The following is a 72,089-nucleotide window of genomic DNA, read 5'->3' on the forward strand; positions in this document are numbered from 1 at the left end:
GATTCATCAAAAATAAACCATTGACCAGCGGGGCATGACCATAAAACATATCTCTCAAATAAATAGAACAACCATTATTCTCGGATTTAAATGAGTAGCCATCTCGAATTAAACGAGATCCAGATACAATGTTCATGCTCAAAGCTGGCACTAAATAACAATTATTGAGGTTTAAAACTAATCCCGTGGGTAGATGCAGAGGTAGCGTGCCGATGGCGATCACATCGACCTTGGAACCATTCCCGACGCGCATCGTCACCTCGTCCTTCGCCAGTCTCCGTTTATTCCGTAGTTCCTGTTTTGAGTTACAAATATGAGCAACCGCACCGGTATCAAATACCCAGGAGCTACTACGAGTACTGGTAAGGTACACATCAATTACATGTATATCACATATACCTTTGGTGTTGCCGGCCTTCTTCTTGTCCGCTAAGTATTTGGGGCAGTTCCGCTTCCAGTGACCACTTCCCTTGCAATAAAAGCACTCAGTCTCGGGCTTGGGTCCATTCTTTGACTTCTTCCCGGTAACTGGTTTACCGGGCGCGGCAACTCCCTTGCCGTCCTTCTTGAAGTTCTTCTTACCCTTGCCCTTCTTGAACTTAGTGGTTTTATTCACCATCAACACTTGATGTTCTTTTCTGATCTCTACCTCAGCTGATTTCAGCATTGAATATACCTCAGGAATGGTCTTTTCCATCCCCTGCATATTGAAGTTCATCACAAAGCTCTTGTAGCTTGGTGGAAGCGACTGGAGGATTCTGTCAATGACCGCGTCATCCGGGAGATTAACTCCCAGCTGAGACAAGCGGTTGTGCAACCCAGACATTCTGAGTATGTGCTCACTAACAGAACTGTTCTCCTCCATTTTACAGCTGAAGAACTTGTCGGAGACATCATATCTCTCGACCCGGGCATGAGCTTGAAAAACTAATTTCAGCTCCTCGAACATCTCATATGCTCCATGTTTCTCAAAACGCTTTTGGAGACCCGGTTCTAGACTGTAAAGCATGCTGCACTGAACGAGGGAGTAATCATCAGCACGTGATTGCCAAGCGTTCATAACGTCTTGGTTCTCTGGGATTGGTGCTTCACCTAGCGGTGCTTCTAAGACATAATCTTTCTTGGCTACTATGAGGATGATCCTCAGGTTCCGGACCCAGTCCGTATAGTTGCTGCCATCATCTTTCAGCTTGGTTTTCTCTAGGAACGCGTTGAAATTGAGGACAACATTGGCCATTTGATCTACAAGACATAGTGTAAAGATTTTAGACTAACTTCATGATAATTAAGTTCATCTAATCAAATTTTTAATGAACTCCCACTCAGATAGACATCCCTCTAGTCATCTAAGTGAAACATGATCCGAATTCAACTAGGCCGTGTCCGATCATCACGTGAGACGGACTAGTCAAGATCGGTGAACATCTCCATGTTGATCGTATCTTCTATACGACTCATGCTCGACCTTTCGGTCCTCCGTGTTCCGAGGCCATGTCTGTACATGCTAGGCTCGTCAAGTCAACCTAAGTGTATTGCGTGTGTTTCGAGGCCATGTCTGTACATGCTAGGCTCGTCAACACCCGTTGTATTCGAACGTTAGAATCTATCACACCCGATCATCACGTGGTGCTTCGAAACAACGAACCCCGTTATCAATGACATCCAATGTCCATAGTCAGGAAACCATGACTATCTGTTGATCAACGAGCTAGTCAACTAGAGGCTTACTAGGAACACGTTGTGGTCTATGTATTCACACATGTATTACGATTTCCGGACAATACAATTATAGCATGAATAATAGACTATTATCATGAACAAAGAAATATAATAATAACCATTTATTATTGCCTCTAGGGCATATTTCCAACATTATAACAGTGGCATGGCTTCATTTTTACCAGGGACATTAGATTAAGAACAGCTAAGGTTGCGTTCGGTTCACAGGTTTGGTGCAGGATTTTTTGTAGGAACACAATTCCTACGGTATTCTTTCCCTTCCAACCGTTCGGAACACGGGAAAGGTGAATAGTGTTTCATAGGAAAGCTGGTCTGGTAGTACTGATTCCATAGGATTAGAAACATCCACGCGCTGCTCATTTTTTGGGCGGAAGCCCGAGGCAGGCGCTCGCTGCCATGCGTTAGACAGGTTGTTGTGTTGTGTTGCCGGAATAAAAAATCAACCTATGTGTGGTACGTGAGGTGAGGACAAGAGTAGTCACTGTGCAGCTGAATAAACAAATAGCATCTCATACTGCCAAGCATGCTACTCTAAAAAAACAAATTTGTACATTTCGTAGTCCATCCGAACACATTCTCTTGAGAGTTTCCTCCGGTTCGCTGTTCCATAGTTTTATACTACATTCCTTTCATATTCCTCTATTTTCATCAAGACCTATGTTTTCTGCCCCTTTATTCCGAACGGAGCCTAAATATTTGGTATAAGGGCATGGCACAGTGGGTGCACCAGCAGTCCAGTACCATGTACGTAAACAAGGGCATAAAGTGGTGATTCATAGTTTGTTGCCCCGAGAAACAAACATCCAAGAAACATATCTGGGTTGGTCCCATTTTTGTTCACTCTAGCCACCTACTCCTATGTGTGGATAGCAAATCTAGTCCTGGTCATACCACTGTGTACAGCGTTACCCCTATATTTCCCTTTTCGACCAAGAGACCGGTTGGATGACCAGTCTGTACTACTTTCACCCCCTTTCCTTCATGTTTGTACCAAGTCCGATGTACATACTAAATTCCCCCACCCCCACTTTATTTCTTGTTTGAACCAAGTACTCCCTCCGTCCGGAATTACTTGTCATCAAAATGGATGTGTCTAGAACTAAAATACATCTAGATACATCCATTTCAATGACAAGTATTTTCGGACGGAGGGAGTACAAGATTCGACTCCATGAAGTAGCTTTACCTCTAACAATAGAAGAAAAAATATGTGATGTTGGACCATCCGATCGAGAGGGGCTGAGAGGTAGAAAATGATGCACATGCAGCGACGTAGCGAGCTAGGGAAGTAGAGCTAAGGCGGTTTCGAACGAAGATATACCTGAAGGTCGTCGGGATGTGGATAGGTGGGCGGCGGGAGGCCGGATCCGCCCACAGGCAACGACGAAGGGATCGGAGGACCTCCCGCGCCGGCGCTCGGCCAGAGATAACGGTGCGGCCGGCAGTGGGTCTCCTCCCTCGCTGTCGACGACAGCCTAAACGCTGCCCCTCCTCCCCTTCTCCGGTGGAGGGGGATACATCCAGATCTGTAACCAGCGGTGAGGATAGAAAGCCAGTGTTTTTTGAAGGGAGAAAGACAGTGTTACTACCCCTATCTTGTTTAGATCTAGAGAGGATGAGAGTGTGTGAATAGAGCAACCCTAGCAAGCAAGCGCGGAGGCTCCGGCCTATATATACGTAGTGGGGTAGTTTTCCTTTTTCACTCCATCAAAACAATCGTTTAAAATTGTGTACTACTACATGCCAGGTCGCGGTTTTTTTTAGTTGTTGATTGTTTTTTGAGTACCCGCTTGTTCCAAGTGGTGTTACGGTGCGCCAAGTCGCACTTTGTATCGTTCAAGTCTGGTACTACAAGTCCCTCCATTAAATGAACAACCACCCCCTCGTAAAAATTGTGAACAAGCCCACGGCTAAAATTAGCGGAAACGTGGGTTGCCCCAACATGCATTATTATTTATATTTTCTACTCCCTCCGTTCCTAAATATAAGTCTTTTTTATTAGCCACACCTAAGACAAGAAATTTTTTATTAGCAGTGAACCCCACATGTCATAGACACAAAAATTGTGGCAAGATTCCCTTAGGCAAGCCAAAGTGTGTCTAACAATTTGAGCAACTCAGGTCAGGCAAGTGTGGCAAGTGTGGGAAAAATAATGTGGCAACATAAGACAAACATAGTCACAATCCAAACAGCCCCATAATTTTTTGTGACATGCATGAAAATTTGGTTAGTTAAATTTATAGTCAAAATTTGGCAAGGTGCATCAAATCAACACATGCAAGTATCAAAAGGAAAGTCACGGCATGCATGCATGCGTTGTACTCCCTCCGTTTCCAAATATAAGTCTTTTTAGAGAGTGCAACAAGTGACTACATACGAAGCAGAATATGTCTACTCCTACATACGAAGTAGCCCATTTGAAATGTGTAAAAAGACTTATACGAGTGCAGTGCTTTGATGTGTCGCGTCAACTCGTACAAGACCGAGAAATTTGATTTCTACGGTGCTGTTTGGTTTCTAGCCACACCTTGCCACACCTAACCTTAGGCAACTTTGACCAAGTTAGATAGGTGTTTGGTTCTAGCCACACCTAAGGCAAGAATTGTTTTATGAGCAATGAACCCCACATGTCATAGACACAAAAAGTGTGGCAAGATTCCCTTAGGCAAGCCAAAGTGTGGCTAACAATTTGAGCAACTCAACTAAGGCAAGTGTGGCAAGTGTGGATAAAATCATGTGGCAACATATGGCAAAGATAGTCACAATCCAAACAGCCCCTACAACGCCCTCTCCCTCGCGGACTGAGCTCCGGTGCCTTAACTGCACCTGCCTTTGGCTGCATGACAGGAGGGCCAACCACCTGTTGGGACCACCTATCATAGACGCAAAGGCAGGAGCAGTAAGTAGAAGCTTTCGCTACACGCTATCCCTCCCGCACGAGGTGGACGGACATGCAGCAGTGGATTCAATACTGTAGAAGTAGGAGTAACATCATTGTTCGTCTTCTCGAAGAGGCGAAGAGCCAAGCGCAACCCGAACGTGGCAGTTGCGAATGCTCGCGTGGTGCGGTTCCTTGGAGTACTAGCCAGGCTCTTGGATGAGACAAAATTGCTATTGTTTAACAATTAAACTCCATTATCCATTGGTTGATACTCATTCTGCATAGGTCCACGCGCTTAGCACCGTTTCCTCCTGGGGTCACCAATGTTTATTTGCTAATTAATAGCATTGCATGCAATGAACTAGCCATTGCAAGTCATTAAAAGCATGCACACCTCTCATCTCTTATTGGTTGATATGTCAAGAAACAAGAAACAAGGTAGAAGTTAATGCACTGCGCCTAAGTGTTTTGGGACTATTTGGTTTTCGTAAGATGACTTAGACACCTAGACGGAGGGAGTAGTACAGCCCTGTAAACCGGAAAGGAGTATTTGCCTTTCTAGAGATTTCAACAAGTGACTAGACTACACCGTGTGCAGTACTCCCTCCCTTCCGGTTTATAGGGCTCAAATCTCAAATCTCATGAACCAAGGCATTTTGCGATTGGAGGAATGTATCTCATACTTTACAAAACTACCCTAATTAAACTCATGCATTAATTACGTAGTTCTCTCATTTTCCTCTCCGCCTTGGTCGCGGTGCACAATATTGAGCACTCCTATATGACTAGCCGCTCTATCTACATGCGGGACATTTCAAAGCATCCGGGCCCGCGTGCCATCCACCAAATCACAGCGAGGTGCTACAGTCGAGACTCACCTGTCACCCCGGTGTGGCCGTCATGACCCGTCATATCACAAAACCCACACCTTTACCAGCAGTGGTAAGGTGGCCTCCAAGTTGGACTGGACGAAGCAACCATCATTTCACTGGAACGCTCGTTCAAGCCCTTTCTTCCCTTTCTTGAAGAAAACCTCACTCCAGGCTACTCACTTCTGCCATTTTTCTTCTGTACCGACGAAGGAAAGGTGGGCGAATCAGTTATGCTGCTATATTTCATTCCAAGAATCTTCTTTTTGCGAAGCACCGACCGATTCTCACATCCTATTCTTTTCCCGTTTTCATTGCGATTGTGGTTTCCTTTCGATTGCTTTTTGTTTGTCAGTTCATTGATGGATCCTGGAGCACTAGGCAAAGAGTTGCCGGCGGACAACCCACTGGAGACAGTGATCTCCAGGAAGCGAGCACCGACCAACGAGTTGACCATGTTGGCGGGCCAACCCATGGAGACGAAGAACTCCAAGAAACAAGCACTGGCCAAAGAGTTGAGGACGTTGGCGGACGAACTCCTCAAAGAAAGTTGGAAGAACAGCAAGGGCCCCACCGTGCCTACCCCAGGAACTCTGATTGCCACCTATGTGAGGCTCAAGACCGAGTTTGAGGAGATAGTCGCTGTTGAGAAGCAGTATTCCCCTGGCAAGGTGATGGCCCCCATCGAGGACGAGGAGATGGCCCCGGAGGGATGAGATCCCCCGGTGAGCTGCACAAGGTAAAAAATAATGGCTTATTACCATAGTTGTGGTTTTTGATTATTTGCAATGTGCTTGCTAATATGTTAGGGTTGTGCAGGTGCCGGTGGACGTCCTTGATGATTCCGATGTCGTGGCCCGTCCTGTTGGCATCGCCCCGGAGATCGATTCCGATGCCGTTGTCCATCCTGTGGACATCGCCCCAGAGATCGATTCCGATGTCGCGGTCAGTCCTGTGGACATCGCCCCAGAAATCGATTCCCATGCCGCTGTCCGTGCTGTGGTCATTGCCCGAGAGATCGATGACAAGAAATAGTTGGTCGCGCTAATCCTTCAGGGTAGTTTGCATTGCCCTGTGTTTAATTACCAGAACGATGCGTGTTATCAAACCATCTTAGGGCTAGTGCACTGTCTTGTGTGGGCGGATCTTGCTACTTTTGTTTGATAGTGAATCATGCGATGAATCATGCGAACCCTCTCCGAGTTATGGAAACAGATGTATCCTCACCAGCTTTTGATGTAATATATGGCATGCTTAGATGTAAGTTTGAACTGTTTATCATATCAGCAGGGCTTGTTTGATGATTCTTGGTGTTAGTAGGCTAGCTACTGTGCGAGCTATAGTACTTGCAAAACACTCACCGAAGAGAAACGTTGGGGCTGATGAGCTCGTGGTACGCTTATACTTATCCCTCGTCGATCGACCAATAGCCCTAGCTCCTAAAATTGTAGGCTTAGCGATCGATCAGACAATAGTCGACATACATTCAGGCCTCATTTGGTTCATAGGGTAGGAAAATCGTAGCAAAAGTACAGAGAACGTGCAACACAAAATCATAGCAGTGCAGAGACGTACTCCCTCCGTTCCAAAATAGTAGATGACCTAGGCGGGCTAGTTTGGCCTAGTGGGTTTCAGTGATATGACGTGGTACAGTGCCGTCCAGTCTTCGCGTGTGGTAGCAGTATTGCGGGTACAGTAAGTTTTCTTGAAGAAGCGGAATTCAACGAAGTCATGATGGTTCCTTCGTCCGAACAACTTACAGTGGGAAAGGTTGGGCCTGCGATACGACCGGGGTAGACCAGGATAATTTTGTGCATGGCAGGTGGACCAGGATGGTCGACGTCCCACATGTCGGCGAATGAAAGTATTCTTTCCGATATAGAGGACGAGCAACGAGTATTCATTGTTTATTTTTGATGAAAGCTATTGTCTCCACTGTTACGACGGAGGAGTGTGAAACACGGCAGCCCAGTGAACTTGGCATGTGCACCACTCCCTCCTTCCTCATGTAATGCCCAGGTTACAGCTTTTTCTCACTTTCTCTCTATCTATTTCCTCTCAAATGTTTTTTACCTTTCTTTTTTTAAGACACAATTGTTTTTATGCCTTTTTTAGAATTATTTTTTTATACCTAGGAGCACGTGTAGAGACGGGCTCTTGCAGAGCCCACTCCTTGACTTTGTCAATGCCTCTCTCTCCTCCACATAAGGAGTACTACTTGCTATGCATGCATGCGGCGGGCAGCTGGCGTCTTGAGGGGCCAGGGCGGTGAGAGCGGGCTCCGGAAGCGGTCCGGACTCCAGCATGGCCCACCTCACATTATCACCATATATTTCTTGGAGTCCGTGCGCGGCGGGCGGGCGATCTCTTCTCCCTCCCCCGTTTCTCTCTTCTCAGCCGACGCCCGCCGAGCGATTAGATTTCGGCTATCGACGGTTTATTCAATTACGGTCCCACATGTCAGTGAAATTGCAAGACAACGCGTGTCCCCTCTGGTGAGCGGCGTGCGAGCCGGACTGTCGGGGTTGCGACGCGTACGAGTCGTAAGTGTGCCGCCTTTTCCTTTAGAACTTGCGAAGCGTAACATTTTCGCGCGATCGATCGATAGAAATCCAGAACAAAATGACGAGGGCGGTGCTTTCCCGCTCGTTAGGCGGGCTAGTTCGAGTGATATGACGTGCTACAGTGCCGTCCACTTGCTCCATTTTTATGTAAGCAAGAGTTTACACTCTTACGCGGGAGGAGTGCGAAACACCGCGGATCTGATTTTGATCGAGGGATAACTGTTCCCTGCCAAATAATGGAGGATTGTTAGCGATTATAGCATGATAGTTAGGGCATCTCCAGCGCTGGCCCACAAATTTACAACAACATCTGTCCGAGGACACTGATGGATGCCATCCGATGCTGCCCGCATACCTTTCGACAACTATATGAACTAACCGGACGAAATTCGTGCAACAAAGCAAATTTCAAATTAACCGGATGAAATTCATTACATTTCGAAAACTTTTCCTACAAACTGGACGAAATTCATTACATATTTCGCACAAACAGTGCTAAAACCTACTGTAAACCTAATCTAAACGATTGCCGGCGCCCGACCACCATGTCCGGCCATGAACCCGAGAAAGTCGGCCATTGCCTTTGCCTCCTCCTCATCCGCCTCGATAACCTCCTCCTCCAGAGCGGCGGCGACCTACCGTGTACTACTCTTCCTCGTTGCCGGCTTCATGGTCGTGGCGGCGGAGGGCGGCCGGGGGGGTGCCGGCGATCTCCTTCGTTTGCTCCTGCGACAGTACGTCGAAGAGAGCTTTGGAGTGCACCCAGAGCGGAGCCTCCGATGTCCCTCGTCTGCTCCTGTGATAGTGCGTCCAAGAGAGCTTCGGAGCGCCAGGAGGCCATGGTTGAAGTGGTGCCAACAGAAGGAAGGGACCGGAGGAGAATAAGTGTGGGTCTTTGGCTATGGCTGGGAGCTGGGGCTCAAGTTAATATAGTGGGCGAATGGCAATGAGCCACGGCAGACGGATGGAAAACTGGCGCCGGAGAAGGTTCGTCGGGCGTGAATGCGGACGCTGCTTCAGTGACTTAACTGCAGATGTGTTTGGGTTAATGACATGTGGGCCCAACGGGCATCTAGCCCGCATGTCAGTGACACGCCAATTGCACCTGCAGTTAAGTCCGGTGAATGCGGCATTGACATTCTGGAGAGGCGGTGACCGTTTCAGGCAGGAAGTGCGCGCTAGCGATGGAAGGGGTTTCGGTGTGCAGTGGCACTAAGATCGGTCGCTCACGATAGTACATACTCCGTACCATACTACCATAGTACCCTCTCTAGCTTAGGCTGTTTTATAGATTGTCGTTGTGATGGATGATATACATGAGCAAGGCGGTCCGAGTATGACCGTTGGTGTTGAGCCAGGTGAATACATGCTCGGCGTTCGCGTAGGCCTCCATCAAACGTCTAAACAGTAATGTCAGGCACCGCCGGGGCGCGCAGGTGATGGGCTCGCCGTTTGCGTTGCGCCATGAGCAGGACTTTGATTTAGAGGGCGACGTGAATGCATTAGCATGCTTTGACAGCGTGAGCGTGAGTGTCTGACGCGAAGTATTTCATTTTCATTTGGCTGACGAGGGTGCGTTGCAGCGACGAGTCCGTGGTTTGATTCCCCACATACGCATAATTTTGGTTTTTACAGTATTTCTTTCTCCATTGACAGGTAGGCCCGCGTAGATAGATAAAGAACACGAGCTGATGAGGCGCATGCGGACTGTTTGACTGGTCAACCAGACAAATACGGAGCTATACGCTGAGCCAGTGACCGTATAATCACCATATCTCGTATACAATGATCAAAGTGAGCTATCAAGACAAGTTCGATGACCGCCAATGCATTTTACTCGGTAATAAATGACCAGGATTGAAGGGGAATCCAAATTTGCTTCGTCTTCTGTCCTTGAGCTCTTGACAAACCAATGCACTATACGGTTGTCCGGCCACTCCACCCCAGAGCTCTCACCAAGCGTCGTTCATGCCACCGCGCCGCACACTAACCGGTAAGGCAGCGATGGCATCCCGCCGCGCCGAGTTCCTCGCCGCCCACGACCGCACACAAAATGGTAGGGAAGCGATGGCATCCCGCCGTGCCGAGTTCATCGCCGCTCGCGACCTCACAACTATGTGGGAGGAATTTGAAGATGCCAAGGCCGAATGGGCGGTAGAGCAAGAGGCGGCCAAAGCCGCACAGAGGGAGCGGAAAAGTCAGAAAGCACTCAAGAAAAGAGAGGCCCGCCGCCGCAAGAAAGAAAAGGACGCACGCGCTGCTGCGGAGAGGTCGGCGGAGATCCAAGCACGGTGGGGTGTCGCCGACAAAGCCGGGAAGGAGAACGACGGCGTCTGGCCAGCATGTGAGAAGTAGTAGTACTAGTAGTTAGTGTGTGTGTGTCTGTGTCTGAGTACGAGCATGTACCAATACTACTAGTTACTACTGTAGTTTTTAGAGCAAATTACCAGTACATTAGCCTAGACTAAATGGAAAAATTCCTATCCTAAGCATCAAATGGCATCTCTTTCTCTATAGGAATTGAGATGCATGTCATCTCACTTCCTATGATTTTCATATTCCTATCCTATGAACGAAAGGAGGCCTCTGTTGGAGTAACTACTGTAGCTAGCAGTACTGCTGGTACAGTAGTTTTCTTCAAGAAGCGGAATTCAACGAAGTCATGATGGTTCCTTCGTCCGAGCAACTTCAAAGTGGGAAGTGGGCCTGTGATTTGACGGCTCATTAGTCATTGTTACTGCGGCGCGACGACCTGGGTGACTCTCCCTTGGAGTTCTGCGTGCATGGCAAGTGGACCAGGATGGTCGACGTCCCACATGTTGGCGAACGGAAGTATTCTTTCCGATATCGAGGAGCAAGGAAACCGCGTGGTATAGTATCACTGCTGATTGGTTCGCAAAAAAAATAGTATCACTGCCGATTTATAATTATTTTTTATTTCTGATGAATGCTAGCGTTTCAACTCTTACGACGAAGGGTGCCAAACACGGCACGTGCTGGATGTCCCACACGTCAGCGAAAGGAGTGGGACATGAACAGCGTGGTAGAGCCCAGCGTAAAAAAACAGCGTGGTAGAGCGTCTCCACTTCTTCCACTTCTGGGTCGGAGACCACACGTAGTAGTACTTAGTGGTATGAACGATACAAAGTGCGACCTGGAGAGAAAGACACGTCTAGTTGGAAGGTCTCGGGGCATACACGTAAACAAATATAAAAGTTAATATGTGCCTCCAACTAATATAGTAGTAGTAGAGTACTTAGGCACGTACTCCATAACATCACCGTGCATTGCACGTACAACATTTAGTGGTAGTACGTAGTAAGAGACAAATGCCGCCCAAGAGTTCCCTTCTCGACCTACTTTTGGGTGTTTGGTAGAGTGTATGGAGGGTGCATGAGTCCACACTAGTTTAGCACAAATACACTAGAAGCATGCATGAAGAGAGCATGCATGAAGAGGGGTGTTGAGTTGAGCATGCATGAAGAGGGAACAACTATGCTGAGACGAGAACGCAACCAAACACACCCTATATGCCACGCATGTTCATACCATTTGTGCCTTTCTACTTCACTTACTGCGCTACATTACTCAGGTTCGTACGTCCACTCCTGGGTACATGTCCGTCTCGTAGTTCCAGTCCCACGTGTTCTTCATATAGATGGAACGATCCTTGCATAACACGTGCACCTTGATGCTAGATGTCTCGCGTGTTGGCAAAAGGATGAACAAAGCTCACGTAAAAAAATAGAGTGGAAGAACATAGATTCCGGACGACCGAGAAGGAGCAAGGAACCTCGTGGTGGAGCGTCTGCACTCATAATATTTAATATTATTCAGCGATATAAAATTAACCAATCATCTCCACAGTGGACTGGAAGAGTACGAAACACGGCAGCCCAGTGTAGTTACATCATACTAGTACATGGCTAACCCACGCTATCACCATATTTCTTGGCTTCCGTGCGACACCTATCTCTAGTAATCCAGCAGCCTGTATCGCTTCTCCCTCCTCGTCTCTATCAAAGTGCGGCGGGCTGGCGTTTCTGCCGTCTATTGAGGTCGGTTAACTATCACATGTTAGCGACATGCCAAGAGCATTCTAAAAAAATTCCTTTCACGTTCCGTTTTCAAAAAGAAAAAAATCCTTTCACGTACGAATTTGCCTGTATGCTTTGAGCAACTTGCATGTCCTATACTGCTCCTGTTTGATACTCTAACTTAGCTAGAGGTTAGACTAACTCATGACTAACCCTGAACTAACTGTAGCCAAAGAGGTGTTTGGGTGACAGGGTTAGATTGACAATAAATGCACTTCATGGAGAGAGAAAAGTGATTTTTCAGTGGTCCCAATGAGAACTATCTCCAGTTAGCACCTCTTGGGTGGGATAGTTTTTTTTGGTGGGTTCGGTGCAACTTGCTCCAATTTAAACCCTCATGCTTGGATACTTTAGGGCTATTTGAGCCCCAACTAGCTCAAACTAACTCTAACCCATGGATCCAAACAGGGCCTATGGCCAGTCTCGACGCGGAGCAGTCGCGTGCACCGGGAAGCGGCGCTCTCTCGGCCGTCGCGCCACTTCAAAGCCGGCGCCAGTGAGAGGTCGCCTCCGCTCTGGCCGGGCATTAATGCGGCACTGACGCTCCAGGGCGACGCTGACCGTTTCACGCGGGAAGCGCGCGCTGGCAAGGGAGTATAGGTTTTGAACCGTTTCAGGTGTAGTACTGGTAGTTTGCAAAACTACTCAATTATTGCACTCAGTTTCCTAAGAAATTGTGGTAAAAACGTTACTCCACAGCCCGCTTCCCTTCTCCTTCCTCTTCCACCGCCCGCGCACGTCCGCGGGAAGCGACCGGTCAACCCTTATATAGGAGTGCTAGCACAAAAAGATGCATGCATGACCACTAAAATTTCCATATTAAAGCGCCACTCCGGCGGGAGTATGGCGTATGTTGTTACCTTCGGCCGGCCCATGGCTACCGGGCGACGGCGACCAGAGAAGAGGCGGCGGGAGGGGAATGAATGCAGCTACTGTTTGGGTTCGCCTTCCGGCTTAAATAAATGCGCAGCATCACGTGTACCCGCGGGTGCACAAATTGTAACATACGTGTCTGCTTAAGTGGGCGTCACGTAACTGGTGTGTGTGTGAGAGAGATTCTGAGAGACAGAGTGCGTGTGTGCGACTCTACTCTTCGGACATGTACTCAACCTTTTGCATCGGGATATAAGTATAATGGTATTTACTTTAGCTAGTGATTTACGTGGCCATGTTAACGTGGTTGTGTCAAAAAAATGTCACTTCCTGCTCGTGATTTGCGTTATATAATTACAAGCAAGATTCTCGTGCATTGCACGGAACATCAATATGCATTTTTTTACAGAACACCTGTTGTGATTGACCCATGCAGGAGTAATCCCATGTGTAAAAACTAATGATATCTCGAGAATTTTATCGGAAAACTGGTATCTCGAGAATGTCATCGAAAAAATGAAAGATGAGAGATAAGGCGAGGAGGAGTGGAGCGTGGTGGTGACTGGTGGTCGGAATGGGCGGAGGCATGGGGATGGACGGCGCCGGCAGGCGGCAGCGGCCACCATGCATGCTAGATTGTTCCAGATACTTGTTCCTTTTTTAATTGCTGAGCAACGAGGTTGCGGGAGATAATGATGTGGAGAGAGGTGCGGGTATCTTTTGTAAAATTATCATAGTTTGCTTTCTATCCTCAGATATAGATCATATGGTTTGTATTACAAGATGGCAGGCACACCATCACCGCCAACTCGTTTTTTTATAAGGGTATAGATGATAAGTTTGCTGACTACTAAAGTAAAGTGGAATTTTTCCATGTTATGCAAGTAAATAAAGGTGATTGTTTATCATACGGGTAAGGTTGGACGAAGGGTGGTAGGAACAAATGCTCCGCCTAGAGCATGTGTGTGTGAGATGGAGTCTTAGTGTGTGTGTGTGTGTGTGAGAGAGAGAGAGAGGAGAGAGAGATGGAGTCTTAGTGTGTGTGTGTGTGTGAGAGAGAGAGAGAGATGGAGTCTTAGTGTGTGTGGGGGGGTGTGCGTGCGTGTGTGTGTGTGTGTGTGTTTGTGTGTGTGTGAGAGAGAGAGAGATGGAGTCTTAGTGTGTGTGTGGGGGGGTGTGCGTGTGTGTGTGTGTGTGCGTGTGTGTGTCGCGGGGTCCTCTGTGGCGGATGTAATTTAAGTGTGCATGGCTTCATCATAGAGAGGTGATGTGTATGGCAGAGGCCACCAACGATGGGGTGCGAGAGAGAAAATGCCCGTACAGAGGGAAGAGAAGGTGTGTGCGCGTGAGAGGAGTCGACATCGAGAGAACGTGTTTGTTCGAGAGACACCGAGGAAGACTACTATATATCGATGGTGAATGTAGGGGGGAATTAAACAAAGGGATGGTCTTATTGGTTTCGGGGATATAGGGGAAGAGTGAGGGGCGGGGGGGGTAGCTAGAAGGAGATTGTTAAGTGTGAGTGTGTGTTTTACCCATCCAGGCGGAAGTTATGTGCACAAAAGAGGAGAACGATTCGATGTGGCGTTAGGATTGAGGGTAATTAACTACGTATGGAGACATAGAGACCTTGAACGTGCATGTGTGAGAGGTATACATGTATACGTGGGATGTGTGTGTGTGCGCGCGCGCATGATCGAGATAAAAGAAAGAAGACATAAGTCATAAGATCAACGACATGGGAGAGACGGATCGGTATGACAATATGCATGCATGTGAGAATGCAGGGAAGAAGGCCCGACAATTGAGCATGTGTTTTTGTCTTTAAGAGATAGTGGCGTGGGCTGGAGCATGCATCTATGGCGAGCAGAGGGAGTGAGGCGCAACGATTGTGCAAAAGAGACCAACCTATAAATGCATATGTATGGAGAGACATATATAGTGTGGGTGATAGGAAGCAAGACTCCGTGCGAGAAAGAAATGTTGACGGAGAAACTACAGATAGATACAGAGATGGAGATGCTAGCTAGAGGGACATCCGCTAGTTTGGGTGTTGGAGATGACCGTCGGGTGGTTCAAAGGGTGAAGTTATATATGTGTGTGAGAGGGCACTTGACTGCATGTAGAGAGAAACATATGTAGTGTGCGTGATAGGAATCAAGAGTGAGGGCGAGAAAGAAGGTTGATGGAGAAACAGATAAATAGAAAGATAAAGATGCTAGCTAGTGTGCGTTAGAGATAGGAGTCGAGTGGATCAGAAGGCTGGGTTATGTGTGTGGGTGTGAGAGAGATAGAGAGAGGGTGCATGTGAGTCACATACAAACAGATATCAGAGAGAAATGAGATCCAGAGAGACGGAGTTTTGTGTCTGCGAGAGAGAAAGATATTTCACAACGAGAGTGATAGCTAGAGAGACATACGAGGGAACGCAAGATATCTCTAGGGAGAGAGGGTGTGTGTGAGCGACATACAAGAGAACAATGGAGAAATATGAGACCCTGGGAGACAGAGTTTGTGTTTGTGTGTGAGAAAGAGATATTGAAGAGGAAGAGTCGTAGGTTCTCATATCTAAGGAGCGAAAGACATCTCTGTATGAGGGGTGTGCGAGTGGCACACATGGGAATAGTAGAGAGAAATGAGACCCCGGGAGACAAAGTTTTGTGTTTGTGTGAGAGAAAGAGATTCCACATGGAGAATCATAGTTAGAGACACATAGCAGGGAGCGAGATATACTTAGAGAGAGATAGAGTGATGAAGGTCGAGGGAGAGAGTACCGTCAGTGTGTTACGAAGATAAAAGATCATTGTCGACATACAGGTAGCACGAGAGATACCTGAGAGACGATGAACGCGTATAGGTCCAGAGAGATAGTCCTATATAAGCATGAGTGATAGCTATATGAGACGAATATCTGGATTAAAGGGGATTCAAATATTTAAACTGGAGATCACGACATCGATAATATCATAACGCAAATTGGTGTATCAAACATGCATATTCATTTGAATTTGGGCACACGTGTAATGTTATATAGTTTATCAATATTGGTGATCCATAGATTCTTCAATTACAAACAATGCATGGTTTATATGCAATTAATGTCTAAACGGGATTACACTATATGTTGCGTGTGTGAAACACATTATACATGTTTGAGAAGTAAAAAAACCCGCATGAAACACACATTAATTGGAGACAGTTAGCGAGGAATGCATACATTGGATTTCAACATAAAGTGGTTTCAAATATTTGAAAATCCAAATTGATGGATACAACCTTATGAATCTGAGATCATGCCATTTGTAAACCATATTTATGTATAAATGGTGTTGTGCTTTTGAAAGTATATATAAAAAATGATGTATATAGAATGTAATTCCAATTGAAAATGGATCCCGCCCGAAAAAAATAGAATACAAACGGGGTTCGAATTGAGTTGGCACGGTAAACATGCACTCTGCAAAATTTGAACAAAGCGGGGAAAGTCGCAGTAACTGCCCGAAACCAAAATCTGCGAGATGGAAATCACTACTGCCTATCCCTGCCACACAAAGCCTATCTGCTGGATTTCTATAGGTTTCGATAGGGGTAGGTTTGTAATTTCACCCAAACGTGACGTAACCGCCTCTCACCCGGATTCATACACGGTGGGCGCCAAAACACGGTGTGTCCTCGGCCGAAATCGACTCCCTCCCCGATTCATATTCATACACGGTGGGCGCCAAAAACAAACTCTCGTCGGCAAATATTCGGTGTATGCGAGATTACCGTCCTATCCCCAACCGACTAATGTTGCTGTGATGTAGTAGAAATTTGAAACGGGGGCTAAGTTTGTAAATTTCCTCGCATTTGAGACAAGCGCGCCCTGAATACATGGTTCCCCCCTTCCTCTCTACCTCCCTTTCCCCATTCGTACTCCGTGGGCGCCAAAACACCCTCTCCACCCCACCCTCCTCCGTCCGCCGCCGTCCTCCTCCACCATGCCGGAGCTGATACCCCGACGCCGCCGTCCATTACAAGAGATCGACCTCTCTCATCCACGGCTTCGGACCGGGATCCTTGCATCCCGTCCTCTCGCTTCATCCCCGCCATCGTCCACCTTGCCGGCGTCGCTCCTACGACCGTCTCGTCCATCGCGCCCCGCCGCCACCGTCTACCCTCCTAGATCTGCTCCACGCCGCCGACAGAGCACCGTCAAATTCTCAGCAGATGCGTACACGGCGCCGCACCAGAGGCGGTACTCTTTCGTATCTGCTCAACTTATTTATCGCAGCAAGAAAATAGATCGCCACTGCTTTACTCTGATTTCTTGTCTTGGTTGCGAAGTTGCCTTTGTCCGGTTTGCACCTTCAGATCCGCCATGGCACGCTCAACACTATACTCCCAATGCTTATGGTTTTCCCCTTTTATATTCCACACTAGTTAAATCACAGTAGACTAAATTTCAAAATTGGGTCAGTCGATTTTTCAGAGCTCGCCGGAGTTCGCCGGTGCGATCGAAGGGGCTCGGGTGGTTGTGGGGCCTCGCCGAACGAAGAAAACTCGACGCGGGTGGGGGTTGGGGCAGGGGTGGGGGTGGCGGAGGAACACAGGCGGTGGGGGCCGGTGGTCCGGCCGGCGGCCCGTGCGGTGTTCTGTATGGGAAGAATCAGAGACAAGGAAGAAGAAGGGTTAGGAGACGTAGGATCTTCATCCAACCGCCTGAAATGGTCGAGAGACAGCTGGGAGTTGCATTCTTAATGCGCTCTGGTTCATCATGTGTGGGCACTGCGCAACCAACATTTTATTATCCAAAATCTGCTTGCTCTTCTTTACCATGTTCCTCTTCCGTTCTTCTTTAATATGTACTCTCTCCGTTCCTAAATACAAGTCTTTGTATAGATTCCACCATGGACTACATATGGAGCAAAATGAGTGAATCTACACTCTAAAATGTATCTGGATACATCTGTATGTGATCCATAGTGGAAATCTCTACCAAGACTTATATTTTGGAACGGAGGGAGTATGATAGTAGTACAGTATGTTCCTTGTACTGAAGATGAGCAGGGACATTTGTAGTGTAGAGGTCTATACGGTCGGTTGTGATGGACACTTTGAGCCTCTTTGATTCGTAGGATCTTGTAAACATAGGAATAGGATTTGTAGTGGCCTGCCCACTTAAATCCTATAAGAATAGCAAGGAAATGCGGGGAGCTGTGTCACCTTTGAGAGTTACACTAATATTAACAGTACCGCACCTTCACTTTGATGGCAAGTCTATAAACGAATTTCCGGTGAAGTCTCATGTGCTAAATTTAGAAGACATTGAATGGAAAAACCTTGTTATGCACTGGTCTCGTTCCCAGGATGAGGTACTGTCTATGAAATCACATGACAATTTGAACTTCTACTTTTCCGCATGTGCCTTACGGATCTTTTTTGCAGGAAATCTGCTCGAAGAAGAATTCCGGTTTGACAAGAACGACAAGATATCGCAAATATATTGCCCGCTGCTTTGCTCTTGTTAGTACATGTTGTCCTGTATCACTGTACTTGCATACATACCTGGTTCATTATGTGACAGCAGTATGCATGATAGCTTGCTTATCAATTGTTCGCTCCAAATTATCTGATATGTATGAATGGTTACATTAGTGTAGAATATATCTAATGCCAATGTTTTTTTAGCTCTGCATTGTTCTTGTAAGTACATGCTGTCCTTTATCAGTGTACTTATAATGACAGGTAGTTGTTCATGCACCATCACTCTACAGCTTATTTTCCTTTGCCCTCCATTTTCTACACATCAGATCTATATTTACTCTTACCATAAGGTTGGTACTGAAGAAGTTTAGCTGTGCATTGCTCTTGGCTGTACCTTTTGCCTGTATCGCTGCACTTACATTTATAGCTACTTGGTTATGTAGCATCACTCTTCATCTTATCTTAAATATTCTCCATTTTTTCGTATATTATCACATCTATATTTACTCTTAACAAAATGTAGAATAAAGGCAATGCTTTTGAAGAAGATTCTGTGGTAAACTTCTTGAATTGCACCCCCATCAGCATGGACAAGGCCTTTATAGAGCCTGTCTTCACCAATAATGTAAGTTTGTCCATCTCAAGCCTTCAAACTTTGTTGTATATATTTGGTTAGGCATGACTGCAACAGCTGTTTATTTTTGGTGTTTGCATCAAATTGCTTGTTTAAAGTTTATTATGTAGTTCATAAACAAAAGTTTGTCCTTTCTCAATTTAAGTTTTCAGTTGTGCAACCAGGTTCCTTCTTCATACCATGTAAATTAAACTATACAGAGCAAGTGATCTTCTTTTGCACTGCATGTATGCTTCTGTTCTTCATCCGTAATCCAATGGTGTGGTGAACCTACCCACTGCAGCACAATGTCATATTCTGCAATGTCTTAACTACGAACAATGTCATATCATTCTACTATTATTTAAACCGTCTCTTTATTTGCCAATCTGAAATTGTATAAATTGACAGCACACTAACCATTGATACTTATGAGTTCTTGATCTGTAATCCAGTGGTGTCGTGAAGCTGCCAACTCCTTCACAATGTCATTTCCTGCCATGTCTTGACCTGAGCAATACCATATTGTGTTAATGCAATTTTAAACTGTGTCACTTTATTCGTCAGTAAGAAATGTGATGAATTGTCAGCACTGATACTTTTATGTGCAAAACATGTCATCTGTCTGCTTGTTTATCTTTCAGAGTGAGGAAGATATAAGTGTTGAACAAGCGCAGTCTCATCATCTTGCTCAGCTGCTTGCGCTGCAGCTCCCCAGCAGGGCTAACCTTTCTTGAACTCTATTGAAGTGCTGTCGGTTTTGTATATTATTTTGTTGGCGTGTTTATTTGCACTGGTGGCGATCTTTGATGCCTAGTGTATGTAATCTGCTGTCTGCTTGTGCTTTATTATCATAGTGGCGAACTTTGATGCCCAGTGGATGTAATATGCCGTAATTTCTTTATTGTATAGTCTAGGTTTTTTCTTATTCACGATGCTGCAGTTATTTTAATGTATATATATCCTGTCTTCGCAGTAAACCGGCCAAACCGTAAAATTACGGTACATAATCAGGCCGTCATGCAATCACGATGTAGGTTGGGCCTGAAACGTGCTGAACAGCTCACGGGCCGGCAGCAGCCCAAAATGAACCCTGGCCCATGATTGTGCGAATCAAATCACGGGCTTTTAACATGCCAAAATTGTCTCGGTCCTTGTTTGCCCCAATCAGATATCGGCTGCAAGCAGGCCGGATGCAAACCGGGCCGTAGTTAGGCCCAACTATATGACGGCTTTTAACTGGCCGAAATTAATATAGGGCCGAAATGTTAAACGGGCCCTTACCAGGCCAAAACTAATATCAGGCCGAATTACTAAGTGGGCCTTTAGCAAGTGGGCCCAAAAGCATAGTGTCCAGTTGACGGGCCGAATCTGATATGGGCCATAATTGAGCCCAAAGCCTCTTAAAGGGCCAGACCTGATCTGGGCCGTAATTTGGCCCAGAACGTAGTAGGCTTTTAACGGGCCGGATCTCATATGGGCCACTATTAGGCCTGGAGCGTGGCAGGCCATTAATGGACCGGATCAAATATGGGCCGGCATTTGGCCCAAAACATGGCAGCCAGTTAATGGGCCGGCCTACTAGGGTCCTCAAAATCTTGTGGGCCTACAGCTGGGCCGGCCCATTAATGTCGGCGAAATCTCGGGGGCCTTTACCTAGGCCGGCCCATTATGGCACACAAAAATCTTGTGGGCCTTTACCTGGGCCGGCCCATTAATGTCGGCGAAATCTCATGGGCCTTTAGCTGGGCCGGCCCATTATGATCTGCAAGAATCTTGTGGGCCTTTACCTGGGCCGGCCCATTATGGCACACAAAAATCTTGTGGGCCTTTACCTGGGCCGGCCCATTATGGCCCGCAAAATCTTGTGGGCCTTTAGCTGGGCCAGCCCATTATGGTCCGCAAAATCTCGTGGGCCTTTAGCTGGGCCGGCCCATTATGGTCCGTAAAATCTTGTGGGCCTTCAGTTGGGCCGGCCCATTTAAACTTGATGGGCCGGTCCACGTGTCAACATATCATAGGCGCGTCTCGCCCATTGGATGAGTGACACCTGTGCCAACGCGGACCTGACACGTGTCTCCTCCAGCCAATGATGATTTTACACGTGGAAAATCCCCATTGGTCGGGACTGTTAACGGGTTATCGGATCCAAAACCTGACCCGATAGCTTAACGGCGTTCCGTTACGGTGGATGCCACGTGTCGGTCACCCTTGACGAAAGCACTTCTGTGACGCGCGATTTATCGTCATGGAAGTGGACACTCCCGTGATGATAATTTTGGTAATGTCATGGAACACTTCTACGACAGCACAGGTATGACTATCTTGATTCTGTCATAAATTTGTCATGGATGTACATGCATGACAAAAAACGCGACCTACTGTGACAAACACGTATCATCACAGAAGTGTATTTTTTTGTAGTGACCTAGCCCAGCAAGTCCGCGGATTTCGAGAAAAATGCAAATGGGCTTTAAATTCTACCATATATATAAACGGGCTGCATAGATGCTACATCATTGTTTCACCCAGCCCACCAAATGGACTAAAAAACAAATGGACTGGCTGACATGTGGGCCAGTAGGTCGAAGCCTAAGAAGGCGTTGGATTTACATCCAACGGCCGGCATTCTTCTTCAATCTTTCGTCTTCTTCCCCCAGCACTGTCGGGACTGCCTGCTCCAGCCTCCGGCGTCCAGCGGCGTTGTTTTGCATGCCTCAGCGAAACGCTACCCCGCCGACGGCCAGGCCATCCCTCCACTCTGCACCTCCTGTTATTCTCTGCCGAGTGTAGGCCCACCCCACACCCGAACCAGTCAAATTTCTCACTCCTCTCCGTCTGTGACTCCACTGCCGCGTCTTCCCCATCTCCGGGTCGTTCCAGTCTGGGGCCTCGCCGTCGTCCACCGCCTCGGTGCGCTCGGCGCGGCGTGGTCAACATACGAGAGTCATCGGAAGAGGACTATACGTGGAGAGCCTGACGGCTGGGATCCACGAGGTCCATGGTCGCACGCAAGGAAAGTTCCTCTTTATTAAGTTGTTTCCTCCCCCTGACAGCTGGGACCCACCGGATGTATCTTCGCATGGAAGGAAGTGCCTCCTTGTTATGCAAAAAAAACCATTCCTCCCGATGACAGCTGGGACCCGGCAGATTTGGTGGCTGACTTGTGGGCCTACTAAGCAGACGTGTACGCAGGGCTTTGTCAACTTAATCAACAAATGATTCTAGCAGGTGGACCGTTGGATGTTAATCCAACAGCCGTGCTCCTTCTTCAACCTCTGTTCTTGCTCTTGTCTCCCGTGGGCGGCAGTGCTGCCGCGCACCTGAACCAGTCAAGTTTCCCACTCCTCTCCATCTGCAACTCCACTGCCGCGTCTTCCCCATCTTCGGGTCGTTCTAGTCTGGGGCCTCGCCGTCGTCCACTGGCCTTGGTGCGCTCGGCAAGGTGTGGTCAACATGGTCAACAACCGAGAGTCATTGAAAGATGATTGTACGTGAGAGGCTGACAGTGGGGACGCACCACGCCCATGGATGCATGCATGCAACTGCATCCTTTTTACCCTGAAAAATAATGTTTTCTCCCCCAGACTGCTGGGACCCACCAGCTTCATCTTCGCACACAAGGAAGTGCGTCCATATTACGGGCAAAAAAATGATTCGCCCCCCTGATTGCTGGGACCCACCAGCTACATCTTCGCACGCAAGGAAGTGCCGGACAGTCGGGACCCACCCGGTCGAAGCATACGTAGCGTTGTCATTCTGGTCGCGAACGTGTACGTACATACTGGTCGATCGGTCTGTCTGCAGGCTGCAGCGATGAACCGTGGCCGTGTAAGGAAGGGCACGTGTCGTAGTAGAGGTGCGCACGTGTCATAGTAGAGGCGCGCACGTAGCATGTACATGTACGTACAGCGGCCAGGGTGCAAGAAAGTAAATACGGCCACGTACGTACATACCGGCGGGGTCTCGAACACCTACTCGCGCATACGTACGGCCAGGACTCGTGTACATGGCTGGGTCGAAGCGGAGAAACTACATCGTCATCATGTTCATGGGGAGCCAACCGGCTTGGTCGAAACGGAATGCGTCGTTGTGTTCATCGGGAGCCAACCGGCTTGGACGGAATAGCCGATGGAAACAAGGTCTAGCGTACCGCAGAACGGAGGAAACGGCCTTGTGTTCGACCGGCCACGGTCGAAACAGGATCCTGTTCATCGGGAGGGGTCTGGCGTACCGCAAAATGGAGGAAACGGACTTCTGTTGGACCTCCTACGGTCGAAACGGGGTCCTGTTGACCAGGAGGGGTGTGGCGTACCGCAAAACGGAGGAAACAGACTTGTGTTGGAGCGCTACGGTCGAAATGGGGGTCCTGTTCATCGGGAGGGGTGTGGCGTACCGTAAAACAGGACTCCACGGGATACTGCTCATCTCCACCGTCGACCTCCTCCAGCCTCCACGGGCTACTGTTCATCCACCGCCGACCTCCTCCAGCCTCCACCTGCGACTGTTCATCCACGGGCTCCTATTCATCCAGCCTCCACCGGCTACTGTTCAACCAGCCCTCTCCACGGGGTCCTGTTCAACCACCCCTCCATGGGCTACTGTTCATCCAGCCCTCCACCGGCTACTGTTCAACCAGCCCTCCACCGGCTACTGTTCAACCAGCCCTCCAAGGGGTCCTGTTCATCCACCGGCTCAATCGATCGGGGTACTGTTCATCCAGCAGCAACGGCCTCTACTACCACGGGTTCCTGTTCATCCAACCCCCACCGGGAACTGTTCATCCAAACCCCCTCAACAACGCTCACTGTTCATCAAGGGAAGGAGGCAGCAGTGTTCGATCGGCTTCAGTTAGCAGCAGTAGTGAAGGAAACACTCGGGTTCAGTTAACAGCAAGGGATCGATTGATCGCTTGGGTTCAGTAACGCGTAGCCTGCAGTGCAATCGGTCGGGTTCAGTTAGAGCCCAACTCCTCGCTCGGGTTCAGTTAGAGTGCGCCTCGCACACACGCGCATACGTACGAGAGAAACGCGCATCGCTCGGCCCCCGACCACCCACCGTAACCGGGAACTCCCCCGATATTTTCCTCGCCCTCACTTCTACCACGGTTTTCTCCGTCATGGACGGCCCAAAGAATGTCATGCAGCTGCGTCTCCGGCCCGCCCAAGACGAAAAGCCCATTTTCTGTCATGATTTTTTGTCATAGAAGTAGGAGCCCACCACATCTATGATGATACCGGGTTTTGTCACAATTATCATCATAGAAGTGTCATAAGCATGACAGAAAAAAATTCGTTCGGCCCAAAATGTCACGGATGTGTCTTTTTTTTGTAGTGCTTCCATCTGCCCACGTAGTACTCAGGATCAGCGATCAATGTCGTGAATGGATGCCAGTTGGTGGATGTATTCTAGATAGAATTATTCATTGGGCTTGTGAAGATGGGATGGATGTATGCAAGTTCAATGAAGTTACCTACCTCAGTCCCACATGTCATTCACTCAAAGTTGGGTGACATTGTGTCACATATACCCAGTCCGGGGTGGATGACGTGGAAAGGCAAGTTATCTTTTCTGGGCTTTTCTGTTGTAACTATTACTTCATACCTGTCTTAATATAAGGGTGCGTAGATTTCTTGTGGGTTCTAAAAAAAGACCTAGTGTAAGGTCATTTCCCTACTTTGTGTTTTGGATGATGATGACAACCCTTTGTTGATCTAATCTTGTGCTAAGTGCTTCAGGTTCTCGGTGATTAGGCTTGCATCGTTTAGCTATTCTCTCTGGAAGGAAAAGATCGAAGACGGTGTTTGTCTACGTGTTTATCTCTTTGGTCGTAGGAAACCCGTACTATTAAGAGGGAATCCTCATCGGAAGGAGTTGGGTGAATCATTGCACGTACACTTCTTCCTCACCCACCTTTGCCTTCCTTGTTTTGTGTGAGAGAGAGCTCCCCTTCTTTTTTAGCTGTTGATGTGTACTCCCAACGGTTGTACCGCTCGTTCGAGCGGTTGTACCGCTGGCTCTTGGCACTAACCCAACCACCACCCCAGGGGTGATACCCTGGGGTTGAACAACCCAGTCATGACCCAGCGGTTGTACCGCTGCCCCCGGGCGGTGGTATCGCCACCGTGCTTAAACTTGACTGCGGTGTGTCATTGGCGATTGTACCGGCCAGGTACCGCTCAACAACCGGTCCGGTTTCTGTTTTAATGTGGTACTTGGGCGGTGGTGGACCGGTTGTTCCGGTTGTGCTCCGCACACCGGTACCACCGGTGCCCTTAGCGGTTCTACCGCTTAGGACTTAGCCATCCAGGGTACTAGGGCCAGGCGGTTGCACCGGTGCAGTACCGCTCGATCACCGCTCTTAGGGGTGACTCCCTACTGTTTCAAAGAGGTGGTTGAGCGGTGGCTGAGCGGTTGTTCCGGTTGTTCTCCACAACCGTTACTACCGCTTGTCTGCCCGGTTGTACCGCTTGATAGGGTTTCTACAGGTTACCCGTGAGTCCCGGTTGTACCGGGACGAGGAGCAGTTGTACTGCTGCAGTGATGTTTTTGCAGTAACGGTTGGATTTTAGGGTTTGCTATATAAGGGTGGTTCTTCCACCTACCACACTTACCTCTTGCCTCTCTCTCTCCACCATTAATGCCATTCAAGTTCTCATGCCCGATCTCTCTCTCTAGCCACTCAAACTTGTTGATTTGCTAGGGATTGAAGGAGGAGACCTAGATCTACACTTCCACCAAAGGATATTTGATTCCCCCATATTTCTTGTGTGGATTTTGTTACTCTTGGGTGTTTGAGCACCCTAGACGGTTGAGGTCACCTCGGAGCCACATTCCATTGTGGTGAAGCTCTGTGGTTTCGTTGGGAGCCTCCAATTCGGTTGTGGAGAGAGCCCCAACCTTGTTTGTAAAGGTTTGGTCGCTGCCTTCAAGGGCACCAATAGTGGAATCACGACATCTCACACTGTGTGAGGGCGTGAGGAGAATACGGTGGCCCTAGTGGCTTCTTGGGGAGCATTGTGCCTCCACACCGCTCCAACGGAGACGTACTTCCTCTCAAAGGGAGGGAACTTCGATAACACATCCTCGTCTCCACCGGCTCCACTTTTGGTTATCTCTTACCTTTACTTGTGCAAGCTTATATTGTGTTGTACCCCTTGTTTGTTTGTGTGCTTATTGTTGTTGCATCATATAGGTTGCTCACCTAGTTGCATATCTAAACAACCTACTTTGGTGCAATGTTTAAATTGGTAAAGAAAAGCTAAAAATTGTTTGTTGCCTATTCACCCCCCCTCTAGTCAACTATATCGATCCTTTCACCTAGCTATTGCAAACAACAAATTTAATAACGAAGACAACACAACAAATCTAGATTGTATAGCACTACGCACCACGAAGAGTTAATGAGAAATGACCATACATGCTTTTAAAATAAGCTATTTAGGACCTATTTTATGCACATGATTAGAAAAAAAAGCAAGAACGAAAAATACATTGGATTTTAATGCCATGGCTACTCAAATCCTAATGAATTTGGTTACCCATGATATTTTTTGCTACACAAAAAATGATTCTCTGGCTTGAGTGGATGGATTTTTATGAAATATAATCCAAATGAACACTAGCAGACATTCTGATGAGGCTCAACCCTACAAATCATACAACCCACATAGGAAAATTGTCATTCCTTAAAGTTCCTATGACAATTTTTTGAATCAAAGGGGCATAGTTTTGTTGTCATGGAATGGAATGGATAAAACTTGATATTTGGTATGGAAGGCATAATTGTTCTAGTTCAAAATGTGTTCTAACTATTGCTTCGTCATTTTCCGGATCCAGATCCAAACAAGCCTTTTGTGAAAAATAGTTGGGAAGTCAACATGCTAAGGCCCCAAAGAACCATCACATCAGAACAACAACAGTTACTGATGAAGGGAAGCGTAGATCAGAATGATCCGAACTATAGACACACGAAAGCAAACGACGAAGACCAAATCAACGGGGATCCATCGAAGACGATACCGATCGTATTCCGCGAGATCCATCGGTGACACACCTCCACACGCCCTCCGATAACGCGAGATGCACCGCCAAGACATGGACTAGGCAGAGAGAAACTTATTCCATCTTTAGATAATCGCCACCGCCTTATTTTTGGAGGTAATATCACCGGTAGTCACGGAACTTGCGCTCCATGTTCAGTTTGGTGCTAAAACTTTAAAAATACGGAATTGTGGTCACACAACTTGACATCGCATGCAAATACGGTGTTTTCTCTCGTATCTGGCCATATGGCTTGTCCATGTGGAGCGCCAGCACATCACAGGCCCACCTGTCATTGGCTGGAGGTGGACTTTTTGCAGATTACTACCTAACAATTTAATTATTTGCATATAAAATCCCTAAAGCAATGAAAATAGCTGCAACAGCGTGGTTCGAACCCACAATCTAGTTTTAACTAACTACCATGGATAGCCACCAGACCACTCATGGTTCACGTCTAAAATGCACACTAAAATTTAACCTTTGAAGACCTTACAAAACAAAATCAAAATCTAAAACCAACAAACACCTTTGTCGCTCGCCGCATGTGCGTGGGCTAAGCAACCGACGTTGGTACTATAAATGGACCCAAAGTTTTGTTGTCCATTTCTTTTTTTATGTAAGAATACAACTTATATTCATTTTTTCTATGAAAGAAAAACAACTTATATTCTTATTTTTTCAATTTTAACAACTTATATTCTAGTGTATTTTGTGTTTCCTTTCATGTTCCCTTTACACTTTGCGTTGTTCAGATATCCTTTAGGCATTCCAATCTAAGTATATGCATCGTCAATTCGCTAAAGATAAACTTGATTTTAGTTTCTTAGAGATAAATAGAGATAAGAGTCCCCTTTGTTGTATAGTTTCAAAATTATGAGCCCCAAGGCCGGCCAGCTGTATATAAAGTTACTTTTCTGGGGAAGCTAAATTTAAAGTAAGGTAATGTGTGTAAATTTGTAGTCATGGTTACCCTCTTATTATCTAGGTATAAGTGCCAATTCAATGTAAAAGTAATCTTAAGCTACCTCACAATGAAAAAGTCTCACTATTTTCAAAGAAAAAGCTTTTAAAATAAATAAATATAGTTTTTGATGGACATGACATAAGAACTCACAACATAAATACTATTTATTCCTTTAAAACATTAGCTATAAAGCTGGTTTGGTGGTAAGCCCATGTACACATGAGTTTTGACCAGGTTCGAACCGCGGTGCTCTCGTAAACTGACAAAAAAATAATTTGTATGATCCCTATTGATAAGATATATGTAAAATAAGTTGTGCATGTTAGAAGTATAAAGTGATTATACCGGTGAAAAAGTTTTTCCCCTAGTCCTAGGCGACTAGGGTTCTCCAGTCCTCCGACGGCGCTGCCTTCATGAGTTCACTTTTCCCCGGCGATTCGCCGGTCGATTTCCTCCCCTAGACCTAGCCTCGCCTTCGCTCCCTCTCGGGCTGATCTAGGGACGCCTCTGCGTGTCCCCGGCCTTGGTGGTGAGTCGAATCCGGCTAGGGCAGAGGGGTAGATTGTTTGTTGAGGTACACGACTCAGGATGGGAACGCAAGAGAGATCGGGGGGCAGAGACATGAGCACGGAGGAAACCAGCAAGCTTTTGGAGAGGATGACATTACAGGATGAAGAAGAGGATGACCTAGTCTGGGAAGAAGAAATTGGCACAGAGGAAACTAGACCAAAGTGGTCAGCCATTGGGACGCTGCTTACAGGAAAAGGCTTCAGTCAAAGCGCCCTAATAGCTGATATGAGGGCAGCTTGGAATCCGGCTCAATCTGTGGTTTGGAGAAGGATTAACCCAAACCTGTTTTCAATCCAGTTCAATTGCTTAGGGGACTGGAATAAGGCCATACATCAAGGTCCTTGGGATTTTCGGGGTGTTGCGCTCATCCTTAAAGAGTATGATGGGTTCTCAAAACCAGAGAAGGTCAAGTTGGATAAACTAGAGACATCGTGCCAAATTCATAGACTTCCTGATGGAGTCCTAAAGAATAAAAGGTTCTTGGAAAATCTAGCAAAGCGCATTGGTGATGTACAAGAGGTCCAAGTGACTTTACCGAATAGTTTTGTGGGTGAGTTCATTCGCGTTAGAGTTAAAATTGATGTCAACAAGAAGCTTACAAGGGTAGTTGGAATAAAGAAAGGTGGGGAAACGGAGAAGTATCTAGTTAAATTTGAGAAACTTCCTACCTTTTGTAATGCTTGTGGATTCATGGGCCATTGGCACGAGTGTGGTTCGGGAGAGCATGATAAAAGCAAATTTGAATGGGGTCCATTCATACTCGCATCATGAGGCAGCAGAGGGGGACGTGGACGTCGCCCAAATGGTGGAGGATGAGGTACCGAGGATGTTAGGGATGCACAAGGAAGAGGAAGTGGTGGCGGCCGTGGACCGGGCCGCGGGGGTCGTACTACGCGTGTCCCAACCACACCGGGTACGAGCAATGGTGGTACTTCTGAACATATCATTTGGCGTCACAACTATATAAATAGAGAAAAAACTACTGGAGGTGAGGAAGATGGTACAGAAGGAGAGGACAAGTACAAGGGGGTAGGAGTTCCAGAACAACAAACAATTGAAACTGGGAGTCAGGAAGTGATGATGACTGAGAATACAGAAGGCGTCCTCGGTAAACGCATAGCGGACACTAATGTGGTGTTGACAGATGGGGGGATAGCTAATTCAATGAAGGGAGGTGAACCTAGTACAGATCTTGTGCCGTATAAGGGTTCTGGTGAGACTGAAGCTATTAAACATAGGTCAACTAAGGTTCTCGCGATAGTTGACAAGCTAGAAGGCCATCCAGATTCTAGTGGAACTATGGAAGTTTCTAATGGGAGTGCTACGACACCACAAGGAAACCAAAATAGGAAGAAGCAAAGGATTGGCGAAGGTGATGTGGTTTCAAGCTTAATGAACAAGATATCAGCAGTCTCCCTAGTGGAGACTGACCGGACATAATGAAAATATTAAGTTGGAATTGTCGCGGCCTGCAATAGGCTGCGGCAATGAGAGCGCTTCTGGAAGTCCAGAAGCGGTGTAAGGCGGATGTGATATTTCTATCCGAAACTCATCTAGAGGAGTGGCCGGCTGAGTGCTTGAAGAAGAGATTGAAAATGGATCACAAGGAAATATCAGTAAGCAATGGCCGAGGTGGAGGCCTGGTAATGTATTGGAGGAAAGAGATGGAAGTAACCTTGCGGTTTAAGATGGAAAATTTTATTGATGTTGATGTCGGAGTAGGAACAAACAAAGTATGGAGATTAACAGGAATGTATGGAGAACCAAAGTGCGAGGATAAGTATAAAACCTGGCAAAGAATTAGAGACCTACATGCACAAAGTTCTCGTGCGTGGATGATTGTTGGGGACCTTAATGAGATCGTGTACACCTTTGAAAAAGAGGGTGGAAATCCCAGGCCTCCGAACTACATGCAGGCATTTCGAGATGTAATTGAGGATTGTAACCTTACAGACGTGGGATTCGTGGGAGATAAGTTCACATGGAAAAGGGGGAAAACTCGAGCAAGACTAGACAGGGCACTAGCAAATGACATGTGGAACGAGGAATTTGGTGGAGCAGTGGTGGAACACCTGGACTATTATCGGTCTGACCACATGCCTCTTTTGGTGAGGCTGGACCCTACAACGAATGTGCCAGTTGGGCCTAAAGTCCTGCGTTTTGAGTCGCGTTGGTTAAGGGAGACCAAGTTCCAGGAAACAGTAGCACAAGCTTGGGCTGATGCAAATACTGCTGCGCAGGATGATAGTCTCTCCTCGAGACTTGCGTTTGTACATAATCAGCACCACAATTGGGACATAACGGTGCTAAAAAATGCAAGAAGGAAACTAAGGGGGGTGCAGAAGGAATTGGAGCGTGTTACAAGAGATACCATGACAGATGAAAACCTATCAAGGCAACGTGACCTCCTAGCAGAAGTGGAGAAATTATTGGAACATGAAGAGATGTACTGAGTGTTGAGGAGCCGTATTGGGTGGTTGAAGGCAGGGGATAGAAACACGGATTACTTCCATAACTATGCATCAGTCAGAAGAGCTAAAAACAGAATAAATAAATTACGGGATGAGTCTGGTGTTTGGCGAGATAACATTCCAGATCTGAACCCTTTTATTTCAGGTTACTTTGCAGGGTTATTCTCAACAGAGGTAGATGAACCAGACCCGGAGGTAATAAATAAAGTTATCCCTAAAGCTGATGATCATATGAATGGAATTCTGATGCAAGATTATACGGCGAAGGAGGTCAAAAAGGTGTTGTTCTCCATTGGGGATATGAAAGCTCCCGGACCAGATGGCTTGCATGCTATTTTCTTCAAAAAATGCTGGCATATTTTGGGGACAAGTTGACGGAGGAGGTGCTTAATGCTATTAATAACCAGGTAATACTAGAGGGATGGACTGATACTATCATAGTTTTAATTCCTAAGGTTGATAGGCTCGAGCAAATTACACAATAGGCCTATTAGCCTTTGTCACGTCTTGTACAAGATCATCTCGAAGATGATAGCAAGCCAATTGAGAAGAGTCATGGATGATATAATTGCCCCAGTGCAAAGTGCATTTGTTCCTGGAAGGTTGATCACAGATAATATCTTGCTTGCTTGTGAGTGTATGCATAAAATAAAAAATTGCAAGAAAGCAAAAACTGGTTACTGTGCAGGTAAGTTGGACATGCACAAGGCCTATGACCGAGTTGAATGGATTTTCCTCGAGCGAATGATGAAAAGACTCGGTTTTCATGACAACTTTGTGACACTAATCATGGCGTGTGTGCGATCCGTTAAATATAGAGTGAGGTACAATGATCAGGAGACGGATGGATTTGTGCCTTCTAGGGGTCTCCGGCAAGGAGACCCTTTATCACCATATCTATTCTTGATTTGTGCAGAGGGTTTGTCGAGTTTGTTGGCTCACCAGGAGGAGGTGCATGGCATAGAAGGAGTAAAGGTGTGCAGGGGTGCACCGTTAGTTTCACATCTATTATTCGCTGACGATTCTTTAATCCTTATGAAAGCAGATCTTATTAATGCAACCTCGGTGAGACAAGTTCTTGACCAATATTGTGCAAGTTCAGGACAACTTGTGAGTGAAGGAAAATGCAGCATATACTTCAGCCCTTGTGTGGACGTGGAGATAAAAGCAAATATGTGTGTAGAGCTGAATATAATGACAAAGGCCATGTCCGATAAATATCTTGGTTTACCAGCTATGATTGGAGTGGATAAGAGTGATAGCTTTGCTTACTTGGTGGAGAGGGTGATTGCTCATCTGAAGGGATGGAAAGAGAAGTGCTTATCTCTTGGAGGTAAAGAAATCTTGCTCAAAGCAGTTATTCAATCCCTCCCTGTATTTGCTATGGGTGTCTTTAAGATTCCGAAAAAAGTGTGCAAGGAAATCACGGATGCCATGGCAAGCTTTTGGTGGGGTGATGAGGAAGATCAAAGGAGGATGCATTGGTGGGCATGGTGGCGCATGTGCATCCCAAAAAATGAGGGTGGAATGGGATTTCTTGATCTCCATGCTTTCAACTTGGCATTAATTGCAAAACAGTGTTGAAGACTGATTTCCAAACCTGATACTTTATGCGCAAGAGTTCTTCATGCAAAATATTACCCTGATGGCAATATGTTGAAGGCCGGAAATAAGAGAGGATCCTCATTTACATGGCAATCTATTGTTTCGGGTATACAAACATTCATGAGAGGTCATATTTGGCGTGTTGGTACAGGCTCAAACATCAACATTTGGACGGATTGCTGGGTGCCAAACAACCCAAACAGGAAGATCCTGACCCCGAAAGGTACTTTCTTGCTTTCTAGAGTGGAAGAATTAATCGACCCGTACTCAGGGGAGTGGGACGAAGCTCTTATCAGAAGCATTTTCTCTCCGATAGATGTTGACAGGATCTTGCGGATTCCTTTGAATGTCTAGCTGATGGAGGACTTTGTGGCATGGAACTTCACGAAATCATATACATTTACAGTTCGGTCAACATACTATGTTGAATGGCACCACCAGCATGACACACAAATCAGAAGGTCCTAAGGACAGGGCAGCTCAATGATGAATCCAGTATGGGAAAATCTCTGGAAATTAAGAGTGCCAGCAAAGGTTAAGATTTTTGCTTGGAAGGCATTGCACGACACAGTTGCGGCTCGAGCTGTCCTTGCGAACAGACACATAAAGGTGCCCCCTAACTGCCCGCTATGCCCAGACGGGGCAGAGGATATTCGACACTTAATTTTCACTTGCCAACGTGCTAAGGAAGTATGGCGAGCAATGGGCCTGCCAGAGATCATAGATGAAGCATTGACAGTAGATCGGTCGGGCAGTGTAGTGCTGGAGGAAATCATCCGCAATAATGTGAGAGAAAGACCGACCTTATCAAACCTCGGTGTTGCAGAATCAGTAGTGGTGAGAGCATGGTACATATGGTGGCAGAGGAGAGAATTTGTGAAAGGGAATTCTGTTACACCACCGGCAAGAACTACATTTGCGATCAATGCTATCACCTCAAACTTCGCAGCAGCGGAGAGTGCCGAACAACCACAGAAAATATCATGGGAAAAACCACCAGCTGGTAGCTATAAGATGAATGTGGATGCATCTTATTTCCAAGATGGATCGGGTGCAGCAGCTGCAGTTCTTCGCAACCACATGGGAGAGCCAGTTGCCGGTGGTTCTTGGCTACTGGAAAACGTCCATGATGCAAACACAACAGAGGCTTTAGCGATGCAGAAGGGCTTGATGATGATTGAAAATATAGGTTGTGATGGAGTTCTCATGGAGTCTAATTCACTAGAACTGATTCATGCATGCAATGGTATCACTGAAGTTTGGAGTCCAGCGACGGCAATTCTCGCAAATTGTTTCCAACGGGCAACAAGATTAGGTGCAGTGTGCTTCCAACACTGCCCTAGAGAAGCTAATAGGGTCGCACATAATTTGGCTAGGCATGTTTATGATTCAAAGCTTGTAATTAATTGGGACGGTGATCCACCTGCTGTGATTCTCCCGGACATTATATTTGATGTAACGGTGATATGAAGTTAAGAAAGTACGCCTTAGGGCATTTCCCCAAAAAAAGTGATTGTACCGGTGGCTAGTTTTTTTTGCGGGGGGGGGGGGGGGGGGGGGGAGGGTTGTGTGTGTGGGGGGGCTACCGGTGGCTAGCTATTCGAGTCACCAAGCAGAAGATCATGTGTTTGAACCACGTTGCCACGGTTTTTTTTCATTATCTTAGGAATTTTATACTTAAATTAATAAAATACGAGAGAGTTATCTGCAATAAATTTGCTTCTAGAAACCGACAGGTGGACCTGTTCCGCGCTGGCACGCCACATAGGACATGTCGTACGACTGGATATGAGAGAAAGCACCGTATTTGTACCTGATGTCAAATTATGTGACTAGAAATTCGTATTTTGAAAATTTTAGCATCAAACTGAACATTACGCAACATAACACCAACGCTATCAACACTAAAAAAACACTTAAAAACGAAGCCTCCCACCAACTAGTCAGAGGCTGATAAGGTGGGAATCTGGCTCCATTATTATCACAATCAATGTGAGATGCTCTTCTTCTCTCTCCTCCTTCATGCCTTGAGATGTGCGCTGCGCACACAAACTGTGTAACCAGCCCTGCGTGCGCAGCGACACATCCGAGAGAGAACCACGGCGGGCGACTGTCTTCATTCTCTCGCCAAGAAACCCGAATAAACGTCCGTGTGGGTAGCACGCCGCACAAAGGGCAGCACATTTGTGCAGCGCAGCCTCGCCTCGTCTGCCCCTCGTCTAAAGCAGAGAGGGGGCAGAGGAGGCCGCGCCGCTGTCGTCTCCCACTCTCCGTCGCCGTCACCGTTGCCCTCATCTGCCTCCGCCCTCCCCAGTGCTCGCCTCCTCCTCCGCCGTCGCCGTCGCCGTTGCGGTCTCCTCCGCGGCTCCACCTCCGCCCTTCCTCGTGTGCTTGCCTGCTCCTTGGCCGTCGCGCTCTCCTCCGTGGCTCCACCTCCGTTCTTCCTCGTGCTCCCCCTCCCCATCTTTACCGCAGAGAGAGAGAGAGAGAGAGAGAGAGAGAGAGAGAGAGAGAGAGAGAGAGAGAGAGAGAGAGAGAGAGAAGGCCAGAGGGGGCGCGTCTTCTCAGATCAACAATGGTGGTAGGTTCTCCTCCCCTTCCTCTGTTACGGCGGTCTCTGGGCCCATATGATTCAAGGGATTTTCGATTGAGAAATGGAATGCTTAGTAATCTTTATGTGAGGATTGCAGTTCATAGGATTTCTACCTAGGACTCCTTGCGCACTACATCCAATTTCGATTGACCCGAAACACTCGGAAAGGGGTATCCTTTCTCTTGTCTACGGCGCAAATCGAATCAAACGAACTCCCCCAGATGTTGGGAAGATCTCGCGTTTTTATTTATTGGTGATGTATCTCTCCATAGACGATTTGGTTCGCACGCGAGGTTATTTTGGTTTCTTCGATCGAAAAAATGCCCCCCGTTCCTCAGTTGTCACACCTAAGAGGGGATTCAGTGTGTCCCAGACCCTAGAATTGGATCGGCTTCGGCCTGTGCTGATTTCAGAATATAGCACTCACCGGATTTCATGTTCCATCGTCTCGTTAGCTCCTCAGTCTGTTTCTTGTACTATGTGATCAGCTCACTGGTCCTTGTCTGCATTTTCACGCATAGGTCATGAATGGATTACGCCAAATACTCTGCTGCAATACTTTGTCAAAGTATTGATCTGTATAGGTGAATTCACAACACCATTTTTTTCTTTTTCCGGGAGGAGGATAAACCCCAGCCTCTGGTGAATTCACAACTGAAAGATTGAATATTGATTGTTCGCAGCACAAACTGAATGCCTTCTTCATAGGACACTCTCATGTGTATCTTTTCTTTATGGTCCATTCAATCCTTTTTTAATTCTTATACTTGATGCATTCTGGACCGTAGAGTTGAATGGGGCTGTGCTGATTTTGCCTTCGTTTTCAATCGTGCATGATCTTGTTTCATATGTCATTCATGACGACATGTTGACACTCTTGTGATCAGAATTCAGGCATATAGCATAAGGAACTGTACGGTTTTAGTTTGTGTTACACTGGTCCACCCATATGGTCCAAAATTCTTACTTCTCTGGCACTTCACCTCATGCATTTGAGCAGTTAATTTCGGTCGCAAAGTATCTTTGTTTATCAATTTGATGCATGCACCGCCAAGCTGTACTACAGTAGTGTCTTTTTTGGTTAATCTTATTCCAGGTGACAAAATGGGCAAACCTGTTTAATCTGATCACCTTTTCAGATTTACCAATCTGATCAGTGTCGTCCCATAAATGCCCTCTTATTCTTAATGTGTTCTAGTTCCCAGAGAAATTTTCTTCCGGACCTCTGAATGTTCACACTTAAGTTTGTTAGGCATCCCCATAACCGATGTTTCTAATTGTACTGATGTATACTCTTCTGGCGTTAGCTTGATGTCTTGTTGTGACCGGAGAACGGAGGTTGAGGGGGGTTTGTTCAATAATAAACAAATGGTATTTTATTCCTTTTTGGTGTGATCTAGCCTTTTAGGCTCTAGAATTGAATTTGGTTGTGCTGATTTCGATAGAGATTTCAATTTTGATATCTTGTTGTTTTGGGCTTGTGGCACAGTAAAATTCCTCATTCATATTATTTTACTCTTTATAATTGCTTTGCTGGTAGTTTTTTTTCAGTATTGACAATTCATGTGACATGTCACAGGACTGGACTAGCGATAACGATGATAGTGATAAGTTTGAGTGGGAAAGTGATGGTGAGGCTGAACCCTCATCGGCTCCGGCCTTCAGGAACTTGGATGCCGCTGGTCCTTCCACGCTGGTACGGCGGATAGTGCTTGATAGAAAATTATGTCTTTTTGAACAAGAGCTAGCTAGGATTTTTTATTATGATCATAGTGTGATATTTGTTCATGCAACTGTCTAAAGGATTCTAATGGGTGGGCCAACGAGGAAGCACCACCCACTTCGTTAGTCGAGGGATATGTGTTAATGGGTTTCCCGAAAGAGATGGTCTTGAAGGGAATTAAGGAGATTGGTAATACTGAAATTAATCAATTTCATTTCATTGTCTTTTTGTGCCTTTGCCCTCCTGTTTTAACCAGGTTTTTGCTTTCAGGGCACAGTGATGCAAATGCGTTGCTGGAACTACTTCTCACATACAAGGTATTTGTCCATATGATTCTGCTACTTAGTTTATCCTATGATGCTTTCGCTGCACGGTGGCAAGAATTATATGTTACAATTGGTCATGTGAACTGCAGACACTGGGTGATGACGCTGCAGCGGGTAATTGCTCTACTTCTGGCTGCTTCCCCCAGAGTGTTGAAGATGATGATGATTTTGATTTTGAAAACTGGGATGGAGACAATGATGCTGATGGGAGAGAGCCCAACCCTGATAGTTCTGGTGATGAGGTAGTTGATTCTCTATCATTAGTTCAGTAACTGAGAAATCTTTGATCATATGTATGCTGATACATGTGATGATGTGAAATCTTTGCCATATGCATGCGTTGAGCAGCTCTCTTATGATTTCTCTTCTTAATGGGTGCTATGCAAGAGTTTCATATGATCATATCCAAGGGAATATATTGCCCATACATGTGCTTTAACCTTCAGAGATGCAAATTTACACAACAAATATGCTCTTGGATTTTTATATAGTCTAAGATATAGGTATAATCTAACTGAGCTCAGAAGGGTTTGGAAGTAGCACAAGCTAAATGCTGAATACTAAAGAAAGAAGCAAGAATATAGCTGGACCTAAATAAATCTATCTTGCACTGCTAGTAGAGTTAGTGATGTGGCCTACTTCATCTTGTCTCAGTAGAATCAAAGTGGGGTTGGAAACTTAGTGTGCAGGTAGGATGATAAGGCCTTAAAACTTAAATGACATAGTTCAAGATTCTTCTTTTGACTTTCACTTACACAAAATCATATCACCTGAAAGAACTTCAGGTACCAGACTAGTTGCATCAAACTTCCCTCTAAGGCCAACCTCAGAAGAGCAACACCTACCTGTTAGAGCTGAGAAATAGGAGGGATTCGATCCATAGATGTTCTTCCAGAAACATAGAGAGTCACTAATTTAGAAGGGTTTTTATCATTTATGCCACTGGTTATGTCCCACTGCTCTATTTTGCCACTAGGAATTTCAACTAAGAAGAATACGCAGGAGCTGTGCATCATTGCATTATGAATGCCTAAACAAGAGTGACCAGGTCTGTCTTGCAAAGACACAAGAGGCAAGGATGTGATGTATTGTTTCCTGTTCTGATCATATAACTGGCAGCATTCTGGATGTGGCAAACCTCTCCGAGAAAGGCGGCCAGCCATCCAGCATCTATTATGGGCAACCAACCATAGGCATTTCTTAGGGCTCCATGACTTCCAAATCAACCTCCAAAGTTCCAGACCAGCTGAAACAATAAATAAAGCTTCATAAGCTTTTTTGCCGACTACTGCCCATCCCCAGCAAATCCCATAACGAAACATTTCTTTTCTTGAATATGCAGGAGCCGTGCATCATTGCATTAAGAAGAATAAGTGTACATAGAGTACAAAGGCACCCACACACCCACTAAAACAGCTATAAAACACTCAAGCATGACCAAATTAAGGCTGTCCCATGGTCAGCCTGGCCAAGCCTTTTGCCTCGGCCATGGACCAAAGCTGCGGCTCATCTTTAACAGCCAGCAGCACCCTTTGGACACTACGCGAACTCCCGTGGAAGACACAATCATTTCGATGCTTCGAAATCATCTAAGCACAGAGATGATCAAGGAGTTCAAATCAGCCTTCATTGAACATTGGCACCATAGAGATGGTTCTGAGCCACCAATCAAAGAAAAGCTCAGATGGTGATTGGGGAGCGAAGTAGGGAGACCTAGATGTCTAAACAAGAGTGACCAGGTCTCTCTTGCAAAGACACAAGAGGCAAGGATGTGATGTATTGTTTCCTCTTCATGATCATATAGCAGGCAGCATTCTGGATGTGGCAAACCCCTCCGAGAAAGGCGGCCAGCCATCCAGCATCTATTATGGGCAACCAACCATAGGCATTTCTTAGGGCTCCATGACTTCCAAATCGACCTCCAAAGTTCCAGACCAGCTGAAACAATAAATAAAGCTTCATAAGCTTTTTTGCCGACTACTGCCCATCCCCAGCAAATCTCCAAGCATGCTCATCTTCTATATCATTCTGGAGCTCCACACTGGACACAAGGTCCCACAAGGTCCCATATATCCAAGAGAGTGCCCTGTATGTCTTGCACCCAGCAATTCCCAGTCAGTGCATCTTGAACTGTACGGCTATTAGCATGGCGCTTAGGGATGAGGGCAAAAAGGGTGTTACGGCCATTTATGCTACACAATTTCATATTAGTGTGTATAAATCATAGATCATGCCACAAGTTATATGCAAATAAAATGAGTGAAGATAATATTGTATAGTTCAATGCTATTCATGGCTAGATATATATGTTTTCGGAAGACCTGGCTATATGTAATGATTTATAACAAGTAGGGAAAGAATATGGAGTGTTTGATGTCTATTCCACCTGCTCAGCCAAAAATACATCGAATTCGAGCAAGGCAATGAACCTGAAATAGGGTGGCATGGGAATATTATCATTAATCTTCTATACACCCATTTGCCTCATCAACCATCAGTTTTTATAAGGAAAGCAACATGATGAGACCAGAAACTTGTGATTCGTCACTGCTGTGCATCCAGCACAAAATTCCATCATTTGAAGCTATAAAGTTTATTCCAGCACAGCCAGAAGTGCTTCATCTTGCTGGTGTAGGTAGTTGTTTCAAGTGTAAGATGATGAGCTTTCGTGTTCATGCATACATTAACTTTTGTGTTTGGATCATTCTCAAACAGCACCAGAGAATAACAAGTTGGGTTCCTAAACGATCTCATTGATTCTTGTTCAGTTTCGTTTCTCTTGTTTCTTGGGTGACTTGTTAGATATTGTGGAGGTTTAGTGAGCGCCATGTCAAATTTCTCTACCATATTCTTTCTTTTTCCTCTTTAGCTTTTATCGGGGAATTTCTAGTCTTAGTAGGAGCTTTCCAAAGAAATGTGTTATATATTTCCTGATCATTGATTAGCTGTAGCCCTCCTTTTCTGTGCCCTTGTAGATGCTGTTGTGCACTTGTATTTCCCTATCATTGGTCACTTAGTTGGCATTGAAAAGGAAGTGAGATATATAAATTATTTTCTAATTTCTATTTTTGCTTTGCCTCTGTGCAGGATTTCCTAAGAGAGATGTCAGAGAAGGACAACAAGATCAAGTCCTTAGTAGACATGGGCTTTCCTGAAGATGAAGCAAATATGGCTATTACCAGATGTGGTATGCCTCTTTTTTGAAGTTGTTACCTGACAGTCATGCTTTCATGGAGAAGGCACCTTATGCTGTATATTTATGTTTGAAATTTCCTAGGTGTGGATGCCGCTCTCACTGTATTAGCTGATTCAGTCTATGCATCACAGGCTGCAGGAGATTGTCATTATGGGAACTTGTCTGACTATGAGGTACCTTGTGGTTTGACTGTATATTCGAATAAAAAAAATGGTTTCTCTCTTTTGATTTGATGCAAGGACGTTGGAATTTGTGTATAATTTGGCAGGTTACTGGTAGCTGCTTTGATTCTTTGGGAGGGAGAAAGAGAGCAAGATTGATGGAAGGGAGCAAGAAAAAGCGGAAGCGGTATGGAGGTGCAGCACAAGGAAATCGACGGCCCTTGGATGGTAGCCATGAAGAACCAATGCCTCTCCCAAATCCAATGGTTGGATTTAACCTGCCTAATGATAGGCTACGATCAGTGACCAGACGGCTTCCTCAACAAGCTATTGGGCCACCTTTCTTCTACTATGAAAATGTGGCACTAGCTCCAAAAGGTGTATGGGCGACAATTTCAAGATTCCTGTATGACATTGAGCCAGAGTTTGTGGATTCTAAGCACTTGTGTGCAGCTGCTAGAAAAAGAGGCTATATCCATAATTTGCCAATTGAGAACAGATTTCCTCTCCTGCCTCTCCCTCCAAAGACAATATTTGAGGCTTTTCCTCATTACAAGAAGTGGTGGCCTTCTTGGGACCCGAGAAGGCAACTCAATTGTTTGCAGACAAGCATGTCAAGTGCGAAATTGACAGAAAGAATCCAATGTGCTCTTGCAAGCTCAGGCAATCCACCACCTAAAAGTGTTCAAAAGTATGTCATGGATGAGTGCAGAAAATGGAATCTTGTCTGGGTTGGGAAGAACAAAGTTGCTCATTTGGAACCGGATGAGGTAGAATACCTGCTTGGTTTTCCAAGGGACCACACAAGGGGAGTTGGCAAAACAGAGAGGTTCAAATCTCTTGGCAATTCGTTCCAAGTAGATACCGTTGCTTATCACCTGTCAGTGCTGAAGGACATGTATCCCAATGGTGTTAATGTGCTATCTTTATTCACTGGTATTGGAGGAGGAGAGGTAGCACTGCACAGGCTTGGGATCCACATGAGGACTGTAGTTTCTGTTGAGATAGGCGAAGTTAATAGGAGGATTTTGAGGGGTTGGTGGGATCAGACTCAAACTGGCACATTAATTGAGATTGCTGACGTGAAATCTCTTACTGACGATAGAATTGCAACGTTTGTTAGAAGATTTGGCGGCTTTGACTTGGTGATTGGGGGCAGCCCATGTAACAACCTTGCCGGCAGCAACAGGCACCACCGTGATGGCTTGGAGGGCGAGCAATCTGCTTTGTTCTACCACTACTTCAGAATCGTGGATGCTGTAAAGTCGGCTATGGGGCGAATGTAGCCTAATCATTTTAGTTAATGTTTTATCATTTCATGCTTATCTCTAGGATCCACAACTTCATCTATGTTAAACATTGTGTTGATGTGAAGGATGTTTGTTTCTGAGAAACATTGCATTAGTCTTTAGCTATATGATTTCTTGTTGCTAACTAATTTAGAGCCTGCTCGTCTTTATTTGAAAAAGGTTTATTGCTGTCCCTTCAACTGTTTTCAGATTCTAATCTTGTACAGGCAGAAAGTAAGTTCAGTTTTCCTCCTTTCCCATTTTTACTTCGTAGAAACATCCCTTGTTCTTGTATGGAAGCTATTGTTGAACCTACCAATTAGGTCAACAGTGGAAACTTTGCCCACTAGACAAGTAGACATGATGCTCTGGAATCTGAGCTGCTGGGTTCGTGAATGGGTTTGCATCGGAGGGGCAGTGGGGGATTTAGAGGCAGCGGAGGAAGTTTGTCGATGCTGCCATGTTGGGTGACTCACTTCCCCATGGGTGGAAGCAAGTCCTGGGGATCATCGAAGGGAGTGTGGTGCCTGGATCAATCACCATCGTTATGTTAGGTTTGTTCTGCTTGCTGTGTATAACTTTTTTATACTAGTGATATTGGATGTCAATTGATACTTGATAGGTGTTCTATCCTCTGTGTATAGTTTGTTTTGATCCTAGTGATAGTGATTGGTTGATACTTGATAGGTGTTTTATCCTTCTAGGTTTGAATAATTGAGTGTTTATGATCCAAATGAGATGCACTTTGGAAGTATGCAGTATCTCTGACAATGATTTGGGTTCCTTTTCATATTCACATTGCAGAGAAATGAGTTCTGTAATATGAATTACTATGGAAGATGATGCCTTCTAGGTTACTGATACTGATTCAGTGGCCAGATAAAGCATTAAACTAGATATTAGAAACATAGGCATCAGGGCGATGGGGCTTCTGGATGTCTAGTCATTTTTCTTATTTTAGTTGAAGTACAGCGTGTTTCAGGATGTCTGGCATCTGGTTTATAGTGTCTAATGGTAATACATGCATACATAGTGCATTCCTTTTATCTCATTTTTAATCCTAATAATCAATTAGTTGGTCATGTTTGTTTCCTTGTGAGCGCCTCTGATTGTAATGCATGCATACATAGAACATTTTTGCAATCTATACATCAGTTAATTAGTCATATTTGGTTCCATTTGTTTCCTTTTTGCATATATAGGAGGTGTTTGGTTGGGGCTCCGTTAACGTAAATGGTAACGTAATGAGGTTACCCCGCATTTGCGGCTGTAATGGGACTGTCGCTGGTTTGTTTGGTTCACTCACTCAGGTAACGGTAACCAAGAGATGAGAAAAGAAAACTGCGATTAGGGTTGCCCCTGCGTGATTCTCCTGCTCCACGACCAAGACCTGAGGATGTTGCACGCGTGGTTTGAGGACAGATTTGCTGCGGCGGCCGGCGGCACAACGGCAATGGAGACGGCCGTGGTGGTACGGCGGCAACGGAGGCGGCCGCAGTAGTGGACGGCAACCATGGTGGTACGGCTGCAGCGGACGCGACCGCGGCAGTGGACGACAACCCTGGTGGTACGGCGACAACGGCGGCCATGGTGGCTCGTGCGAGGCAGACGCAAAAGATGTTGAGGAAGAAGAGGAAACAGACGTGGGCGAGAAAGGTGGATTGGGGATGGGATCGCTTAACGGCCAGGTGTGGGCGTAATCGTTTTTGTATAGCGCGGTAACCGATTACGCGGTTTGGGATTCCAGCCCGACTCAGACCAAACACACGTAACGATAATGGATATCGCTGTAAGGTCCCGGCCAAAAACTGACGAAACAAACACCTCCGTAATGTTCAATGGAGGTATCCTCTCTCTGGCTGGGCTGGGATACCTCTGTCAATCCCATGTCTGGCATTTTTCTTGGGGGGTATTGTCAGGCTCCCCTCTCCTCTGTTATTCTTCAGTTACTGTTCTTTGGCCGGCAACAGCTTCAAGCCGTTGGATCTACAACTGGCGATCCGGATGCGCTTGCGAAGCGGTACGCTGAACCAGCCTAGTCATCTCCCTGGCATCGTCCGATCCCCACCGGGTGGCTGTGATCAATTCACCTGCTTTCGCGTTTTACTGTATTTTTCATCCCTCAACTCTTCTGGAAGTTTAGAAATAGTTCCTCAACTCTAAAACCAGCAAAACTTGGTCCCTCAACTTTCAAAACCATATAAGTTTAGTCCCTCATGTGGTTTTCGTCTGGCATGAACAGTACACCGATGAACAGTAAATCCAAAAAATTAGTAAACAAACTCAAAAAAAAATCTGAAATTTTATGACATCGAAAATACTTGGGTACACAAGGTGCATGCAAATTTTCGTCATGTTTCGACGTCTCGGGAGCTCAAGGCAAAAGACAAAATTAAATCTGCTCTACAATGAACAGTAAATTCGAAAAAATTCAACAAAATCTAATTTTTTTTGGCGTTGAAGATGCTCGGTTGTGCAAGGTGCATGCAAATTTTTGTGGTCAAATAACATCCGAGGAGGTCATGGTGTTTGGAAACCACCCGAAATGGCACGCACACGTACACTATTTTGTTTATTTCGCTACGAGGGCCTTGGATATCATTTGACCCCAAAACATTTGCACACACCTTGCTCACCCAATCATCTTGGATTCCAAGAAATTTCAGATTTTTTTATTTTGTTTGTTATCTTTTTTAAAATTACTGTCTATGATAGAGCAGATTTACGTTCTTTTTTTGCCGCGAGCTCCTTGAACGTTCAAACACGACTAAAATTTGCACGCACATTGTGCACCTGAGTATCTTCGATGTCATCAAATTTCAGATTTTTTTCTATTTTATTTCGAATTTACTGTTCATATGTGTACTGTTCACACCGGACGAAAACCACCCGAGGGACTAAACTTATCCGGTTTTAAAAGTTGAGGGACCTAGTTTTGCTGGTTTTGGTGTTGAGGGACCATTGCTACACTTTCGAAAGAGTTGAGGGACGAAAAAATATACTTTCCCTATTTATTAAACCTAATGAAATTGTCATTATAAAGCTACTTTGCGTCGCAATTAATCTAAATATTTAAGACGTCATTAGTCAAAGTTTTGAGGCCTCAGTGCATCCTTTTTCAAAAAAATTACTCATGCTTTATGACCATAAGAAGCCTGAGTTAATTTTTCTCAAGAACCGATGCATCTTTGGAAAAGGCAAAGTAGGGGTGGATTTCTCTTGCCTTCGGGTAGGGAAAAGGGAAAGGAAAGAGCAGTTGAAGCAGAGTAAGGACCAATGCATCGTACATGGGGAAGAGACATGAAAGGAATCATATATGCTTAACAGAATGGAAAGGGTACACTGGTAGCTTGGCCAACTCTCAGAGGCAAACCATTCCATCCGTCTCAAGTCTCAACTTTTGCTCCATCTGTAGCACGTAGGAATGCCTCAAATATTTCAATCCCAGTTCTGCTATCATCGATGTAGCGGAGGCAAGAATGTAGCATTTACTTATTTCGTTTATATGTAGGTGGTGGCAAGAAAATCCTCAACTGATGGGTTAGATTTATGCTGGCGCTGTTGCTGTTCTTGCTTGGTCTTATACAGAGGAACTCATCATGGACGTGTATACATATAGGTATAGATATCCCAACTAGTGTGTACATACAGATATAGATATACTACATGGTACTAGTTAGTTGCACGTGCTTTGCACGTAATGAATAACTTAGCAGGGCACGACTCAGACAATATTTTTCATTTCTAACGAAATATTGCAAAAAAAAGGTTTGTGAATGTTTTAAAGAAATAAAGCATAAGATAGGAGAGAGAGCTATCATAGACAAATTAGTCACTAATTATTTAGAAAAAACCGATAAATAATTAATTCCAAGTTTTTCATATTTATTACTTGCGTAAAATTCCAAATCAGACCATTTTACCTAGCGTCCGATGCCGAGATAGGTGTATTGGTGAGTCCGAGCGAGATGTGACTGGTGCCTAGGATGAAGTGACCACATCGTTGTCGGTGCTGGGAAGTCATATGTTGATTGGTTCGTATGCAAGGGGGTTGTGGGGAGCTCGCAGGTAATGGAATCTGGCAGGGTTTGGGGGGAGGCTCATGGGGCAGAGGAGATGGAGTCGAGCAGGGCAGAGAGCGGGGTGGTGTGATGTTGGTCCACCGATGGGCGATGGTTCTAAAAGGAAGAATAAGAACACCGGAATGAGGAGGAAGATAAAGTTATCGCCGCTGGATCTAAATCGGACTTTGGACATAACTTATTGAAACAAATTATTTTTTGGCAGGTGACATGTAAGTGGCCCCTGGAGTTGTTAAATTTCTTTTTGCTTGTCATTTTATCTAAAGGTTTTTCTTTCACACGCCCTAAGTACGAAAACAATGCTAATGTATTTCGGGAGGTTGTCAAATATGTGCTTGCATTTAATCTAAGAAAAGTGTGGTCCTTAATGAAATTATTGTATCATCAACATATATATGTTCATTTATTGATTTTAATAATACAGAAAATCATCTATTCATATTATGTCCACAGGATGTACGTAGCTCGAAAGATATGAAATGTAAAAGAAAATTGATGGAAATAATACATACTACTTAACTATGTGCACGCTTTTTTTGCGGGGTACCTATGTGCACTTATTGCTTATATAGATCGATAAAAAATGTATAGAAGAAAAGTAAAATTATTTTTATTTTTATTGCGGGAAAATTTTCAATCTATTCATCTTCAATCATTGCAGTACAACGAACACCAGAAATAAAAATTACATCCAGAGCCGTAGACCACCTAGCGACGACTACAAGCACTGAAGCGAGCCGAAGACGCGCCGCCATCATCGCCCCTCCATCGCCGAAGTCGGGCACAACTTGTTGTAGTAGACAGTCGGGAAGTCGTCGTGCTAAGGCCCCATAGGACCAGCACCCCAGAACAGCAGCCGCCGCCGATGAAAAATAACGTAGATCGAAAGGATCCAAACCGAAGACACACGAAAGTAGACGAACAACGACGAGATCCGAGCAAATCCACCAAAGATAAATCTGCCGGAGACCAATAACTCTACACTTACGGGCAACATGACACGGAAATCAGCTACGGACTCTTCTTCACCAATCTCTTCCCACCCCTGATTTTCAGTGCGGGTCCCAGCCCCTTCTGATTTTCAATGAATGTTTGACAGCTCAGCCTGTAGCTATATTCAGTAGAAATCATGGCGTAAGTGTAGCATTGCTGGCCGGAGACACACCTCCACACGCCCATCAATAATACTAGACGCATCGCCTGCAAATTATATTACTGTACAAAGTTCATAATCCACACAAAAGAACGTACAATTATATTGGCAGGTGGACCAGCAGGACGTTTTTTTCTTCTGGCGAACACAGATAGGTACGAAGTATTTATTTTGTAGTATTATCCAGCCTATAAAAAAATTTAGGGGAAACCTAGTAAGTTTCGGTTTGTAGTATCATGGAGACTTGCAGCATTTTGAGGTTGATTTTTTTCTGCAGGTTACTACCGAGCAAGCCTTTCTTTCGTTTGGCAGGCTGTGTAAAGAATCGGCCAGAGTAGCAGTCAATATTTTGAAGAAAAGAGTCCTCTGGGGTTTACTCGAAGCAAGAAACAGTGCTGGATGGGTCCCAGCCTGGCGACTGCCCATGCGCGCATGCAGGAGCCATCCTGCACCACCACGAATCCCTGGAACAACAGCCATACGATTTTTCTTATCCAACAATATATATTGCATCACAGCGATTCAGTACCCGAGCAAATCAATGTGAGCCATACGATCGTGACCATCCAACGGTCCATATTGAGAGTTACTCGTACACTATATATATATATATGACAACAGTTTGGGACACCTAGATGCCCAGGCTCCTTACCTCGTGACCGTCGGATCTTAGACAGATGCATGTAGATAGTAATGGGTGCGAGTATATTAAGCGGCTTCCATATATGCTTTATGGAAGTAATTGGCAAGTATCGATAAATGTATGATTTCGGTGTATTAATAACATGCGTTGAATAGGAAAGTGATAAATGCAATTTCTTCTTAATTTATTTCATTGGACGTATAACGGAAACTCCTATAAAGGTATATACGTACAAACTTAATATTTTTATGCGGCATGCATGTGCGTCCTTATGCATATTATATAAATGCACATACTAATGTTTTGGGTATATACCTACCTTTGATGTATTCTCGACCTATAGTTCGTACTTAATCTGGGGTACATCACATGCGAGTATATGGATTTTGGGTATATAATTTCCGAGTATGTCACATTTATTTATATTCTTGGGGTATACATTTTTTTGGGTATGTCTCCAGTATCATTTACAGGTATGTCTCGAACGAGTATACATGTATCAGCAAAGGGTCTATCATTTTCTGGTATATCCCCATGCAAAAGTATATCAGTTTTGTGTACATCTTCAAGGAATGTAAGTGTACTAGAAAAAGTATATGGATACGATATCTTAGGTATATGTATGAATGAAAAAATTGGCCGTCGGCATCAACATGTTTTGTACTAACCTAAAACACAAAAAAATAACTAGGATGACATATTATATTATTTGTCCACGTTAATTTGTATAGGGAAATTAATTGTCAGAAAGTGCAACCCAACCTTAATTTTCTTTAAATGTTAGGTACCTTGAAGATTAAATCATTTAAAAAATACACAAGAACATCCATTGGTTATACGATACCAATGGTATACTCAATAGGTATATTGATATACCCAATGAGTATACATATTTTTTGTGGACATTAGGGATACAGTACATTGGGTATATGATACCATGGGTATACCCAACGTATACCGAATAGGAGGTCTGTTGTACTCTTATCATCGTTGGGTATATGAAACCATGGGTATCATGCATTAGTCATATGATATATGGGGTATCATACATTAGTCATACGATATATTGGGTATCATACATTTGATGTGTATATATGACAACGCCCAAAATACAAGCACCCAATACCTGTTGAGTAACAATTGTACAACATGATTCGCCTTATTAAAAAAAAGTATATGGATACAATATCTTAGGTATATGTACGAGCAAAACTATTGCTTCTCGGTACGCACATGCTTTCTACATACCTAAAAGTAAGAAACATAACTAGGACGACGTATTATATTTTTGTTGGCCATTGAAATAGTAGGAAAGGCTCGTACTGCATATATATTATTTGGTCACATTAAATTATATAGATAAATTAGTCGTTAAAAATTTCAAACTGGCCTTAATTTTTCTTAAAAGTTCAGATACCTTGAAATTAAATATATCTTGTGTATATACGTAGATACACCATCTTTTTTGTAGAACCAACACTAGCATGTATTAGTATAGAAGAAACACCGTACAATTTTGTTTTGAAAAGGACTATTGCTAGCAAATAAATAGAATACTATTTTTTGAAAAGCAATCGTAGACCATTATGGTAATAATGCATGCAAACAGTATATGGAAAGCTATTATTACGTGGATTGTATAGCATGCACTAATGGATATGACTTGCCGTAATGGGTCTAGGTGCCCAGGCACCTAGGTGCCCCACACAATTTACCTATATATATATATCACCCAGGGTGCAGAATAAGTTATTCTTCACCCGAGGTAATCTTACGATCACTTCATAATTAAATTACATTTGGAATTCAAATAGTTACATTCCTATTGATTCACTATGTAAAATTTGGTATAAGAAAATAAAAATATAGGTCATAAGACAAGAAAATTTAGAGTTTATGTATATTTTACACTATGTTTTTACGTTTGTAATTTTACATAACATAAAATATTTTTTACGGCGATTATATATTTTCTTACGGTCTCTTTTTACGTCAGAAATAAGACAAAACTTACGGAACGTAAAATTACAGTGCATTGGTGGTAAAATAAAGGGGGAGGGGGGTGAAGAATAACTATTCCTTACCCAGGGTGACGAATAGTCAATCCCTATATATATATATATATATATATATATATATATATATATAGATGTATTGGTCGATTTATGCACTCGATCAGAGTATGCATGCCTGTGTCTGGCAAGACAAATCAGTCAATAAGTTTGTTGAAGCTAATAATTAAGATGGTCTCACTTTACTTTTCCCCTCCATTTCAGGATATCTTTGGGTGGGATATTGATGGAGCTAATGAGCAGACACTTGGATATGTTACGGGACGGCAAGAGAAAAAAGTTATATATTTTCATGGATGGGATGGATTTGGGGCGTCCCCGGTCCTTAGATCCATAGCACAAGTACTATTATCATTGAAAGTGGATGCTCCCCGTGAACTATGCTTTGACAAAATAATTTATGTTGACTGCTTGAGATGGAAAAGTAAAGGGAAATGCAGAGGTTTATTGCGGAGGAGCTAAAACTTGACCGTGCAACAATGGACACGTTCATTAAGGAGGATGAGGAGGATGACTTCAATGGACTGGATCAAGACTCTAGGGATGTGATGCCAAGTATTGCAACAGAGATTGATCGAACTCTGCTGGATTGTAGGTTTATGATGATTTTTCTTAATGGAAGTGATGATGAGGTTGATGTCAATAGATTTGGCATTCCTAGATGACGGAATTTCGCAACAACAGAACGATATGGACATTCAAGAGAAGCTTGTTGACGATTCATAACCGCCCTTCTGGGATAAGAGAAAAGCTAAGAAACACCCAACTTTTCCTAGATGCTGCATTGGTGTATGGAGAGTATCAGATCACGGAGTTGGAATTTTGTGCACTGGTGCAGGGAGAGGTTGCTACGACAATCTCGCTACCCATGTATGCTGGGTATTGAGTATTGACTCAACAATCGTTACAGAGTGTTGTCTCTTAGAGTTATCTTTGCATTACAATTTCCACATCACCACTAGATTTGGTTGTCGGGCCCGTGGAACTGGGGTATCCAGGTCCGTCTGCCTGCGGCCTAGTGTACGGCGCCCGCCTGGAGGCCCAAGGCTGGCTCACCACCAGAGCTTCACGAGCAAGACCCTCACGAGGGCCTCACATCACGTGGCGTACATCATCAGGGATCACCAGGAGTCTCGTGAGGCGGCTTCCCGAGGCTGCCTCCCGAGGCCCCTCGCGGAGGCGTACGAGGCAAGGATCATGCTGCAGAGTCGGGCGGCCCTGCGTCTTCACGTGGGTGACGCGCGTAGCAACGAGCGAAGCCAGGAGGGCGCCAGCGGGCGCGGATACGGAGGCTTTTCTTTTTCGTGCTAAGGGAGCAAGGGCAGTGCATCGGTTCCCGAAGCAATCCCCAAAGCTTACCCTTTCGGTGCAAGAAGACCAGGACGGCGGGCTCTGCAGGACAGAGGTCATCACCGAGCCCACAGGCGCGTCACAGCGGAAGGCTTTTGCAGGCGAAGACCACCTTTAGTCAGGATAAGTTGTAATCCTGTTCTTCTTTAAATTGGCCGTTGTGGCAACCCTTCCCGCCAAGTGTTTTGGGAGTTGCACATTTATTCTGCCCGCGTGCTTGCCATCCCGTCGATGGATCAGTTCCAGCTGATTTGATATATGTATGGTGTGATGAGCTCAGTGTGTGTGTGTGTGGGGTGTGGGTTTGTCTGGTCTCCATGGCAGAGTTTCAAGCAATAAGCAGCCTGATTTGTGTGATCAGATCACATACCGGCCGGATGTGTGCTCGTCGTTGTGAGTTGCGGGGCGATTGATGTTTGTCTGTCTTGAGCCTTCTTGCGATTGCGTGCGCCCTAGCATGCTGCTTTGCTGGGTGTGAGCCAATCTACTATATGTATATTACGTATGGAGTTCGTGTGTGACCAACACCTGAAAGCGTCAAGTGAAAAACGGACCAATTTCTAGGATTTGAGGGTCTTCATAGGGGCCAGCTATGGACGCGGACAAATAAAGGGTGATTAGACACCGTCCGCGGACATATAGGACGTTTATACAAGACATAGCGAACTATTCTGTTCGGTCCAAAATATAAGGGCATCTTCAACATGGACCTCTAAAACGGATATTGTATCTGTCCGCCGATGCGTCTAGACATATCCGCAGATAATAATACGGGAGCTGGCTATTCAACTATGCCCATATACATTTCAAAGCAAATTTTAAACAAATTGGGTGATTTTCATGCAAATCGGACTAAATTTATTACATTTTGACATCTTTCATTAAACAAAAGCATCCAGAAGTAAACCTAGTCTAAATCTTTGCCCGCGTCCGTCCTTCAAGTTCTTGTTGTTTTTCTCCAAAGGTCGTGAGCCCTGAGAAGTGAAGGCGCAGTTGCTGGCGAGGAAGAGTAGGACATGGGACACAGATTGGCCCACATGGGACACGAGGCGCTGCCGTCTACCATGCCCTACTCCTCGTTGGAGTCTGCGCCTTGGTCGTCCCCAGTGGAGGTGAGGTCAACGATGGACTTGGATGGGCCGGCTTCGTGGTCGTAGCGGCGCCAATGACACGCTGCTGTCGGCGCAAATGAACATCAATCATCCCGCAACTCAGAACCACGACTGAGCAACCACCCGCGCAGCCTGAGCGTCCGCCACTGCCACACGAGCATTGCGTGCGGCCTTGTAGAGTGCCCGCTGCTCCTTGACGAAGTTCGGTTCTTCATGGCCATGGCCGTCACGACCTCCTCGCTTGTGAACTCTCGGTAGATTTGGCCCTTCGCTAGTCGGTGATGCGCGAGGAGGCTGTGGTTGGCGGCTGCGGCACCGATTGCTCCTCCACCATGATAGCATCAAAGTGTGCATGCGCCTGCTCCATGGTGAAGCCGACATGGCCGGCATGGGCAGGGGCTCGGCTCGTCATCGGAGGTCTCCTCCATCGCCGGGTCATCGTTGGAGCTGAGCTTGCCGGCAAGTCGGCCTCTATCCGCCGCACATGGCGGCCCTGCCGGCCGGCCGCAAGGCTAGCCGCCATGTGCTTCTGCTCCATCAAGAGGCTCTTCCACATCATTCTAGAGCCCACGGTCATGGTGGAGGTGGTGCACGAAGGAGGATTGGAAGCAGATGTGTTTGTGGTGCGGATGGTGCCCGGCGAGGCCACGTTTAAATAATGAGTGTCGGCCAGGCTAAGCGGTGGGATGTGCCGCCTGTTTAATACCGATAGGCGGTCGGACATGCATCGGGTTTGAAAGCGCTAGATAGTCGTCTCATCTAGTCATGCCGCTCCGACATTGAATAGGTGCGAAGACCAGGACACGGCACGGGTGGCGCCCTAGGCCATTTTGTATTGTAAATGTTGACATTTTGTTCGATAATCTTGATCAAACATACGTGTGTTTGAGTTGCATGAACTGATGCACCTTATATTCTGCAATGAAGAGAGTAAGACTTAGCATATACTAGTAGTTCATCATACATGCCACCAACCAAAATTAGGCATGTACAACTAATTATAAGGCTATAGAGGATGTTTACCCACTGTCACCCTTGCCTTTGTTAGGTGGGTAAAGATTGTAGCGCTCAAAGATAAACTCGAAGAGGCAGATTTGCTCGACGGTTGGAGCTGGAGGTGTCGGATACAGCACAGGTCTCCTCCTTCTTTTTGAGAGGCTGGCTGATAAAGGACGACCCGGATTTGCTTCCTCAAGATCCGGGCACAGATATCACCCATGGCTTCCTCCGTGGGTTGTTCCAACACGGCGCGGTGCGACTCCGCCTCCACGGCAAGGCATGCCTTCACCCTCCCGACAGGCACGGTGGGCCTCGGACTCGGAGCGCGACGCAGCTGGGACATGGACCCAATGTCGGGGTCACTCAGACAATACTGTCTTTGCCGGCTTCGGCTTCAGCTTCAGCTCCGAAGAGGACATGTGCCACGAGCAACCGACAAATGCATTGCCACCGCTGGATCCAAGCCCCACTCGATGGCTATCCTCCCAGGACCAACAGAGAGCCAGCCCGATGGCAAATTAAAATGGCATGGAGGTCGTTCGGACCGAGATCCTTTAAATCACCAATAGCAAGCAAAGCTTTCCGAACCTCATCCTCCGAGTAAGGAGCTAACAAAGCTTCATTCCTATCATTTGTCACACACCGCGCGCTTAACATGAGACAAAAATGGTACTCTCCGTTCCTAAATATAAGTCTTGAAGAGATTCCATTATGAACCACATACAGATGTACATAGATGCATTTTAGAGTGTAGATTCATCCATTTTGCTTTGTATGTAGTTCATAATGCAATCTCTACAAAGACTTATATTTAGAAACGGAAGGAGTATGATCTTGAATAGCCAGAAATATGATTTCTAAGCTAGTCAGCACCTTCCCTCCAATTAGGTCCTGTTTGGATTATCGTTTCACTTTCAAACACCCTTGTAAAAAATACATGCCCCGCTCCATCGTTTTGTTTCCAGCCTAAATTACTCGGCGGCCGGTATGATACAGGTGTAAGTTAAACACCTCCGCATTAGATTACACAGTTCCCAAGCGCGCCCTTACCCGAGTCATCCATCAATATTTTAATTTGGTTTCTTTTCTTTCCGCATTACGGAAGTGAGAAGAGTTTCGGTCTCCATGTAACAACCAATTAGCCCGACCACGTTGCAACCAATATATCGCATCTTGATCCGTTAATTTTTTCAAAATACGAGTGTTTGTGGGGGGCCAAAAGCTAAAAAAGTTCTCATCTAAGCCCTCCCATTTTTTTTTTTAGAAGTTGGCACAGCCACCCCAGGAGCCTACATAGCTCCGCCACCGGCATCAACTGTGTTTGGTCCTGATCCATATGCAATGCCCATGTTCGGTCGGGGAGTGAAGGGCCTATTCCGGCCAGCTTGCTCGGAGGACAGTCCAACCGTGGATTTTTTGTTGCCAGGCAGGTGGTGGATTTGTGATCTGTGTTGCGGTCAATCAACGGCCAAGCCAACGACCAGACTAAGGCCCTACTTGTTTGGGCTTTTGCTTCTGCTTTTGCAGCTTTTCCACTTTAGCCAAAAAGCCATAAAAGCTCATAAATAGGTGCTTTTAGAGCTTTTACGGCCTTTTGGAACTAAATATTGTTATATTGATTAATCAAAAGCCATAAAAGTTCCAAAATCACATATTTAGAAGCTTTTATGGCTTTTGGGTCAAAGTGAAAAAAATGCAAAAGCAGAAGTAAAAGCCCAAATAAACAGGGCCTAAGCTGGCGAGAGAGCTTTACATCACCGTTAACAGCAATGCCGCGTTAAACAGAATAGCTGGTTATTTTAACAACGAGGAGTTTAGCTGTTCAGGTGATGATTATGGAATGAAAACTAAATGGAAAATAAGCCGAGTCGACTGTAACAGATAAACACTTTGCTCATCTGGAAACTGAGGAGAGACGATGCATCAGGAAAGTTCGAATAGGCCGATGACAACAACGCGTGAACAATGACATCATTTGATAACAACCTTGTGATCACCAGAGCATGCTAAGGACATGACTACTTTTTTTTCTCGGTGTGACTAGGTCTGAGTCGACTGAGACTTAACCAGGTCTCAGTCGACTGAGACTTAGCGAAGTCTCAATCAAGTAACATACTCCCTTCATCCTCTAATGTAAAATCGTTTTCCAAGCTATGTAGCTTGAAAAAGATGTTATATTGTGGGGCCGAAGGGAGTAACATATAAGAAAAAGAAAAGAAATTTTGCACAAATCTCCACGCGAGATCTCATGAATATAGCATCGACTGAGACATAAACAAGTCTTAGTCGACTGAGATTTGGCAACAATGTTCATTTCGTTGTTCTCTTTTTTGTTTTTCTTCTTCTTCTTCTTCTTTAATTTTTTGGTTTTCTTTTATGTTTCTCGATTTTTATTGTATTTCCTATTTTTCAAAAGATACGTAAATATAGTTGTGCACAGCTGGCGAGCGTGCGGATGCAGTTGGTCCAGAATATACGCTAGAGCATCCAGTAATTGCCTTATAGAGCAACATTCTCTGTAACAAGAATAAAGAAGAAAACAACTTGTCTGAACCCCTAATTGACATCTCTTCCATGCACACATGCGTGCCTTCCTCGTGGGCATTTCATTCCTTCCTTCCCCTGTGCACCATCCCACGGGTCCGCATATAAATACTCTGGACTGGAGCACGCGCTAATCTGCAATCACTCGTCAAGTAGGCAGCAAAACCGGCCGCCGGTCGCTTGACTTGTCAAACACACGTACGGCTCGGATGGATGGCCGCGCTAGCGTCGCCGTCCCCAGCGTCTGCATCCAAATCCCCGACCAGCTCCAGCTGCGGACGACGCCGTTCGAGCCGCAGAAGGCCATACTGACCCCACGCATCCGCTCCGGCGTCGACGGCTGCGACGCGGTGCCGCCGGAGCACCGGCTCACCGTGCTGGCCATGCAGCTCGCGGTCCTGGAGAAGGCCGTGAGCCGCCTCGGCACGTTGGCCTTCGTCTGGGCCACGGTGGTCCTGCTCGGCGGCTTCGCCATCACGCTCAGCCGCACCGACTTCTGGTGCATCACCGTGCTGCTGCTCACCGACGGCGCCCGCATCCAGGGCCGCAGCCACGAGCTGCAGTGGCAGCAGAGGGTCACGCCCTGGTGGGGTTGCCCGCCCGTGTCGCGCGCCGCCGCCGTCCACGTCTTCCACTGGCTTCAGCTGCTGTCCGCGTCGGTGTGCGTCACCGTCTCGCTCGTCCGCCTCGTCACCCAGCGCCACGGCGGCGACGGCGCCGACCTCTCCACCAACCGCCATGCCGCTCTCGACATATTCTACGGCCTCGCGCTGGTGGAGTCGCTCTTGTTCCTCGTCGAGAAGGCCCTGTGGCAGTGGAGGATGGGGCACCACCGCCTCCTCGAGCGCGTCGCCAAGGAGTGCCACCTCGCCACCGCGTGTGGCCTGGTCGCCGTCCGCCGCTTCTTCTACTGCTCTTACTCCCGGAGCCTGAATGGGAGCATCTTCGACGGCCTGCACATGGACCTCGTGTTCTACGCCGACGAGATGCTCACGGCCGGCTCGCACGACGAGCAGAGCCTCGGGGCCGGCATCCTCGTCGCTCTCGCCGAGTCCCACCGCTTCGCGGACTCCACGCTCCGCAAGATCGGCATGTCCGCCTCCACCATCGAGCGGCTCGTCCAGATGCTCAGCTGGAAGAGCACGTCCGAGAGGGACGCGCGCAGATCGGCCGCGGTTGTCGTCTCCATGCTCACCGGGAGGAAGTTCGTCGCCCTCCGCGTCACCAGCATCCCTGAGGCGGTGGAGTCCGTCGCTTCGTTGCTGTACGCCGACCTCGACGAGCTCAACCTCCTCGGCTTCTCCATCCTCAATAAGCTGGCGTACGACCATGATAACTGCGACAAGATCGGCAAGACCCGGAATCTCGTCGACAAGATCATTTCATACTGCAGCATCACTGGCGGGGGACAGGCGGTAGCGCCGACGGACATGCGGTTGAAGGCGGTGAAGCAGTCGCTCCTTGTGGTGAAGAGGCTGACGAGCATGACGGGAACCACCGGGAAGCTTCTACGGAGGGAGCTCTCAGACATCGTGTTCACCGTGAGCAACCTCAGGGAGGTGCTGGAGCAGCGTGACAGAAAGGTCCAGTCCGAGCTGCACCAGCTGGCGATCGAGGTACTGACGAGCCTCGCCATTGACAAGGAGGCGAGGGAGAAGATAGGCGGGACGGGGGGGGGGGGGGGGGGGGGGGGGGGGGGGGGGGGGGGGGGGCGTGGTCAGGGAGCTGGTCGCCATATTTCTACCGGGAAAGGATCAGGCTAAAGGAAACCGGCAGATAGACGCGATCCGGGTAGAGTCCGGCGAGGCGCTGGCCATGCTTGCGCTGGAAAGCAGGACCAACTGCGGCGCCATAATAATGGCTTGCGGCGGAGGCGTGGAGCGGCTGGTCGAGGCCCTGAGTGATGACGTCGTCGTCATCGGTGTGGCGAGAATCCTACTCAACCTGTGCACCTACGCCGGGAACGAGTGGCAGCTTCCCCTCAGAGGAGTCACCACCTGTGCCACCAAGGTACGGACGGACAGTTGCATCTTGTGCTTCTCACGAGACTAAACCTTGCCCTCCGTTTTTTTACTCGACGTATTAGCTTTAACTGAAGTCAAATTTTTTAAAGTTTGATTAAGTTTGTAGAAAACAATATGAATATTTACAATAACAAATTTATATGATGTGAAAATATATGCAATGATGAGACGGTACTGATTGGTGGTGTATAAACAAACTTTTTGAAAGTGTATAAAGTTTGACTTTACATGAATCTAATAAGCGAAGTAAATAAAAACGAAGGGAATACTACACATTGCTGATCACGATTCATGACCTTGTTACTCAGGTGCTGAGTGCCATCATGGTCGAGAAGACCAAAATCCTCAACATCTTCCTCGGCCTCGCGGTGCAGATGCTCCGATTCATGGAGCCCGGAGACCTGCGGGCGTGCCTGGCGGTGGCAAGTGTGACGGAGAAGGCACTGGTGCAGATGCTGCTGCATATCCTGCGGGAGTACAAGCGCCCATGCATGACCATCCCTTGGATCCGGCGTTACGCTATCGAGCTCACAGTGGCCATGATGCAATTGGACCCGCGTTACATGGCCCTGTTCGTGGAGCATGGGATGGAAGGTGTCCTGAGGCACATCGCGGGCACCACCTCAGAGCTCGAGTGCTTCAACGCTTTCTCCGGGAGCGTCGGTCTCAGCCGCCATGTCGTCTGCATTGGAGCTGATGAAGATATCCTGAAGTTTCCTGCATTGGAGCTTGACTTATTCATTCTTGGCGTATGTACTTACTTTTTTCTGTGAAACTATTTTTTTAACTCTTCACATTGTAAGTACACTCAAATATTCGTGTAATCTTAGCAATGACATTTCTGTATTATAAAAAAGTGCATCATCAAAAATCGCTGACAACCATTGCCTTCCTCCTGTCTCAGAACGGTAGTTGGTTGGTATGCAATCAGCCTCAACACTTCTCACGAGCGTCGTCACCCCCATCATGTTAGGCGTCAGTGCGTCACTACTCACTATGGATTGTGCTCATCTTTGGATCCAGGTGAAGACCCACTACTAGGGAAAACCCTAGTAGTAGCGCTTGTTTTATAGCTAGTAGTAGCGCTGGAAAGGGAGCGCTACTGCTATACCTAGTTAGCAGTAGTGTAAGTAGCAGTAACGCTTGTTCTAAAAAGCGGTGCTGCTAAATTTTTCTGTATTTTAAAAAATACAGTTTATTTTCATTGTGTGGTTTTATATACAGTACTTTCATCATATGATTTTATGATCATGGTTACTTATTATATATAACAGTGGGTGAAATGAACGTGGAGTAGATTCAAGTGGAGGCAACATGTGGTGCATGTCGAAAGTACTACTCTAATCCAAACTTGATCTAGTTTGGATTAGTAGTACTTTCGATGTGCACCACATGTTGGCTCCACTTGAATCTAATCCAGGTTCATTTCATCGACTGATATATATAATAACTCATCATGCTCATATAACAACTTAGCATCATGCATCATCGATCATAATTATAAATAACTCATCATTGGTATCATAATAACAAGTCATACCCATCATCATCGATCATACAACTTCTACTCGATACCACATCATCATCATAGTCATCTAGCCAATCCTACTTAGTTGTTCTTAGCACATGATCATGAGTATTATTAACTAGGACCTACTACCTTCTCTTAGATAAAATAGCATAAAACAAGATAGGCACTGACTCTCCATTATGGAGAATGAAGATTATCCTGTCTTCAATTCTTGCCTTTCGCACAATGTTGCTTCCAAGTACCTCCTTACGACTGTCCATACATTTTTCCATTCTTTGATTTTCATGTCTTCACTTCTTTTAGAAATCCGATATGGACAGAGGTGAGATTCGTAGGATGACCTGGCCGTATGTTCAAAACATCAAGGCGACCATTCTAATACATCAGATGAGGCACACAATCATTCGGGATTTTCTGTTGAAAAACATAGTAATAACTTCGTAGTTAGCAATGTAGTTAAGTTTTAAAAGAATTTATGCAAAAGATGCACATGCCGTAATAGTAAAAAATCTTACCATGACATCTCCATGGATGTTACCGTAGTTCAACACGTGCACTAGTGGCACGTATTGACCATAATGTGGAGGAGTTTTATAATAGATATTGTAATTCTCAAGATCAGTACAAAATGCGACCAGATGATTTTTCTCCTGATAAGTTAACTCAGAGCCATCGGTGTAGTAGGTTCTATGTACCATGTTCCGCACATTGTTTGAACAATGAAAATAAGCTGTCAATGGAAATAAGCTGTCAACTATTTTGAAATGAACAACATAAATTAGTTAATAACTATGTTTGAGAAACTCACATAGCGCTAGAATTGGAAGCGTATCAACAAGGACCCAAATGTCCACATTGTCTTGGTCGATGTCAAGATCACCAAGATCCATGGTGACAAGCATACCCTCATAAAAATCATACACCTTGCAAAGTGCTTCCCAATTTTTGCAACCAAAATGGGTTACGCTCTCAGAATTATACAGATTTACTTCAAAATCCATATCATGATGGTCCTTAGGTGAATTTTTTTTGTTTCAAAATTTTCATGGTCTTCAAAATCCATCCTCTCCAAGACATAGCGTCTTGCATGGCATGGGATAAGCTACTCGAATTGTAAAAGATGAAAATTACACGTTGAAATAGTTGAAGTCATGCTTAATTACGAAAAAACACTTTTCGTCGTCGCATACCGTTTCAACATCGAAGGTCTCCTGGAGCTTAATGCTGAAGCGCCGATCTTCGTCCAGGTGAGGCCTGTCACACAGACCTCGGTCGTCGTTGCACCAGCTGCACTCCCCCGGGAGATTTTCGTCGTCCGATGACGACATTTCCTACGTTCATAATTCAAAGATTAAACTTATACAATTCAATATATGTACTATAAAAATTAAATTAAATCATTATTATTCATCACGGGTTGACTATCGGTCTGCCGAGTCTATATATGGTGGAGACTCTCCCTCACTGATTCCTCTCTGACATTTGCGACCGTCGGTGATGGTCGTTACTCCTCCTTCCCCTAGTGCATAACAAAGGTCTAGCACAAGGAGAAGAAGGAGAAACGACCCCCACGACAACAGTCGGGATTCTTCGTCCTCTCTCATATATGGTGGATACACTCCCACATAGATTTTTCGACCGTCGGTGATGGTCGTTATTCCTCCTTCCCCTAGTGCATAACAAAGGTCTAGCACAAGGAGAAGAAGGAAAAACGACCCCCACGACAACAGTCGGGCTTCATCGTCCTCTCTCATATATGGTGGATACACTCCCTCACTGATTTTTCGACCTTCGGTGATGGAGCCTCGACAGACTTAAAGTCAACCCGAAATGTCGTTTAATTATTTTTCGAGAAAATCCAGGCCACTCGATATTTCCTACATATTCTAGCACAAGTCATGCCAGAATTCACGGAAAAATCTGGCATGACCTTTGCTAAAAAAGGACATATCGAGCGCCTAAAATTTGCCGGAACGGAAATTAATCAACACTCCGGTAAAACATAGGCCACTATAGGAGGTGTAACCTGCAAACATGGCCGGCCACTTGGGCAAGCACATATCCTATTTGAGCAACACAAGATATACATGTTTATATCTACATCATATGAGCATTCAAACTTGATGGAGTAGTTTTTAAATTTGAGCATTCAATAAGCAAAACCAAATCATAAAATAAACTAGTATTCAAATTAGCATTCATTCAATAAGCAAAACTAAACCATCTCTTTCGTCCGTATATCGTCGAATATTATCACTAATAGATCTTGAATAGTATCATACATATAACATCACTAATAGAGCTAAAACTGTAGACAACGATGGGTATTGGCGTGGGCGGTGGACACCCAAAGAGAAGGAACCATCACAGGATCATATCTCCAGTGAGATCCCTGAAGAACCTCCCAGGTATTGGAGAACCTGCCCTCCAACGCAACCATGTAGCGATGGACGTGCTCGTCCTCCTCGCTGACATGATGACGTACCACCTCCGCGGGGTCCTCAAGCCTCCGCACCGTCACTGGCCCACCTGACCGCCACCAAAGAAGGTTCGGGTCAACGACGGGCTGGCTCCTCACCAAGCTATGCCCCCGGAAGGTAGCACCTCCCAGTACCAGCCCGGCGGAGCCCAGTCCCGGACATGGCTCCTCACCAAGCCCAGGCCTCCTCCGCCGAGTCGACGACGAGGATGCGGGATAGGCATCGTCGATGTCGATGCGGGAATAATTGGTTTAACTAAAAAAATAAACTAGTTCTATTAATTTTCTTACTAAAAATAAACTAGTTCTATAGTAAAATTTTAATTAGATCATCAAATCTCATATACCTAAATTTTCTTACTAAAAATAAACAAGTTTTATTAATTCAACTAGTTCAACTAAGCACTGACTATAAATAAAATAAACTAGTACTTACTAAAAATAAACTAGTTTAACTAGTTCTATTAATTTTCTAACTAATTCTATTAAACACTTACTAAAAAACAGTAAAAAAGCTATATTGAATTTTTTCTATAAACTAAACACCACTGCCCTAAATTAGCATCTACTTAATTAGTTACCTAACCTACTCCCCTAACTAAAAGACATCTAAGTTAATTAACTAAATTTACCTAAGTTACCTAACCTATTGAACTAAATGGAGGGAGGAGGAGTACCTCACGGTGGTGGAGGAGGCCGGCGGGGGAGGAGGCCGGCGCGGGGAGGAGGCCGGCGGGGGAGCAGAGCCGGCGCGGGCGAGGGTGGCCAGTGGGGGAGGAGGCCGACGCGGGGGAGGGTGGCCGGCGGGGAGCAGAGCCCGCGCGGGCGAGGGCGGCCGGCGGGAGAGCTCCGGCGCCGGGGACGGCGGTGCGCGGGGGAGGGCGGCGACGACGATGGCGGAGAGAGGCGAGTGAGTGTGTGAGGGCGGGGGAGTGAGAGAGAGGTCGAGCGCGGGCCATTGGGCTGGATAAAGAGCCCGTAGTAGTAGCGCTTATTTGTAGAAAGCACTACTGCTACGTCCGGTAGCAGTAGCGCTTCATACATAAAAGCGCTACTACTATGCCTGGCCCGCCGGCAACGGCCTGGCAATTGTAGTAGTAGCGTTTTTTTTACAAAAACAGCGCTACTGGTAAGTGCATAGTAGTAGCACTTTTTATAAAAAGCGCTACTGATAAGTAGTAGCAGCGCTTTGTTATAAAAAGCGCTACTACTATGCTACTTTCTATAAGCATTTTCCTAGTAGTGACCCATTGGTGCAGTCTACTGATGTAGTTTTCTTCTTGGAGGCGCCGTCTCGGGGGTTATCTCTTTCAACTGGTCATCATGGGTATACTTCCTGGACGGTGGTGGTGTTGTTATGGCTGGTGTGGCTAATGGCTGGTGAGCCTGGAGACCAACGGATGTGCCTGGCGACGACTGTTAACGAATGCAGTAATTTCAAAAAAATTCGTACGCACACGCAAGATCTATCATGGTGATGCATAGCAACGAGAGGGGAGAGTGTAGTCCATGTACACTCGTAGACCGTAAGCGGAAGCGTTATGACAACGCGGTTGATGTAGTCGTACGTCATCACGATCCGACCGATCCTAGTACCGAAAGTACGGCACCTCTGCGATCTGCACACGTTCGGCTCGGTGACGGCCCACGAACTCTCGATCCAGCTGAGTGTCGAGGGAGAGCTTCGTCAGCACGACGACGTGATGATGGTGATGATGAAGCTACTTGCACAGGGCTTCGCCTAAGCAATGCAACAATATGATCGAGCTGGATTATGGTGTAGGGGGGCAGCGCACACGGCTAAGACAATGTCTGTTGTTGTGTTCTAGGGTGCCCCCCTTCCCCCGTATATGAAGGAGCAAGGGGGGAGGCCGACCGACCCTTGGGGAACGCCAAGTAGGGGAGGAGTCCTCCTCCTAGTAGGAGTAGGACTCCCCCTTTCCTAGTCCAACTAGGAGGAGGAAGGGGGAAGGAAGGAGAGGGAGAGAGGGAGGGAAAGAGGGGGCGCCGCCCCCCTCCTTGTCCAATTCGGACTCCTCAAGGGGGGCGGGGCGGCCAGCCCTATGGCCCCGTCCTCTCTCTCACACAAGGCCCATGTTGGCCCATTAGTCCCCCCGGGGGTTCCGATAACCCCCCGGCACTCCGATAATTATCCGGTGACCCCCGGAACTCATCCGGTGTCCGAATCTAGTCATCCAATATATCAATATTTATGTCTCGACCATTTCGAGACTCCTCGTCATGTCCGTGATCACATCCGGTACTCCGAACTACCTTTGGTACATCAAAAACATAAAATCATAATACCGATCGTCACCGAGCATTAAGCGTGCGGACCCTACGGGTTCGAGAACTATGTAGACATGACCTAGACACGTCTCCGGTCAATAACCAATAGCGGAACCTGGATGTTCATATTGGCTCCCACATATTCTACGAAGATCTTTATCGGTCAAACCGCATAACAACATACGTTGTTCCCTTTGTCATCGGTATGTTACTTGCCCGAGATTCGATCGTCGGTATCTCAATACCTAGTTCAATCTAATTACCGTCAAGTCTCTTTACTCGTTCCATAATGCATCATCCCGCAACTAACTCATTAGTCACATTGCTTGCAAGGCTTATAGTGATGTGCATTACCAAGAGGGCCCAGAGATACCTCTCCGACAATCGGAGTGACAAATCCTAATCTCGATCTATGCCAACTCAACAAGTACCATCGGAGACACCTGTAGAGCACCTTTATAATCACCCAGTTACGTTGTGACGTTTGGTAGCACACTAAGTGTTCCTCCGGTATTCGGGAGTTGCATAATCACATAGTCATAGGAACATGTATAAGTCACGAAGAAAGCAATAGCAATATACTAAACGATCAAGTGCTAAGCTAACGGAATGGGTCAAGTCAATCACATCATTCTCTAATGATGTGATCCCGTTAATCAAATGACAACTCATGTCTATGGCTAGGAAACTTAACCATCTTTGATTCAATGAGCTAGTCAAGTAGAGGCATACTAGTGACACTCTATTTGTCTATGTATTCACACATGTACTAAGTTTCCGGTTAATACAATTCTAGCATGAATAATAAACATTTATCATGATATAAGAAAATATAAATAACAACTTTATTATTGCCTCTAGGGCATATTTCCTTCAGTCTCCCACTTGTACTAGAGTCAATAATCTAGATTACACAGTAATGATTCTAACACCAATGGAGTCTTGGTGTTGATCATGTTTTGCTCGTGAGAGAGGCTTAGTCAACGGGTCTGCAACATTCAGATCCGTATGTATCTTGCAAATCTCTATGTCTCCCTCCTTGACTTGATCGCGGATGGAATTAAAGTGTCTCTTGATGTGCTTGGTTCTCTTGTGAAATCTGGATTCCTTTGCCAAGGCAACTGCACCAGTATTGTCACAAAAGATTTTCATTGGACCCGATGCACTAGGTATGACACCTAGATCGGATATGAACTCCTTCATCCAGACTCCTTCATTTGCTATTTCCGAAGCAGCTATGTACTCCGCTTCACACGTAGATCCCGCCACGACGCTTTGCTTAGAACTGCACCAACTGACAGCTCCACCGTTCAATATAAATACGTATCCGGTTTGTGACTTAGGGTCATCCGGATTAGTTTCAAAGCTTGCATCGACGTAACCATTTATGACGAGCTCTTTGTCACCTCCATAAATGAGAAACATATCCTTAGTCATTTTCAGGTATTTTAGGATGTTCTTGACCGCTGTCCAGTGGTCCACTCTTGGATTACTTTGGTACCTCCCTGCTAAACTAATAGCAAGGCACACATCAGGTCTGGTACACAGCATTGCATACATGATAGAACCTATGGCTGAAGCATAGGGAATGACTTTCATTTTCTCTCTATCTTCTGCAGTGGTTGGGCATTGAGTCTGACTCAACTTCACACCTTGTAACACAGGCAAGAACCCTTTCTTTGCTTGATCCATTTTAAACTTCTTCAAAAATTTGTCAAGGTATGTGCTCTGTGAAAGTGCAATTAAGCGTCTTGATCTACCTCTATAGATCTTAATGCCCAATATATAAGCAGCTTCACCGAGGTCTTTCATTGAAAAACTTTTATTCAAGTATCCTTTTATGCTATCCAGAAATTCTATATCATTTCCAATCAACAATATGTCATCCACATATAATATTAGAAATGCTACAGAGCTCCCACTCACTTTCTTGTAAATACAGGCTTCTCCAAAAGTCTGTATAAAACCATATGCTTTGATCACACTATCAAAACGTTTATTCCAACTCCGAGATGCTTGCACCAGTCCATAAATGGATCGCTGGAGCTTGCACACTTTGTCAGCATCCTTTGGATCGATAAAACCTCCAGGTTACATCATATACAACTCTTCTTCCAGAAATCCATTCAGGAATGCAGTCTTTACATCCATTTGCCAAATTTCATAATCATAAAATGCATCAATTGCTAACATGATTCGGACGGACTTAAGCATCGCTACGGTTGAGAATGTCTCATCGTAGTCAACTCCTTGAACTTGTTGAAAACCTTTCGCAACAAGTCGAGCTTTGTAGACAGTAACATTACCGTCAGCGTCAGTCTTCTTCTTGAAGATCCATTTATTCTCGATGGCTTGCCGATCATTGGGCAAGTCAACCAAAGTCCACACTTTGTTCTAATACATGGATCCCATCTCATATTTCATGGCCTCAAGCCATTTCGCAGAATCTGGGCTCATCATCGCTTCCTCATAGTTCGTTGGTTCGTCATGGTCAAGTAACATGACTTCTAGAACAGGATTACCGTACCACTCTGGTGCGGATCTTACTCTAGTTGACCTAAGAGGTTCGGTAGTAACTTGATCTGAAGTTACATGATCATCATCATTAGCTTCCTCACTAATTGGTGTAGGTGTCACAGGAATAGATTTCTGTGATGAGCTACTTTCCAATAAGGGAGCATGTACAGTTATCTCATCAAGTTCTACTTTCCTCCCACTCACTTCTTTCGAGAGAAACTCCTTCTCTAAAAAGAATCCATTCTTGGAAACGAATGTCTTTCCTTCGGATCTATGACAGAAGGTGTACCCAACAGTCTCCTTTGCGTATCCTATGAAGACACATTTCTCCGATTTGGGTTCGAGCTTATCAGGTTGAAGCTTTTTCACATAAGCATCGCAGCCCCAAACTTTGAGAAACGACAATTTGGGTTTCTTGCCAAACCACAGTTCATAAGGTGTCGTCTCAACGGATTTAGATGGTGCCCTATTTAACGTGAATGCAGCCGTCTCTAAAGCATAACCCCAAAACGATAGCGGTAAATCAGTAAGAGACATCATAGATCGCACCATATCTAGTAAAGTACGATTATGACGTTCGGACACACCATTACGTTGTGGTGTTCCGGGTGGCGTGAGTTGCGAAACTATTCCGCATTGTTTTAAATGAATACCAAACTCGTAACTCAAATATTCTCCACCACGATCAGATAGTAGGAACTTTATTTTCTTGTTACGATGATTTTCCACTTCACTCTGAAATTCTTTGAATTTTTCAAATGTTTCAGACTTATGTTTCATCAAGTAGATATACCCATATCTGCTTAAATCAACTGTGAAGGTGAGAAAATAACGATACCCGCCGCGAGCCTCAATATTCATCGGACCACATACATCAGTATGTATGATTTCCAACAAATCTGTTGCTCGCTCCATTGTTCCGGAGAACGGAGTTTTAGTCATCTTGCCCACGAGGCATGGTTCGCAAGTACCAAGTGATTCATAATCAAGTGATTCCAAAAGTCCATCAGAATGGAATTTATTCATGCGCTTTACACCAATATGACCCAAACGGCAGTGCCACAAATAAGTTGCACTATCATTATCAACTCTGCATCTTTTGGCTTCAATATTATGAATATGTGTATCACTACTATCGAGATTCAACAAAAATAGACCACTCTTCAAGGGTGCATGACCATAAAAGATATTACTCATATAAATAGAACAACCATTATTCTCCGATTTAAATGAATAACCGTCTCGCATCAAACAAGATACAGATATAATGTTCATGCTTAACGCTGGCACCAAATAACAATTATTCAGGTCTAAAACTAATCCCGAAGGTAGATGTAGAGGTAGCGTGCCGACTGCGATCACATCGACTTTGGAACCATTTCCCACGCGCATCGTCACCTTGTCCTTAGCCAATCTTCGCTTAATCCGTAGTCCCTGTTTCGAGTTGCAAATATTAGAAACAGAACCAGTATCAAATACCCAGGTACTACTGCGAGCATTAGTAAGGTACACATTAATAACATGTATATCACATATACCTTTGTTCACCTTGCCATCCTTCTTATCCGCCAAATACTTGGGGCAATTCCGCTTCCAGTGACCAGTCCCTTTGCAGTAGAAGCACTCAGTCTCAGGCTTAGGTCCAGACTTGGGCTTCTTCACTTGAGCAGCAACTTGTTTGCCGTTCTTCTTGAAGTTCCCCTTCTTCCCTCGACCCTTTTTCTTGAAACTGGTGGTCTTGTTGACCATCAACACTTGATGCTCTTTCTTGATTTCTACCTCCGCAGCCTTTAGCATTGCGAAGAGCTCAGGAATTGTCTTATCCATCCCATGCATGTTATAGTTCATCACGAAGCTCTTGTAGCTTGGTGGTAGTGATTGAAGAATTCTGTCAATGACACTATCATCAGGAAGATTAACTCCCAGTTGAATCAAGTGATTATTATACCCAGACATTTTGAGTATGTGTTCACTGACAGAACTATTATCCTCCATCTTGCAGCTATAGAACTTATTGGAGACTTCATATCTCTCAATCCGGGCATTTGCTTGAAATATTAACTTCAACTCCTGGAACATCTCATATGCTGCATGATGTTCAAAACGTTGTTGAAGTCCCGGTTCTAAGCCGTAAAGCATGGCACACTGAACTATCAAGTAGTCATCAGCTTTGCTCTGCCAGACGTTCATAACATCTGGCGTTGCTCCTGCAGCGGGTTTGGCACCTAGCGGTGCTTCCAGGACGTAATTCTTCTATGCAGCAATGAGGATAATCCTCAAGTTATGGACCCAGTCCGTGTAGTTGCTACCATCATCTTTCAACTTAGCTTTCTCTAGGAACGCATTAAAATTCAACGGAACAACAACACGATCCATCTATCTACAACAACATAGACATGCAAAATGCTATCAGGTACTAAGTTCATGATAAATTAAAGTTCAATTAATCAAATTACTTAAGAACTCCCACTTAGATAGACATCCCTCTAATCTCTAAGTGATCACGTGATCCAAATCAACTAAACCATGTCCGATCATCACATGAGATGGAGTAGTTTTCAATGGTGAACATCACTATGTTGATCATATCTACTATATGATTCACGCTCGACCTTTCGGTCTCAATGTTCTGAGGCCATATCTGCATATGCTAGGCTCGTCAAGTTTAACCCGAGTATTCTGTGTGTGCAAAACTGGCTTGCACCCGTTGTATGTGAACGCAGAGCTTATCACACCCGATCATCACGTGGTGTCTCGGCACGACGAACTTTTGCAATGGTGCATACTCAGGGAGAACACTTGTACCTTGAAATTTAGTGAGAGATCATCTTATAATGCTACCGTCGAACTAAGCAAAATAAGATGCATAAAGGATAAACATCACATGCAATCAATATAAGTGATATGATATGGCCATCATCATCTTGTGCCTTTGATCTCCATCTCCAAAGCACCGTCATGATCACCATCGTCACCGGCGCGACACCTTGATCTCCATCGTAGCATCATTGTCGTCTCGCCAACTATTGCTTCTACGACTATCGCTACCACTTAGTGATAAAGTAAAGCAATTACATGGCGATTGCATTTCATACAATAAAGCGACAACCATATGGCTCCTGCCAGTTGCCGATAACTCTGTTACAAAACATGATCATCTCATACAATAAAATTTAGCATCATGTCTTGACCATATCACATCACAACATGCCCTGCAAAAACAAGTTAGACGCCCTCTACTTTGTTGTTGCAAGTTTTACGTGGCTGCTACGGGCTGAGCAAGAACCATTCTTACCTACGCATCAAAACCACAACGATTTTTCGTCAAGTATGTGCTGTTTTAACCTTCAACAAGGACCGGGCGTAGCCACACTAGATTCAACTAAAGTTGGAGAAACTGACACCCGCTAGCCACCTGTGTGCGAAGCACGTCGGTAGAACCAGTCTCGCGTAAGCGTACGCGTAATGTCGGCCCGAGCCGCTTCATCCAACAATACCGCCGAATCAAAGTATGACATGCTGGTAAGCAGTATGACTATTATCACCCACAACTCTTTGTGTTCTACTCGTGCATATAACATCTACGCATAGACTTGGCCCGGATGCCACTGTTAAGGAACGCAGTAATTTCAAAAAATTTCCTACTAACACGCAAGATCTATCATGGTGATTGAGGGAGTCCTGGACTAAGGGGTCCTCGGGCGTCCGGCCTGTTATCCATGGGCCGGACTGGTGGGCTGTGAAGACATGAAGGCCGAAGACTGTACCCGTGTCCGGATTGGACTCTCCTTGTCGTGGAAGGCAAGCTTGGCGACCAAACTAGATTCCTTCTTATGTAACCAACTCTATGTAACCCTAGGTCCCCCCCGGTGTCTATATAAATCGGAGGGGTTAGTCCGGAAAGGATATACTCATTACCATAGTCATACATGCTAGACTTCTAGGGTTTAGCCATTACGATCTCATGGTAGATCAACTCTTGTAGTACTCATATTCATCAAGATCAATCAAGCAGGAAGTAGGGTATTACCTCCATAGAGAGGGCCCGAACCTGGGTAAACATCGTGTCCCCCGTCTCCTGTTACCATCGACCTTAGACGCACAGTTCGGGACCCCCTACCCGAGATCCGCCGGTTTTGACACCGATATTGGTGCTTTCATTGAGAATTCCACTGTGCCGTTAACGAAAGGTTCGATGGCCCCTCCAATCGTTGATAGTGACGCTGTCCAAGGAGAAACCTTCCTCCCGGGACAAATTTTCGTATTCGGCGGCTTCGTACTGCGGGCCAACTCGCTTGGCCATCTGGAGCAGATCGATAGCTACGCCCCTGGCCACCAGGTCAGATTCAGAAGCTTGAACTACGTCGCGGATATCCGTGGAGACCTGATCTTCAACGGATTTGAGACCACGGCGATCGCTCCCCCTCGCTTTGATGAACATGACTTAAATCTGTCATCGGACCATATTCAGGAGATGGTTCCTGTAATTGCCACGACCTTAGATCTGGAGTAGATTGCGCCATCCAAAACTGTTGAATCCGCGGCATTGGAGCCGCACACGGACTCAGCACCTTGCGATGTTGGCGTCGACGGAACTCCAGACTCGCCTCCGGATATAAGTTCGGAACCACGAACGTCTGCGGACACCGAGCTGGATCGGCTATCGATTTTCGAATTCAGCATCGCAGACATCTTCCAGCACTCGCCCTTGGGCGATGTGCTAAACTCTTTAAAGAACCTGTCCTTGGCAGGGGACTCACGGCCGAACTATGTCCGGTTCGAACCAGGGGCTGACGACGGAGAATTTTGTTTCCCACCCGCCACCCACTTCATAGCCACTATCGAGGACTTAACCGACGTGCTAGATTATGGCTCTGAAGACATCGACGGCATGGACGACGATGCCGATAAGGAGCAAGGCCAAGACCCGCCATTCACTGGACGTTAGACGGCCACCTCTTCATACGATGTGTACATGGTTGATACACCTAAAGAATCTAGCGGCGATGACAAAGAAGACCCAGATGCGAATAAACCTTCTGAGACACAATCCAAGCGTCGGCGCCCTAAACGCCGTTCTAAGTCACGTCGCTCAAAGGACAGCAACACTGGCACCGGAGAAAATAGTACTCTGGACGACACCGAAAACAATGAAGACCCTGTTGGAGCAACATCCGAACAGGAGGAACAAGACAACGAGCAAGCTAACCCTGATAAACAGGCCATGCCCAGTGACCCGGATGACGA

General features: G+C 45.7%; 2 protein-coding genes across 3 annotated transcripts; both read left to right on the forward strand.

Moving 5' to 3' along the window:
• Nucleotides 1-34,911: 34,911 nt before the first annotated feature.
• LOC123121748 (DNA (cytosine-5)-methyltransferase DRM2) lies at nt 34,912-42,173 on the forward strand. 2 transcript variants are annotated; one of them, XM_044541779.1, is made up of 8 exons: nt 34,912-35,340; nt 36,932-37,048; nt 37,156-37,264; nt 37,346-37,392; nt 37,491-37,643; nt 40,489-40,588; nt 40,679-40,770; nt 40,866-42,173. In XM_044541779.1, exons 1-8 carry the CDS (start codon nt 35,335-35,337, stop codon nt 42,042-42,044), a joined length of 1,803 nt encoding a protein of 600 aa, XP_044397714.1. In that variant the 5' UTR covers nt 34,912-35,334; the 3' UTR covers nt 42,045-42,173. The 2 variants fall into 2 exon arrangements, with proteins under 2 accessions (XP_044397714.1, XP_044397715.1); XM_044541780.1 differs by lacking the exon at nt 34,912-35,340 and adding an exon at nt 35,373-36,723.
• A 13,994-nt stretch (nt 42,174-56,167) lies between these two features.
• On the forward strand, nt 56,168-58,895 carry LOC123124912 (uncharacterized). The gene is made up of 3 exons (XM_044545462.1): nt 56,168-57,671; nt 57,709-58,012; nt 58,335-58,895. Exons 1-3 carry the CDS (start codon nt 56,212-56,214, stop codon nt 58,797-58,799), a joined length of 2,229 nt encoding a protein of 742 aa, XP_044401397.1. The 5' UTR covers nt 56,168-56,211; the 3' UTR covers nt 58,800-58,895.
• The last annotated feature ends 13,194 nt before the right edge of the window (nt 58,896-72,089 follow it).

Source organism: Triticum aestivum, chromosome 5D, assembly GCF_018294505.1.
Source record: "Triticum aestivum cultivar Chinese Spring chromosome 5D, IWGSC CS RefSeq v2.1, whole genome shotgun sequence".
In the NCBI taxonomy this organism is placed as follows: Eukaryota; Viridiplantae; Streptophyta; class Magnoliopsida; order Poales; family Poaceae; genus Triticum; species Triticum aestivum.

Excerpts from the sequence above, each read along its gene's own strand:
- LOC123121748 (XM_044541780.1), top strand. The coding sequence starts at position 36,664 with ATGTCTTGTTGTGACCGGAGAACGGAGGTTGAGGGGGGTTTGTTCAAT. Across the intron at positions 36,724-36,931 it reads TGTTCAATAATAAACAAATG|GACTGGACTAGCGATAACGA; the intron begins GTATTTTATTCC and ends GACATGTCACAG. Across the intron at positions 40,771-40,865 it reads GGAACTTGTCTGACTATGAG|GTTACTGGTAGCTGCTTTGA; the intron begins GTACCTTGTGGT and ends ATAATTTGGCAG.
- LOC123124912 (XM_044545462.1), top strand. The coding sequence starts at position 56,212 with ATGGATGGCCGCGCTAGCGTCGCCGTCCCCAGCGTCTGCATCCAAATC. Across the intron at positions 57,672-57,708 it reads AGGGAGAAGATAGGCGGGAC|GGGGGGCGTGGTCAGGGAGC; the intron begins GGGGGGGGGGGG and ends GGGGGGGGGGGG. Across the intron at positions 58,013-58,334 it reads TCACCACCTGTGCCACCAAG|GTGCTGAGTGCCATCATGGT; the intron begins GTACGGACGGAC and ends CTTGTTACTCAG.